The 66,163-nt window shown below is 44.9% G+C and overlaps 1 protein-coding gene and 1 long non-coding RNA gene across 2 annotated transcripts; one reads left to right on the forward strand and one right to left on the reverse strand.

The window, feature by feature from the left end:
- Positions 1-2,039: 2,039 nt before the first annotated feature.
- Positions 2,040-9,915, reverse strand: LOC143837560 (uncharacterized). Its single transcript, XR_013231015.1, has 3 exons — positions 3,642-9,915; positions 2,864-3,079; positions 2,040-2,668 (listed from the first exon to the last, which is right to left on the reverse strand). It is a non-coding gene; the product is annotated as an uncharacterized LOC143837560 (long non-coding RNA).
- Positions 9,916-10,074: 159 nt separating this feature from the next.
- TRAPPC3 (trafficking protein particle complex subunit 3) lies at positions 10,075-19,440 on the forward strand. Its single transcript, XM_077337542.1, has 5 exons — positions 10,075-10,356; positions 13,946-14,043; positions 14,278-14,377; positions 16,032-16,214; positions 17,193-19,440. The coding sequence occupies exons 1-5, from the start codon at positions 10,312-10,314 to the stop codon at positions 17,310-17,312; spliced, it is 546 nt and encodes a 181-aa protein (XP_077193657.1). The 5' UTR covers positions 10,075-10,311; the 3' UTR covers positions 17,313-19,440.
- The last annotated feature ends 46,723 nt before the right edge of the window (positions 19,441-66,163 follow it).

Below are 66,163 nucleotides of genomic sequence, written 5' to 3' on the forward strand. Positions count from 1 at the left end.
CACAGGTATCAAAGAACTCCTAATAGCCATCACCCTCCACTGACCTCCATCTCTAACGCTCCATGCAGTATCTGGACCTGAAAAACACTGACTTTTCAAACTAAGGCAAGATAAAATAAAAATCCTAGAGCTTGGAAACTGAAACCGTGATTGTCAACTTGGGGATTGTATCATGTACATTAAACATATATTCCATACAGTTTGGCTCCCACTCTCAGTTTGAAAAGGGACCCAAGGTATGAGTAACCGATTCTGGCTGAAATATACAACCAAACTTGGATATGTCTTTGGCATGACTCCTTGGTCTTCAACTAGATGCCGTGATCAAAACAGCTGTACTGCCTTTCGGCATATGTGTAAGTTTGGAGGGTGCCACAGGCAAAACATTCATTTTTACAAGAAGAATGGAACTGTTCTCATTACACTTGAGCTTAAAGCTCACTGCATCCATATGGCAAAGAAAAAAGCCACCTTTGAGAGAGGGAAGAGTGCATGATATATAACCTGATATTGTAAGCTAAGCAGTGTTAGTACTTGTATGGGACACCACCAAGGAAGGCTCTGAAGAGGAAGACAATGGCAAGACACCTCTGCTTCTCAGTTGGCTTGAAAACCCCTTGCCGTATCAGTGGCAACTAGATGGCACATATGTATGTAACCACCTTTTAAATACACAACACTAGTTACAGTCCTGAGACTGGGCTTGTGAGCAAGTTGAATCCCTTCAATGGTTGGATGCTAAAGTTTCCTTCTGCCCATGAAAGGAGTGGTCTTGTAGAATTAGTGAGGAATGCAAGGGCACCTTTGGATATACCCAAACAGGTAAATCATAGTAGGGGCCAGCATGCTGTAGTGACTAAGAGTGGCGGCTTCTAATTTGGCGAGCCAAGTTTGATTCCCTACTCCTCCACATGCAGCCAGCTGGGTGACTTTGGGCTCACCACAGCACTGAGAAAGCTGTTCTGACCCAGCAGTAATATCAGGGCTCTCTCAGCCTCACCCACCTCACAGGGTGTCTGTTATGGAGAAAGGGAAGGCAACTGTAAGCTGCTTTGAGACTCCTGGTAGAGAAAAGCGGCATATAAAACAACATTCAAAACCAACTCTAACTAGCTCTTTGGCTGCATTTTGGCACTCCCTTCTTTAAAAAAAAGCTACGCTAGTTATCATGGGATCTTCTCAGGCAAAAGCTATCCAGGATGAGGGCTATAGTGAGGAAGGATATTGGACAAGTTTACCTGAGAAAGCTGATTGGATCTAGGGTTGCCAAGTCCACTGACACTTGCCAGGAGGGGATGGAGGGTGCTTTCCAGGAACTCTGACATGCTGACATAATCCAGAAATGATGTTGGAAACATTGGGAGAGGGGCAACGTTCTGACTTTTGGGCAAAACTCAATGGGAATTTTGTTTCAAATTATAGAATTTCCCCCCCAAACCAAAGCGCTACCCTGCCCCCCCCCCATGACTCTGGCATGCTGACATCACCTGGAAGGGTTGTAAGCACACCACATTAAAGCACACTCTTCTTCCGGGTTGGGGTAAGGGGAGGCAAGTGCCTCTGGTCAGTGGGGTACCTCCACCCCGACCGGTGGACCTGGCAACCCTAGCGGGACCCAACACAATACCCCCTTGGATTCACATGCCACTGGCTTGGATGCAAAGCAAAGGAGGGCCTAATCCAGAAAACTGTTGGAATACGCAAGATCTGTGTCGTGCGTGATTTCACAGCATGAAAAGAATATCCTCCAGGGGGCATTAGAGCAGGGGTCCTCAACCCCCGGTCCGTGGCCCGGTACTGGGCCGCCAGCGGCCGCGCCTTCCTCCCCCCCGCAGCGAGAGGGGGGGGAAGAAGCAGGCACAGCCGCCGGCACGGCAGCGACGCAAACGTGCACGCGCGGAGCTGCCGCGCACGCGTGTTTGCACCTCCTGCTGGCGAAAACGCGCATGCACGTTAGTGCCACCTAGTGGCGAAAACGCACATGCGCGACAACTGCGCGTGCGCGTTTGCGAGCGGCGGCCAGACTGCCGGCTCTCCAAGCCTCGGAGGCGGTCCCCGACTACTAGAAGGTTGGGGACCGCTGCATTAGAGGACGAGATGTGTAGTTAGCATATTTAGATAGGAGTTTCCTAGTATTTTAAAAAATAATCCCCTCCTATGTCTTGATTGGCTCAACTGGAGACTTCCTACTCCTTTGAACACACTTCCTCCGAACTGTTTTGCATATTTAAACTCTACCCAAAGAACACAGTGAATCCAAGTGGGCTTGTGTACCATCTGTAATAAACAAGCACTGGTAGCAAAGCATGGCTGATTGGGGGCCTACTTGCATTTAGGGGCCTGCAAGGATGTTCTCCAAATACCAGGCTAGCTGTGGAGAGTGTCTGTTGATGGACCCTAGCTTTGCAACTGGGATGAAATCCAGATAATCCCTTCACTTTGGTAGAGAGCCAGCTGGGTCGGATTGGGTCTGACACTGCTGCAGTTCATGGCCTTCTGCTTTTTCTCCGTGCCAGACAGCAGGAATGAAGATGAAGCAATGGACAGACCAAAAAAAAATCAGCAAATGGGGAACTTCACAATATGCACACAGTCAATATGCAGTGGCCTGCTCTCAATGTGATGGAAGCTGCTGCTTTTCCTGTGACTGTGAAAGGAGAATTTCCACCTGCATTAAATGAAGGAAAAAGCGACAAGAGTTGTCTTCAAAAGGTGATGTGAATAGAACATGACAAGAGATGCATGAAACAACAACAATAACGAAATGAAGTTGCAGTGCATCCCACAGCCATAGGAGTCTGGCATTGCAACTCAAATAACTGAGAGAAGACCTTTATTGTCCAAGACTCTAGGGAGTTCACACCTGGAAGAGAACGTAGGTTTAGACTGAACACAGTAAGGGTGCTTCCAGAGCAACGTTTGTCTTTTCCTGAAAATACTTGAGTGGGATGGTAGAGAAGATGGCACCAAAGCACTGTCCTTTGAATCATCCTGCATTTGGTGTGATCACCATTCCTTTCTTGCTCTGAAATGGTCTTCCTTTTTTTGACATTGTAGACAATACATTGTAACGATGAACCTAGATTTGTAAAGGTATTTTAGTTTTTTACTGAGACAGAAAAAAAGAAGAATTAGCAAACAAAGATTACTTACAGCACAGTACTTTAAGCTAAAAGATGAAGACAAGCCCAACCACACAACCAAAGATGTTAATTGTTCAAAACAGAACTCAGTCAGGATTAGTCAACTGAATAGATGGAGATGAAAATCATGATTTGTTTTCCTGGGAATTTGATTTGCTTGGCATGTGTTGCTTCAAAAAGTACCTGGTGTCCTCTTCTTTCCCATAGCATCTCCAGTTCGTGATAATAATTTGTCTATTTTCAAATTCTATCAAACTGTTACCAAACTAGTGGGAGGTTCTTGCATTCCAACCAGCTGAGCTCTCTTCACATTTAAGGAAATGCTCATCCTAGTTATTGGGATTTGCTATTCATTCATATAAAGGGGTCTATCAGCAATTTGTATCCAACAGGCATCTCTATTTATGGAGTGCCATCTTTGTTCAATATATCTACATTTTCAGATATCTTCACCAGATATAGACTTTTAAAAAGTTACCTGTCCTATCAGCCACATACCTGTTCTATGTGGGGATGCTCTGGAATATGACCTGGTGGTGCAAATCACATCTGTTATACTGATGAGACCATCTTATTTATCTTCTGAGGTCCTTTCATTAGCTGTTGATTACTTTCTGGTGTTGGTGCTCAATTCAAGGTGTAGGTGCTCACCTTCAAGGCCCTTCATGACTTGAGCCCACATAGTTGAAGGACCTCCTCTCTCTTGTGATCTTCCCAGCAAGGCCTATTATCAGTCGTCCTCCACCCCATTCTGCCTGAGTGGCTTTAAGTGGATGGTTCATGACCCTGGAAGATGCCCCTGGAAGAGGACAAGCAGTTCCAACCCTCCTAATTTTCCAGCAAGGCTGCAAAGTAGAGCTGTTCCAGAGAGCATTTGGGGTAGCCTGAATCTAGACAAAGAGGGAAATACCTTTCTGGTCAGGATAAATGTTATTCCATTTTAAATGTTGGTTTTACTCAATTCTTTATCTTGTTTTTACATTGTTATTTCCTGATTTGGGTCTCAGGTTACCTAGGAGAAGGGCAACTATATAAATATTTAAAATAAATACATTCTAACTAATGCAACTGGACATTATGTGTATTTTGTATGTGTGTGTGCATGGGAGGAGGGATTCCAGATTTAAGCCCATACAACATTGTGGATCGGTTCCCCCAACTCCTGTTCTCAGGTCTTTCCTTTTCTATTTGAGGCAACAAATAACGGACACAGAAATTAAAATATGTTCCAATGAGGTTGCTTGAACAAATCACTATGGGCACAAATCTTGTACACCAAAACAAGGCCTGAGAGATATTTGTTGTACTTACAACAGTTCACAGCCTACGATATTTTCTGAATTATGCTTACAATTAAAACAGTATCAAAGGAATGCTAGAGTTAGTTTGCAGGGGGGTTTCTGTGGTTTTTTGACCCTGACAGATGGATACTAGGATTGTGTCAATGAAATTAACCCACAATCCACACTGAGTGATCCTATTTTGATCTGCATCTATACTCAGACTATTTATTCCCTGGCTTACTATTTAAGGGGACCGAAACCACTTTACAACTGTACAAAATACAATAGAAAATATATACAATATAAAGAAGTCTAGCTACATCTTGGGTGAAATCTGGACCCAACAAGCCATAAGACAAAGCTAGGATCCAGCAATGTTTCTGTCCTCTCCAGTTTACTCCTGTCCAGAGAAAACAATCTGGTGGATTGGGAGGATAAGAAACTAAAAGACAAAAACAAACACGGAGTATCTAACGATAGGAGACCTAACCATCTCCATCCCTGAAATTTTTCACTGGATTTTCAGTTATACTGATATGTGACTTGTGTGGCCTTACTGTGCTTAGTTTACCACAGCAATTTCTTCAAAAACAAAACATCAAATCCCTGTCTCATCTAAAAATCCCCATGAATTATAAAGAAGGAATGTCCTTGTGTATCTGTAAAGAGTTGTAGACACATTCATGATGGAATAAAACCTTCAATAACTCTTCAAAGCTCAGACACATTCCTTGCCTGGGGCAGGGAGGGAGGGAGAGAGAGCACGTTTCTGGCATTCAAACTCCTTGCTAGGATGTAATTTACAGGTTAGCACAGAGCTGTGAGGTGCTGTTTAGGGCAGACACCCTATCTTTAGTGCATATGTCCTGCTCAGAGCAGCATGACCTTGGAAAAGTACTTAACAATGTGCAAGGGAAGAGAATGAGAAGGTACATGTATATCCAGTCCTCCCTTGCCCCAAGATTTGTTGAACATTTTCTGATGGAAGTTTGAAGTTCTAGAAAGAAACGGTAGGTTTCTGGTTGGCAGAAATAGCTCCAATAATACTGGAGGACACACTGCAATTGTGTGGGCAGTGTTGCTTCTGACCTGTTGTATTTGTACAACTGTAAATTATTCAGCATCACGGTGCATAGCAGGTCTCCATTGTTCTCCCCTCATAAGGAAACTATTTTTAAAAGGTTTACTATAAACCAGAAATGTACCTATTCCTTTATAAGAAATCTGAGTTTGCTGGATCATTTTACTATAGAACATGCTGTGACAGAGCTTGTACTCTGAATGTATTCTGGTATCCCAGTTTCCGTTTCCCTGCTTGGAAGCGTGCATGAAAGGTCTCATGCAGAGTTATCACCACAGTGGGAAGAACGTGTGACCTCTCACCACTCGGCCTTATTAATAGAGGCTGCTTCCCCTCTCCTATCTTTAAGAACCACTCATGCCAAACGGCTGTCATAGAAGATTATGGCATGTGTCACCCGTCAAAATTCTTTGTGATAGCTTTCCTTGAAAACAGTAAGGAGGTGTTATAAGCACGCTCTTTGGTTATGCAGAAGAGCTCAACCCAATTTTCATTGTTTGTATAGTCTGGCCTTGGGTGACAGATGATATATTTGGCCTACAATGGTTGGTGGCTACCCTGAGCAGGGAAATGGAAACTAGGATACCAGAATGCATTACAAGCAGAAGCATGCGCATTGCATCGGATCACATACACTTGGCCTGGGAGGGGGTTGGAAGAGAAGAAGGGTGTTTGGAATTTGAACGTGACTGAATAAAGAAAGACTCTGGAGGTCCAGAGAGGAAAAGGTAGTTTGGAATTTGAATGTGGCTGCATGAAGGAAGGCCACGGAGCTTACTGTTCACATGAACACATGAAGCTGCCTTCTACTTGGTCCATCAGACTCAGTATTGCCTGCTCAAACTGGCAGCTGCTCCCCAGAGTCTCAAACAGAGCTCTTTCACAACACTTATTGCCAGATCTTTTTTAACTGGAGATGCTGGGGATTGGAAGGTTTTTCCCCCAGTTACCATGAAGCTTCCTTTTTTGGTGGTCTAGGGCTTGGTGAATACAGACTGCCCCAAACTGGACCACAGGAGAATGAACCTGAGACCCTCTACATAACAAACAGATGCTCTACCAGTAAGCTTGTTGTTGCTAGAAAGTGTTCCTAAACTGGAATGCTACAGCTTGTGCAATAGTACTGCCTGTATATGTGCTTCTGATCCTCTCAACTTGTCAATTTTATTAGTAAACAGCTACTGGAAAATCCTGTAAATTACCAGTGTTCTCAAAATGAAACAGTCCTGTTTGGGAATTTCTACCACTCAAGAAAAAGGGTAGGTTTTTATACCCTGCTTTTCTCTCCCTTTAGGAGTCTCAAAGTGTCTTACAATCATCTTCCTCTCCCCACAGACAACGTATGGGGGGGGGGACTGGGAGTGACTGGCCCAAGATCACCTAACAGGCTTCATACGGAGGACTAGCATATCAATCTGGTTCTCCAGATTAGAAAACGTTACTGTTAACCACTATACCATGCTGTGGAATATAAAACAGACTGAAGAATTCTGTATCTCTGTTATATAACAATTCAGTTAAATACCTTTGCACCCTAAAAACACTAATCCTTCCAAATTATTCCCCATTTATCTAGATGTGCTTTCCATGGGAAATACTATTAAACAGATACAACAAACAATTGCAAACAGGTAAATACATGGTTCAGATCAGTAGCATAGCAAGATTTTCATCAAAACCTGGGCAAGGTGGACAGTAATATAATCTCAATTTTACTATTTTAGAAAGAGAAATCTCCCCCCCCCCTTTTTATATCCCACATTTCTCTGCTGTGGTGCCCCAAAGAAACATCATTCTCCTGTGAGGGAGGGGAAGCAGAGAGAGATTGATAGGGCCCATGTCATGCAGAATCTTCCATGGTAGAGAGCGAATTGAAACCTTGATCTCCCAGATCCCAGTCTGACTCTAAATACACACTCTCTCTTTATAACCTCCAAACTCAGAAAAGCAATTTCAACTTTAACTACTAGCAAGAAAGCCCATTGCAACCAGGAATGCAATGGGTGCTAGGACCCAGGGGACACTGCCAGGCATAGATCTCTTCCCCCCCCCCCCTCAGTTGCAGCAGGAGCCGCAGCAGGAGCCATAGGAGGTAATCAGGGCTGTTTGTAGTAGGGAATGAGGGCTTGTTTGGGGTCATTCATTTCCATTCCACAGTAGACCAACCTGGCAAACATTTTGGACAAAGGAAAATCTAGTTTGGACCACACCACCTTTTTGTCATGGAAATTCCTGATATTACCAGGTCTTGGCTATATTTTATATGGCTCTCATGATTGGTAATAGTAGCCTCTCATCAGGGTTGAAGTTTTCCATGGGATTCACTGAAGCAGCTTGTCACAGAAAGAAGGTTGGCTTGGGTCCAGTTCTATTAACTGCAAGTTTCCCTTTGTCTCCACTTTTCAGTCTTTAGTGGAAATTGAATATACAGGAGGTTGAGTAGGTGCTAAGGACTCCTTCAATCTCTTGTTCCTGCAAGGAACACTATACGTGCTCTGAGAAAATTGTTACAGTCTTGATAGCATTTGCTTGGTTTAATTAGTTCAATTGTGTTGCTTTTCATTTCTGTTGAGAAACTAGAACATTTCCAGAGGAGGGCTACAAAGATGGTATGGGGTTTGGAGACCAAGACGTATGAGGAAAAGGTTGAGGGAGCTTGGTCTGGCGAGAAGATGACCAAGATGTGACCACCTTCAACTACTTGGGCTGTCATATAGAAGATGGAGCAGAGTTGTTTTCTATTGGCCCAGAACCAATGGGTTTAAATTATTTCAAAAGAATTTTAGGCTAAACATCTGAAAGAAGCTCCATACAGAAAGTGGTTCATCAGTGGAACAGGCTTCCTCGGGAGGGGGTGAGTTCTCCTTCTTTGAAAGTTTTTAAGTAGAGGCTAGATAGAAATGCTGACTTTATGAACTTTAGGCAGATTGTGAGTGGGTGGACAGGAAGGGATGTGCCAGTATTTGTCTCTTGTGGCCCTTCCTTGCATTCCCAGGGAATCACTAATTGATGCTGTAAGGTGATAGGTGAATTTCTTCCAGAGCAGGCTAGATTCTGGAGATTTTTGGGGGTGGTGGTGGGGAATTACTTGGGCATGAAATTGTTGTGTCAGTAGGCAGGTAGTTGTTAGTTGCATTGTGCAGGGGGTGGGACTAGATGACCCTGGAGATTCCTTCCAACTCTATGATTCTGAGGTGTTGTTGCTGTGTGTTTTTCTCTGTATTGCTGGGGATAAGGGGTGGTTGGGAGTGGTTTGCCTTTTTGCCCAAAACTTTTCAAATCCAACCAGCCCCCCCCCCCCCAACAGAACACAATCCTCAATCCCTACATCTGCCTCCAAATGTCTCAACAGCTCTGCGTGGCCAGAATTCTGAATTATATTGATAGAGCGGAATTCTGAATTATATTGATAGAGTGGTAAGAGTAAGAGGACACACCTGTTGCCCATATTCAAGTGGAGGTGACAGATAAAACCTACCAGCAGCTTCTCCTTTCCATAGCCCAGGGATCTAGAGCTGATGAGACATCCAGGAAGACCTGGAGTTGTTCTATAGCACTGTATTGTTTTACAGAGGAAGAGCAACTTAGAAACCAGGCAATAATTGGCCACATTATTTTGCTCCAACAAAAGATTTAAAAAGTGGATGTAGCTGGGGAGCAACTCCTAACATGCCTTAGTTTGCTCACTGTCCTTTTACACAATGAATAATGAACTTTCATTCTACTTTGTGACTGGATGTTACTGTGTGAAACAGAAAAATCCAGTTGTAAATGATTCCTAAGGTGGAATGAAAGTGCATTTTCAGGATGTACTAAAGCACTCTAGCGGTCTTCCTTGGGACTTATTTCTGGTTGGTCAAAAACAGAAATAGGTTCTTTTGCACTTTTTCCTAGGAAAGAGCTCCCACCTCTGGATCCAACTTACCCTTGTTACCAACAGTGCATGCTGGGAGTTGGAGTCTTAAGAGGCGGCTGGTCATAAAGACGCAAAACATCTAAACCCGGTTTCTATTTCAGCCCCGCCATTTGAGGGCAATCGCAAACAACTTTTTTTTTAAAAGCCCCAAAGAAGGTTCCCCTGTCCTACTTTTTGGTGCATGCCCCCCTCCCCGGAAGTATCATGCGAGTTCCATTTGAGCCTCAAGTGGTCAGGAGGGGATGCTGGAAGCTGCAGTTCAACAAACACAGGAGCGCCCGTACAGAAATCTCAAGAGAATTTTTGGAGGGGAGGGCTTTGGCCTCAAGTCGCAGGCGACCTACGGAGCCCTCGCTCGGTTTTCCACGCAAGTGATCTTCATACTTCCTTAGCGGTCTCCCATGCAAGTCCTAACCCGAGCTGACCCTGCTGAAGAAAAAAGGAGCACAGAGGAAGACGCATGCGCACTAACGCTATCCTTATTAGCCTTTCAAAATAACGACCCCACCTTACTAAGGCCCGCGAGAAACAAACTGGTGGCTTCACCATAGAGAAACGAAAAGATAGAGTGGCACCGGAAAGTCTTCGGTCCAATAGCGACTTAAGCGGAAGTTCAACCCGGGAGTCTCTCCACCTATTTCCTGCCTATGCTTTTGTTTCCCCGGCCTGTGAGGAATACCGGACGCTTCTCGTTCCCGGCATGCTCGGAGGCGTACCTGCTTTGCGCGGTGCATCTTGGGGGCTGTAGTACCTGCGTTCTGAGAGGAGGCGGAGCGGCAGCCTAGCAGGGCCCTATGCTCGTCTGAGGGCTTTTCCCCGCTCCGTGCACAGGGGGCTCTTTCCCGCTGCCGCCCGCCGGAGGAGGTAGTCGACGGTGCAGCCGGCAGGATGGCGCGGCAGGGCAGTCGCGGGGGCGCGGAGAGCAAGAAAATGGTAACGGCAGCCGAGGAGGGCGGAGGAATGCCGAGGGAGGAGACCCTCGGAGGGCCCTGGGCATGGGTGGGACGGCTCCTGGAAGGGGATTATTATGTAGAGAAAGTATTAAGTTGGCGGGGGAGGGGAGAGGAAGGCGGAGTGGGCGGGGCCAGAGGGAGTGGGGGACCAGAGATATCCCCTGTGCAAGCACCGGGTCGTGTCTGACCCTTGGGGTGACGCCCTCCAGCGTTTTCATGGCAGACTCAATACGGGGTGGTTTGCCAGTGCCTTCCCCAGTCATTACCATTTTACCCCCCAGCAAGCTGGGTACTCATTTTACCGACCTCGGAAGAATGGAAGGCTGAGTCAACCTTGAGCCGGCTGCTGGGATCGAACTCCCAGCCTCATGGGCAGACACCTTCAGACAGCATGTCTGCTGCCTTACCACTCTGCGCCACAAGAGGCTCTTGTTGGGGGTTAGGGAGGGCCAAATTGAAGAGCGGGGCTTGTCAAATGCTGGGGTACATTCAAAAGAAAGGCACTGTAGGGAGTTCTGGGTTATATGGCAATGTCTGGACTGGGCAGTCTGCTGGGTACCCACCTCCCACCCCGATTCTTGTCAAGTGCCCTTGGAGTTCTGCCACTTTGCATCGGAACAAGCTAAGGTTGCTGCCTTCAAGATGGGAAATTCCTGGAGATGTAGATGTGGGCCCTGGGGAGATGGGGGAAGCCTCACTGGGACATAATGCTATATGGTCCCACCCCCCAAAGCCTGTAGAGCAGGGGTAGTCAAACTGCGGCCCTCCAGATGTCCATGGACTACAATTCCCATGAGCCCCTGCCAGCATATGCTGGCAGGGGCTCATGGGAATTGTAGTCCATGGACATCTGGAGGGCCGCAGTTTGACTACCCCTGCTGTAGAGCATATTCTGTAGGATGGTGATTAGTTGTAATTATGGGAGAGGTCCAGATCCCACTTGGAGGTTGGCAGAGTTCTTTCTAATCCTCAAAAAGTTTGGGCCAGTATAAAACAGCAGTTCTTAGTTTAAGTCGCTGTCACTCACTAACTATGCATCATCATCAAATGCTCTCTAAGTGGGTAGTATAAAGCAACTCAGAAGCTGGGACAGGATGGGGCTGCCTAGAACCCTGAATGCACCCTTATTGCCACCTCAAATCTCTGACTGTCTTTGGAGACTTGTAAATTTTCTTTGTGACCTCAAGAATCCCTGGGATAAAATGATGATGTGCCCCCTAGATTCCTGTTCATTTTTGTTGCAACAAACTTAGCACAGCTGCTTCTCTGGAATTCATGCCAATTCTTAGAGCTGTCTGAGAGTAGACAAGGGGTCCTCTTGAATAACTGTAACAGGATAGATATTTGTGAGATAGTGCTACAGATGGATTTGGATTTGCATCTTGGTAGTAAGTAGTTTTTGCAGGGGTTCTTTTATTAGGTTTTGTCAAAATACTTTGTATTATGCACAACCATCTATATCACATGCATTGTATTTGCATGTCTTGAATCTAACTTAGTTCTGTGAAAATAAAGCAGAATAGATAAGCATAGCAGACCCAGAACACGGTAGCCATACTAAGTTCCTTCCTTCTGAATTCAGCGTTGTCTTGTTCAGGCTTTAGGTTTGCAAAGATCCAGTATGCTAACATTACTACAGTCTTTGCTGCCTTTGGTCATCTTACAGGGTCATGCATGGATAGCAATGTCTGTGAAACCTGGATTTTATTCCAGTTGATACATTTTAAGAAGCACCCATGCATTGATTCTGTTCCCCCCTCACCACATAATGGGATTAGGTTACTGATGGCTAGAAGGTGAGGCTAGCTTACAGGGAAAGCTTTGCTCCTATGCAGGGAGGGGTTAACCATAAGAGTCAGGTGGTTTGAATGCTTTACATATTTTAAGTATTCTGTGTTTAGTGAGAGATACTTGGAAAAGGCTTCTGCTCATCTGGTTCAAAAGTTCTTTACTTTCCTTTTTTGTAATATTGTAATATTTTTTGTAAACAATAGTTTTGATCCAGAACAGTGAAATTAGGCATAGCATTTATTTTTCCTCTCTTAATAGCTAATGATAGGGAAAACCTGACAACTGAAAGCATTTAACAGGTGCACTTGGCACTAGTATTGATCACCATCCCTTCCTTCATATGCTGTTCTGTTCACCTGACTTATTAATTAGAGTTTGCTGAAATGCTGTGATTTAGTCAGTAACCAATTAATCCCCTTTCTGTGTATGTGGGTGTGTTGACTTCTTTCCCCATACTTGATCTAACTAGGGAGTCTCTTGACTTGTGACTTTTCAGTTACTTAATCCATCTGATTCCCTTTCTTTTTCTAAAATGGAACCAAAGTATCATCTTTTAGCTTTCTAAGCAGCCAGCTGATAGTTGACCTGATTGCTTGCTGCTGGGTGTCAACGGCATATGACATCTAACAAGATGCAAGACCCACTCTTTTGCAATTTGTCTTTGTACGAGCATGTGAGAACGTGGTATAATCTTTGTTGTCTCACTAAATTCTCATGTTTGTCTTTTTCCTCCCTCTCCTTTCTGCTTGCCTGCTGCTTTCATTCTCTAGTATTGGTATTTGCCATTCATTTCACCTTCTGCATCTATGCATCTCATGGTAGGTGATAGGTTCCTTCTTTGGAAGTTATCCTTTGGCAAGTGATGAGGCAAGATCCAGAGTATAGGAGAATGTCATTAAGGTGGCAAAACGTTAGGACGCCTGTTCTTCCCAAACTAAATGCCAAGCAGAATAGATGCAGTGAGACAAGAGGACCATAGAGCATAGGTGGTCAGAACCTGGCCCTTGAACAAATTTGGGACCTATTCATGAGCAATCTCTGCCTTAGTTCATTCACCTCTGTTATAAGGAATAGTTTTTATTGCTGGAGTCAATGAAAAATAGTTTCCAGTTTGTGCCCAGTGTAACCAGCCATGAGTGGAATGCAATTTAAGTAGTTGGGGCATGCAACAAGCTAAAAAGCTATAGTTGGGTTGAATGCCTTCACATCAGTTAAAATCAAGTTCATGTTGCCTGGAATATAAGGCTTTATTGTAGTGTCAAGCAGCTAGTCCCCCCCCCCCCCCCAAAATTCAAAAAAAATTGAATAAGAAGAAGGCTACTCCCTCTCTTAAGTAATCTGATGTGGTTCTGATATGGGAGCAGGTGATTAACCAACAATGCCATGAACAGAACTGGCTTTCATGGGCCAAGCAGTCTGCAGGTGACTGCTTTCCTCAAGTTGCAGCCTTGAGGAGGAAGAAGGGAAATGGAAGCTATCTATCCATAGAAGTCACCTTTCCGTTCTGTGGCAATCAGCTGGCACCTGTGAGCAGAATGATTGGTATCTTCCCCCCCCCCATTAAGCTGAACATTATTCCCTTCACCTTTTTTTTTTAAGTGTGGAATTGGGAGGCACCTGCAGACTTTGCTGCACAGTATGTTCCTTTAGAGGCAGAAGCTTTTGTGCCCCTTTCTTCCTCAGTCCCACCCATACTAGTCCTGCGGGATAATAGTCCCTTATGCACTCACAGACTTTCCGTGTTTGACCAACGCTAAATGCATTTTGAATTTATCTAGAGCTCGGAGCTCTTCACCCTGACTTATGGGGCATTGGTTACTCAGCTCTGTAAAGACTACGAGAACGACGAAGATGTCAACAAGCAGCTCGATAAAATGTAAGGAAACTAGGGGTTGGCAAGCACTGATCTGGCTGGGGGAGAGGTTTGGAGGGTGTTCCCCTTCTGCTGGACACTTAATGGGTACTGTTAATCCTATAATTCTGCATTCTTTTTAGTAAAACAATGCACATTCTCTCCCCTCCCACCAGTATTTAGAATATTCTTCCTCAAGGCTGTGATCTCTTGTGCTTTTGGGTTTTATTGCTTGCTGCTGTTTGACTCTTTCAACAGGGGCTACAACATAGGCGTTCGACTCATAGAAGATTTCCTTGCCCGATCCAATGTGGGGAGATGCCACGACTTCCGAGAAACTGCAGATGTCATCGCAAAGGTAACGCCTGGCCTTGTTTATGTTTCTTTGTGCCAAACACACAGTAAATACACTTGAGATTTCTACTTTGAATGTCTAATAAAGCCATTTTACATTTTGGCCAGCTAGTTAAGATTTATAACAAATTTAGAGTGTCTTGCTGCCAGGCATTTTGTTGTGTGATGTTTCCTATTATATAGAACAGTATATTAAAAAAGTAGAAACTCCTTGTTCAATGTATATAGTGCAGTCCAGAAGCATACATGGTGTGCCTAACTAATTTTATGTTTTAGTATTAGCACTTTCTGCAGCCAAGCCCTAGAGTAATTCAGAGTTTAGAAAGAGTTTGATGTCAGTGCTAATTGCAGCACACATATACCAAAGCAGTTTCCCTAAATCTGTTTCTCACACCAAGCCATAAAACTACTCTTTGAACTTGGATTTTATAGCTGGGAGCTGCTGCCAGGGAATTATATGAAAAAATCCTTTTACTCCATATGCCTCTTGATGATCGCTGTGGAGTTAGGTAACAAATCAGAATAATGTTCATTCTAGAGGTAGTTTTGGTATTAACCCCAGCTGAATCTGTCTTACAAGTTTGGGTGTAGGCTTTTCCAGCTAGTACTTGAAAAAGCAGTTGCTTGTGTGCTGCCTTATAAGCAGAAACTTGGGATGAGAGGCAACATGAATATGGACTTTGGGCATATTAGCCTAGTGGACAGAGCAGGACACTTGGCCTCAGAGAGGAGTTCATCATCCTGAACAACTATGGACTTGTCCACCTCTAATATGTATCAGCAGCTTCTGCCAGTTTGATTGGCTAACTCACAATCCCATGTAATACATAACTGACTTGGTTTATTAGCAACATGGAAAGAGTTGTGTGTGGCACAGCTGAAGTTAAACAATATGGCCAGCTCACATCAGATGTTTTCTGTTAATTTATTAAAGTATCAACCAAGATAAATCAGAATTGCTTGTTGTGGTACAGCATGTGACTCAATTGTTCCGGAACTGTTTTCTAGATGAGACATTATTGTATCTGTTGTAGAGAACTTGCTTCTTAGAAGGTGGATCTATCATTATCCATCTTAGCAAGGTAAATTAGGATCCCCCAACCTTTCTGGAGCAGGCATATTTGGAATTCTGACATGGGATGTGGGTGGCAGAACTACAAGAGGGCTGCTGCAAGAGGTGGGACCAGCCATTAAATGCTTGCCATAGGAGGTGGAGCCAACCATCACATGTCAGGAAATGAGGTTATGCATAACCTTAATAGTAAACTTTCAACATTTCTGGCAGAAGCTCTCTTGAACCATATGCCTTTTAGAAGTAACATAATATTTAAAAAATCTTTTCTTGCATAAACATAGGATAACTGCGGCCATGCAGTGAAAATCCTTGTGCTGCAGTGGCAGCTGCTGCAAAAGTAATGTTTTTGAAAATCTGTACAGCCAATCAAAAGCCTTGCTGGGTAGAAGCCCTGCCCACTTAAAAAGACTTGGCAGGCACCCTGTTGAGGATCCTTGATGGAGACAGTGGTTTGCATCAAAAGTTTTCAAATTGGATAGTTGCCGGTCTTTTGCTGGTCATTTGGCAATTCACTGGGAAGTAGCACCCTAAACATGGCACTGTCAGAGTATTGTTCTTGCCTCATATTTGTCTTGCTTGACAGGTGGCCTTTAAAATGTATTTGGGCATTACCCCGAGCATCACAAACTGGAGCCCGGCAGGTGATGAGTTCTCCCTCATCCTCGAAAACAATCCTCTGGTGGACTTTGTGGAGCTGCCCGATAACCACTCTTCTCTTATTTATTCAAACCTCTTGTGTGGAGTGCTGCGAGGATCCCTGGAAATGGTGAGGATGGGGAGATGGCAGAGGAATCAGTGGCTGTAGCTCTTTCTGCGTGAGGAAGGACATGTTGGAATGAATGAAATAGCAGTGCATTAATGTCTTCTATATCCTATTGTTAATGTCATATATATGTGTGTGTGTGTATATATATATATATAATACACACACACATATGTAAATAAATCCTGTTTGGGAGACTTCATCCCCTTTCAAGATTCAGGTGTTGAAAGAATTTGGATTCGTTTTTTTTAATATGGAATGTTGTGCAAAGTGATCAGAGGAAAGGACTCAATGATCAGGGTTGGATGGTCATCCAGATGAGGAGGAGATCACAAGAGTGCTGTGCCTTGGTTAGCAGAAACATGCTCACCTGAAATTACTCCTCTTGCATTCATTGTACAGATTCTTCACATGTTCTGGTCTACTGACCTTGCTGCTTTAACTTTATATTAGCTTTAATGACCGCCAAGATTCCTCAGGCTGATAAAGCCCGCCATATTCTGTGCTTGCAAAAAAGCTGGTGACATGAAGCATACACTCAGCTCTTCTGTTTTTATGCAAGGTTTTTGCAGCCGATGTGCATGTCTTTCTGGAAGGGGCAGAGTCTTCTGTAAACTTTTCTGGAATGGAAATGTGCAGAGGATGAGAAGGAGGGCATTAATTTCTGTCTCCTTCCATTCTCTTCACATTTGGCTATACTTGCTTGGCCAAAGTACCAATATTGTGCTGGGACTACAGTTAATTAGGAATGGGCTAGGGTTGTGAAAAATCTACAAACACTTCCTATTCGGTATTACTTGAATGGTAAATGGCAAAGGTGGGTAAGAGAGAGGATAACCAGCAACCCTTTTGTACAAGAATATACGAGGATTTCTCTTGTCCCCTATCTTCAGTGTAGCTTCCAGATGTGCTAGGCAGTCTTGGGGATGTTCTAGTTGTGTGTCTCAGAAGCATGGGCCTCTGTTTCTTTTTATACCACAGGTTCAGATGGCCGTTGATGTCAAATTTGTCCAAGATACATTGAAAGGAGATGGAGTCACAGAAATCAGGATGAAATTTATCAGACGGATTGAAGACAATCTCCCTGCGGGAGAGGAGTGAGTCCAAGGGCAGCCTCCCTGTTGAACTGGAAGGGATGAACCGCCCACCAGGGAGCTGTAGGAACGTCATGCCTTCCCTTACGTTCAGATGCCCAGTTTGGTTCATTAAGAGGTTGTTCTACATTATTTCCTTAGGAAGCAACTGTTTGACTTGTTTTTGTTTTATTTCCACCAGATTTGTATCCAAGACCTTCTTGGCCTACAAAATATTTTTCATACTTCTCTGAGAAAACGAGTAGCCATTTGTAGCTTCTGTGTTTTGCCTCCTCACCCAATAGGCAGGACTGCTAAAACCTGATAATTTTGATCCTCAGCACTGAAGTCAGATACCCGTTAAAGATACTACTTATTTTGTGGTAGATGAAGCTTATCGATAATTCCCTCCACACACACCTTCCTGCCCATAGTTGTGTGGGCAGAATGCACATAAGTACATGGGAAGCAGGAAGCCGTTTCTAGATTGCAAGGAGCCCAGTCTAATTTGAAATAAACTGAGGCTGTTAGGGAGGACTCATTCAGTGCTGCTGCTTTAGACGTGCTATATAGGAAGAAAAATTATGTTTTACTTGAGGTAGATCCTTTCTGTTTCCAACACTGCAGTGAAGACACAGTCCTGTATTCCTGCAAAAGTGTCCTAGTGGCATTCTCATGTCAGTGGTCTTTCTGTGTGTATCCTCCTGCTCTGGATGAAATGGTGCTGGAATGCCATGTTGACTTCAGCCCATCTTTTCTAATCAACTGGAGACCCTCAAGGAGATTTGGCCAGAGCATGTTTTTTCTTAGTTTGCCATTTTGCTTTTCAAATACTGTTGGAAATGTCTTTCAAGTTGGAACCATCTGAACAGGGTAAGTTCAGGAGATGGGTTTTTAAAGCTTGTATATCTAATTGACTAAGTAGTTAAAAACAAGTCTTCTTGAATAGCCAGCCATTTGTTCTGAATGGTTGAGTTTGGCGGTTCAGTGGTGAGAAGCTTGTCTTTAGTGTCTTTGGGGGATTTGGTTGGGGGTGGAGTAGTGGTTTGTAGGTCAGAGTTCTCTTCCAGAAAGAAGCTCTTGATCTGAGTGAGTCATGTGAGGCTGTGTGCTAATGCTTATGCACAGGGTTGCTACAGGGAGCACAAGATTTGTTTGGGACAGGGAAAATCAACATGAATTTCACTAGTGAATGCCAATGGAGAATGAAATCGTGTTTACAGAGATCACTTCTCTGTGCATCATGAAATTCTAAAATTCTCTTCAGGCAAGATACATACCATTATTGTTGTAAATGCAGCTGTTATGTGTAGTTATAAGAGACCTTTAACATTAAAGTGAGAATGCCAAGCTTCATTAATGAAAACAGTATGCTCTGTGATCCTGCTCCCTACCTGGAGCCAGAAAATATAACCAGCAGAAGGTGACACTTGTAGTCTGCAGTACACAGAACTCACTGAAATGGTAATAGTAACAAATCAGAGCAGCGTAGGGAATAGATTGCAGGATTTACACGTACATTCCCATAAAGTATCTTGTTAGAAATTGCAGGTCTTTCGCTCTATGTGGCAAGTGAGTCCCATTGAAGGTGGTTCAGATTATTTTTTGCATTGTCAAAGACTATAGGACGTTGGAGAATGGAACATGGATATGGATGTTTCAGTGGAATAGTGAAGTGCTTCCTAAACAGCTTGATCTCCCATGCTGGTGATAGCTTCTTGCTCATTTTGAATTCTGCTCTTCTGTCCTTGACTGGTTTTTGTCATGTTAATGTGTAGATTCCTGAAGGGGTGGTGAAATAGGAATTTTGAGATAAATAAAAAAAATGTTGTAACGCCCTATAATATTTAAACCCTGTGCCTGCTCAGTGAAAAGCTAACAATTCTGGTTTCTAAAGGCATTCCTAGAGTGAGAGAAAAGATCCAAGATCAGTGAAAATAGCATCCCATCCTGATTCCTTTTGTGATGTTTTGAATCTTATTTGAGAACAGTTACAGCGAGTGATACCTGGTGGGTGCTTGGGTATTGGATGTATATAATTGAAACATTTTTGTTATGTAAAGGGGTTATTCATGCATTTTCCATTTGTAAAGCTTTTGAAGGCAACATTTTAAAAAAATCTATTGCATTAAAATAAATTATAACTACCTTCTTAATTGTCTTGCTGAGGAGCATGGACAATGGCAGGGGTCTTGGGGGGAGAGTGCACGGTGGATATACCTAACCCGGGAAAACAGCAAAATGTTTTGGCTCTTGCACTGTGTGCTTCTGAGGCCACACAATATACACAGGGAACATTTTGGTACCCAGTACAGCGGAGGAAGGGAAGAAAGGTGCCATGTAATAGCCTGCTCTCATCAGATCTCGGAAGCTAAGCAGGGTCTGTACATGGAAAAGAGACCATTAAAGAAAACTGCAGAAGACAGCAATGGCAAACCACCTCCACGTCTCACTTGCTTTGAAAGCCTGTTACTGGGGTTGCCATGTTAGTTGTGACTTGATGGCAGTTTACATGGTGGAGGAAAAAGTCTGAGCAGAACAAAGAGTGGCGACCACCACTGAGCTGGTAGATTGCTCACCACGTGCACCAGCAAGTTAATGTCGCTTAATAGTGCACAGGGAGATTGTGGTGATGCTTAAGGTAATGGCCAACAATACTCTAATCCTTTGTGTACCTTGTATAATGCAGAGGACTCATCCAAAAGATCCCTATTGCAGCCTGGTCTTTCCCTCGGAACAGTGCATGTATTCAGTACTATGGAGAGTGTTGGGGCTCTGCCAACCAATCATCACTTTATGAAAGTGTATAAAATCAGCCCTGGTTTACCCCTAACTAGGTTCTTATTCGCATTCTGAGGTTTTAATGTAGCTTGCCAAGAAAATATATACACACTAGGGGCGAAGCCCATTGCACCCAGGAATGCAATGGGTGCTATCCTATAGGCTTGGACTCTGGCCGTAGGTGCCTTTCATCTGGGCTCAGCTCCTCATGGTGTCAAGCAAAGGTCTTGGTTTCTGTTTGAGCCTAAAATATTGTAATCTTTATAACAGCTCTGGGGACGGTAGGACCAGAACAGGCTAGCCAGGGGCACCTGGGCTGGTCGTCTTCCCATGGCATGGCTATGGCTAGCTCTCCTGTGGGTGGGCCACTGGGCCCAGCCTTCTACCAGCAGTGTCGCTGAGTATGGGTAGGTGGGAGGCGGCAGCAAGACCAGAACGGGTAGTTAGTGAGCAGGGCTGTCGGGGTGGATCCTCCACCAACAGTGAGCACAGCCAGCCCTCCCCCCCCCACTCTCTGGCAGGCAGGAGGATGCATGGGGATCTGGGTCTCCAGGGCTGGCCTTCCAGTCTCTGTCCTGACTTACCTTTGGTGTCTTGCTGCAGAGTGGGGTTGGCTCTTCTGGTAAGTGGCCAAAAGCAGCAGGAAGCGGAGGGTGCAGACGATCAGCAATTGGCCCTGAGTGGGGGAGTGCTGTCTCCTTATTGGGTGCATATCCCCCCACTGAGGGCCAACTGGAGGCTTTGGAACATTCAGTATGTCACCAACAGTATACACACATATGTTATGATAACCTGATGTTAGCATGGAGACTAACCAAAATAGCTTCAGGTTGGGTCTTCTCAGGTGTACCTCTTCCAAGTATATAAATAGTTAGATGCTGGCTTTCTCAAGTCCAGAACAGAGGTACTACTATATGCTAGGAATCCATGTTCTGGGTAAATATACATACTTAGTAGGACCCACCTGCTATAAATTGATGCATGATCCAATTTCTGTAATTGTACATTTCTATCACTAGGTGTCTCCACTTAACTACAAAGAGCAGCTGTATTATGAAAGGTGAGCATCTTTGGTTACTTGTGTAACTAAGCTGAGAATTCAGTACATTCCTAGGCATTTTCTTCTGTTCTCCTTTTGCAAGCTTTCAGAAGGACTGGAGAAAGAGGCATTCTGATACAGCCTTTTAAGGCAGCTGGGGCTGGGTATTATGAAGGTTGGAAGTGAAACATGGGTCTGATTATTAGCACCATCTGCATGCCACCCAGTGAATGAAGTGGTTAAAATGTTCAATTAATGTGGAGGGGACCTAGGTTCAAATCCCTCTTTGGTCATAAAGCTCACTTGGCTAACTTACTTAGGAGTGTTGTGAGGATAGAAAGGTTCATGGGAGGAACCATGCTCTTTGGAGGGAGTAGAATAAAAATGAGATGCACATTTTGAAAGAAAAGGGAACTCTGGAAGAGTCAAATGTCAAATATATTTATACTTATGTCAAACATATTTATCCTGGAGAACTTGCTAATGGAATTCACTCCCTGATTGGGATGTATTTGAACAGAAGAGGAATGGTATTAAGACATTCTGTCCCAGGCAAAAAAAAAAAAATCCTGTAGGCTGCTGAGGAGGGACCATAAGAGCAGACAGAGCCTTGGAGCCTTTACTATTAGAAGCAGGCAGTTGAGTTGATGGATTGAAGATGACCCTAGCTGCATGTGATGTGCAACAATTGGCCTTGCTACTTTTCCCTCCAGATGCCTAATACATTTTTACAAAATCCCCAGATTTGGAAATGGAAATGGAATCTGCCTCTCCCATACTAGTTTGTCTCCGTAATTAATATAATGTTTCTAATTTCGATTTGTTTTCCAGATTTAGTTTCCAATTGTTGATTTTATTTTTTGGCCAAGTTGCATATACTTCTTAATGGCTCTTTTTCACATTTAGGAATTTTATTACTGGTTTTGCAGACTGAAACGACATGTGACCTCCATTAGTGAGTTCCCTGCACCATTTTTGTCATGCAAAGTGAAATGAGGTTTCCTATTTTGTTCAAAGCATAGTTCCACACCCAAGCACTAACTGCTGGTAGATAGTTGTTTTCAGTGAGCACTGGTGATTAAGAGCTACCAAATACTCATGCTATGCCGATGGTATATGATACAGAGAACACTCAGCAAGGCAAAATCTGAATTTTGCTCTTGGAGGAATTGGGTAGAGCTCGTAGTGCTGACTTGCATTTAGGGCAACTGGCCTCATTTTTAAAGGCTAGCACTACACGTCTAGTTGCCTGCTTGCTTTCCATGCTCAGTTTTTACATACTGAGGCAGTCTGGGTAATACATTATAGGACCTCATGATGAATTCTTCCATTGCCCAGTGTATAGAATAAAAAACTGTTTTATTAATCATATATTTATATGCCACCCTCCCCTGCAGCTCAGGGCAGTTGACATAGAACGTGAGAGAACATGAAATATGGAATAAGTACAACATAACTCACTAAGAACGTCTAATAAAACAGTGATGACAGTAATAACAGTGGTTCAGTGACTGGTTGAATTTCAGTTGGTCAGTTTGCTCTGATATCACCCCCCAACTAGTTCCAGGCGCTTACGTGCCCTTCACAAATGGGCTGTTCCTTCATACGGATATGTGATTGATCTGGCCAGCTGACAGGATATATATTTTTTTAAATGCCCATGTGCATAGATCTAACTAGTGCTGTCTGTCCATCGTAATTGTGGGGTTTCCCCAAAAGATACATGCATGCATGTCACCAGCCTAGCCAATGTTATGTCACAACCACCATTAACAATGTTAAAAAAAAAAAAGGTAAAGGTATCCCCTGTGCAAGCACCGAGTCATGTCTGACCCTTGGGGTGACGCCCTCTTGCGTTTTCATGGCAGACTCAATACGGGGTGGTTTGCCATTCCCTTCCCCAGTCAAATCAAATCAAATTTATTTGATACAGCACTGTGGCCAGATAAAACAGATAGTCATTACCGTTTACCCCCCAGCAAGCTGGATACTCATTTTACCGACCGCCGAAGGATGGAAGGCTGAGTCAACCCTGAGCCGGCTGCTGGTATCAAACTCCCAGCCTCATGGGCAGAGCTTTCAGACTGCATGACTGCTGCCTTAGCACTCTGCGCCACAGGAGGCTTTTAGTATTAACAATGTTATCTTGAAGCAATTAAACAAAATTATTCAAGCAGGGCAGAACAATGGGAAAAGATAAAAAGTGAAGAAACTACATGAAAGTTTACACCAGTTAGTCCTTACTTTAAAAATGAAGATGAGAATGAAGCAGCATCACAAACAGCAGTCCAAAGTGGGTTGAGTTGGAAGGGAGGGGGGGGAGCCACACTTGCCTTTTGCCTGCGGCCTCAGAATCACTAAGACCACCACGACATGAATTTAAATTAGGAAAAGCACCACAAGTCACCAGAGTTCTCTATCAGCAAATTGATCCTATGAAGGGTTCCTTCCTGCCACATGGGGAAGAGGGGGGTAAAATATTATTAACTACCTCCAACTCCCCTGCTTTTTCTTTTTGTTGATGTTGGCATGAACTCCAGAAGCCACCACATGCTGGTTTTCAGGTATGTTTCTCTTTCAGGCTAGGAAAGTTGCAAAAGAGCCCCCTTTAGACATCTGTGGTTTGGTACACATGGTGGGAGACCCATGGCTGAACTACTAAAAAATCTCGAGAGGCAGACAGCTACTTGCTGGGGGATGCATGCTAAGGTACTACAGAGGAGCATGTAATGTTTTGTTCCTGTAGCTAGATTGTACGAGATACATGAGAATGCACTCAGGCTAAGAGAACATGAAGAGATATGTCTGGAGATGTTTTATAGTAGTAGAAGCCTCTTCTTTGAAGTCGTTTGAGCATCTTATAGTCCCTATTACAACATTGTATTAGTACATTTTAATATCAAGCTACTGAGGAAGACCCCCAGAGGGGCTGAAATACATTTGATCCTTTGTATTAAGTCACTTGATCTCTATGTATTGAATCTGTGCATTAATGTATGATTAACATTGATGTTTTAAAAATCTTAACACTGCTTATGGATAGTAATAAATTTGTATTTTAACATTTAGCATATTTGGCTGCTCAACTTCCAAGGTTCCCAGCAAATATATGCAGGTTGGATTATTTTGTTCCTTCTTTTGTTGTTGACTGTTTTCCCCAGGTCTGCCATTCAAAAAGCTAGAGGGGGCTATTGTAAATTTGCATATGAGTTATATAAGCCCTCAAATTTAAGAAAATGGTATAACATTTGTGGCAAATCGGGGAAGAGGTCATCTTCCTTTCCAGTCTCTGCCTTTCCAGGAGTAGGGTGCCTCAGTCCATGAATAATTTACCATCCACAATCCGCCATCTTGGTTTGGTTGCAATGCAAACCAACTACCTTTTCCCTGGGATTTGCCCATTACTCCTGTGTGTGGTCTGCAATGCCCATCCTTGCTGTGCTTTGCTAGAACATTCAGAAAGGAAGCAAAAAACTTTCTCAGTTCCAGCATGCTTGTTGTTGCACGTAAAGGCACAAGAGGGCACCACTGGAACAGCTAGTGAAGAGCTGTAAGGTGGTGCTTGTTTTCCGAAGTCTGCATTGAAATGATTTCAGGGTCAGCTGGTTCCAAATTGACAGCTGTGGAAATGTATCTTGTAAATCAGAGGGCTGCAAGATTATTTGCTGTGTTTAACATTTTTAGAAAATCTCAGTTGCGATGTGAGTTGCCCTGTGCCTATAACAACCTTGATGGAATGTTATCACTATGCCTGGAAAGGCTTCAGGTGCCCATATTTACACATTGAACCTTCTGTTAAAGGGACAGGAGATTGTTCTCCAGAGCAGGGGTAGTCAACCTGTGGTCCTCCAGATGTTCACGGATTACAATTCCCAGGAGCCCCTGCCAGCAAACGCTGGCAGGGGCTCATGGGAATTGTAGTCCGTGAACATCTGGAGAACCACAGGTTGACTACCCCTGCTCCAGAGGGACCTCTTGGCAACCCTATATCATTATCTTTGTGAAGCTGGTAAGTAACTGGAGGTATCTGGGTCAGAAATGTTAGCATACTATTCTGTGTCCAGCTACTTTAGTTGAAAATGCCACTAAAACTTGAATTCAGGCTTGAAGATGTACGAAAGTGTTTAAGGGTGCAGTTTGGAATAGACTTGTGCACCCTAGAGAAGGCTAGATTTGTTGCCACTGCTAATTAACTAGCCTTTGGTTGTTTTTAAATCCCACCAAGCCAAACCAGTTCACCAAAGGTGGCAGGAGGGGAGAATCACAGGGACCACAAGCACCAGTCTTCTTGTCAAAATGCCTTTAGCTCTCTGAAGAAACCTCCTGGTCTGAGTCTGGGCCTTTTCTTCTCTATTTTAAAAATTCAAATGCTAAGTTTCTGCATTTCTAAAAAAGAATCTGTAAGAGATTGATAACAAACAGTAGCAGCAATGGCATCAGTATTTAAATATGTTGCTGAAATAGTAGCATTTGCATAAAGCTGGGACAACGGGAAGAAGAGACTTGAATAAACAGGTGCATTTCCCCCTGCATTGGAAAGAAGACACAGGTGGCACCAGGTGAATATCCTTCCAGCGAGGGACACAAGATACTATTCAAGAATTGCTTTCTTGAGCTAATATATTCATCTTTGTTGATATGTATACTGCAAATTAATGATCATGTCATCTCAATTTGCCTTAGGAGAGGGAGTTTAACCTTTAAACTGCCATTCATTCCCTCTCCCCCAATCAAACCAGGCACCCTGCTTTGTTGTTACCAGAGGGAGTATGTGTTTAAAAGGATGTGTATTTTTTTCTTTTAGAATGTGAAGAGCAGAGCAGGAGAGCTCAATTTAAAGCTGAGTGCAGGTAAAAAAGAGCTAAACACTCCCTAAATTTTCCTGCAGGCCTCAAGGCAAACAAGTTTGCTATTTGCATTTCATAAACGGGACTGTTAACCACATGATCTTCAGCTTCTCGGTTTTGAGAATCCGAAAAACTTCCAAATTCAGGTGTTCCCAGAAGGAAGCCTCTAACCGCTGTCTCAGCAGCCAGACAGGTTTGTAAGGGAAGCACGGGAAGGAAAAATGCTTTAACATTTTTCTGTGGCAGAATGAAGACCCTGGGCATTTTTGTACTTCAGTGATAAAGGCAAGGCAGCTTCTCCATCAGCATGAAATTTCTAGCGATAAGTCCCAGAGGCCAGGGAGAAGAAAACAGCACTCTGTCTTGACTGCTGCCTGGAGTGATGGCTTCATGTGGCATTGGTGTCCAGCCATCCCTGAGTTGGGGTGTGTGTGTGTGTGTGTCAGCTTTGCTGAGTCAGGCTGGGTGGCAAGCAGGCTGCTGCTCCGCCCTCAGAAACTGTCTAAGCCCTCCAGGAAATCCACTCCATCACAGCTGTGGGCTGGAGCGATAAAGCCCTTCAAATATTTGGCTCTGCTTCGGAGCCACCTCTTAAATCACCAGCCCGGCTTCCTGCTGGCTGCTATGTGGTTTGCCTTGGCAGCCTTCCCGTTTGCCTTATCAGAGCAGCCGAAAAAGAGGGATCCTGCTCCTACTGGAATAGGGCAGCCTGTGTGAATGTCAACAGCCTTTCCTCGGCCCTCTTGCCCTTTCTGTGGCTGCTCCAGCTTTTGTTGGGCCAACATGCATGATATTTGGGCTCTTGAGTGGCAGCCTGTAGCCGCTCAGTACTGCTCCGGGAATTCTTCCCTGGAGCCTCCATTTGTTCATATGCCCCTGTGTCTTATGCAAAACATGAGTCCAAGTTGGCTGAAAGCAAGTTCTGGCTGAGCATTAGATTAGCAGGCCCCCTAGAGCAGGGGTAGTCAAACTGCGGCCCTCCAGATGTCCATGGACTACAATTCCCAGGAGCCCCTGCCAGCAAATGCTGCTTTAGAGCAGTGGTCCCCAACCTGCGGGCCGTGGCCCGGTGCCGGGCCGCGGCTCCCTCTCCCCGCCCCCCCGCAGTAAAAAACTTCCCAGGCCGCAAGCTTGCGGCCCGGGAAGCTTCTTACTGCGGGAGGGCGGGGAGAGGGAATCAGGGCCGCGCCGCACACTGCGCACAAGCGGCTGGACCGCGCATGCGCACATGCGCCATGCATGGCTGAAATCACGCATGCGTGGCACTTTTGCACATCTGCGAAAGTGCCGCGCATCCACGATTTCGGCCGCACATGGCCCATGCGCGGCCTCGGCCTCGCTTGCGCCATGCGCAGGCGGGGAAGTTGCCCTGCCGGTCCCCAGCCTCAGAAAGGTTGGGGACCACTGCTCTAGAGCGCTCCTTGTGAATGAGGTATGTTGTCCATATTTTAAAACCAGCCCCTGCCACAAACTCTAAATTGATGGTACTCTCTCTGAGCAATACAGAAACCCATATCTGCAATTCTCAGCTACCAAAAGGCCCACATGGACTTGTGTATGCCCCGCATGCCACCCCAAGTATACACACTGGGCCAGTGTGATGTAGTGGTTAAGAGTGTCGAACTAGCATCTGGGAGAGATCAGTGTAACGTGTAGACCAACCCAGATTCAAGTGGGCAGCCATGTTGGTGTGAAGTAGCACAACAAAGATTGAGTCCAATGGCACCTTTAAGATCAACAGAGATTTATTCAAGGCGTGAGCTTTCCTGTGCAGGCACACTTCTTGTTCCATTTTGTCTGAGGAAGTGTGCCTGCACACGAAAGCTCACGCCTTGAATAAATCTCTGTTGATCTTAAAAGTGCCATTGGACTCAATTTTTTGTTATGTAGACAAACTGTAACAGCTTCAGAAGAGAGAAACGAAGGTGATCAAGGAACAGGAAAAAACGTCATACAAGGAAACACTGAATATGCTTACCCTGGAGAACTGAACACTCTGGAAAGCATGATGGGATTCTTCAAATACCACCCAATCCCCCATTTTGTTTTCACAACAACTCTATGAAGCAGTTAGAAAGAGTGAGACTGATTCATTGCTGCCTGATTTAAGGAAAGCCAGCTTGGTGTTTAAAAGCAGCAGCCTTTAATCTGGAGAACTGTGTTTGATTCCCCATTCCTCCTCCACATGCAGCAAGCTGGGTGACCTTGGGCAAGTCACAGTTCTCTTAGAGCAGGGTTAGTCAACCTGTGGTCCTCCAGATGTTCATGGACTACAATTCCCATGAGCCCCTGCCAGCAAATGCTGGCAGGGTCTCATGGGAATTGTAGTCCATGAACATCTGGAGGACCACAGGTCGACTAACCCTGCTCTAAGAGAACTCTCAGCCTCTCCTACATTACTGGGTGTCCGTTGTGGGGAGAGGAAGGAGAGGCGATTATAATGCTCTGAGTCTCCAGGTAGTAAAAAGCAGAGTACAAAAATTCTTCTAGTGAAGTTCATGATACCTTGGGGATTTGAACCTGGATCTCCTGATCATACTCCAACCGAGTAGGCACGGCAACATATGTATCCCACTTGTATCCTTTGATTTAGGCTCTCTGAATGGCTTCCATGAAACAGCCAGCATCACAATAAAACATATCTATCAAATAAGTAGAAACAGATATGAAACATGTGCAGAATAATAAAGTTGCCTGATGAATGAAAACAGCCCAAGAGTATCTAAAAACCAAGCTTTAAAACTGGACTCTTAAGAATAGTAAAGGTTTGGCTCAGGGGAGTTCGTTTGGCTGAAGACATCATTCTGTGCGATGAATGGGTTCTTGCCACCCACCTAGGGACATTCTGAGCAGGACTTTCTCCACTGATCTCGCACAATTTGGGGCAATGCTACATATTGTAATGAGTGGGAATGACCACAACTTTCCAGAAACCATTGTGGCAAGACTCCCAAAGGATTCATAATGCAGGAGCTGTTATAAAGATTACAATATTTTAGGCTCAAACAGAAACCAAGATCGTACACCTCATTCCCGCTCCATAAAATGCTAATTGCAGGCTTGTATGGCTTCAGTTTGCCCCAGGGCCTGCAGGCAATGGGGAACAAGGTTCTTGTTTTGCTACTATGATTTTGAAGACACGCCCTTTGAAGAACACACTCTTTTAATTTTTTTTACCATAAGCCGTTGGGACAATCTCTCGCCTGTACAGCCCTGAGGCAAATTGAGGCTGCACAAGACTGCGGTTTGCGTCTTACGACGTTTCATTGTTTTCATCTGTTTTGACCCTTCAGTTTTCATTCATAAATTGTGAATATAATTGTGGCGTTTCTTGCACAAGATTCTCGACACCTCTGAAGAAAATAGGCCTAAGTCCTTGGAGGGAACTGTGAACTCAATTTAGAACTGATTTTTTAAAAATTAAACCTAATATTAAATGTCTATGTATTTGAATGCTTTTGTAAGCTGAGGAAGGGAAGGTTATAAATAAAAAACAAATAGAACTGATTTCATTTTAGTGTAGTTATTTACTGTGGATCACGGATTCCTAAAAAGTAGTGTTCTGCTTTTGGCATCCATTGGAGGAAAAACACTTTTGGAGGAAGGCTCTTTAGGCTTTAGAAGTGGTTAGAATAATAGAAGGGGACATAAAGGCCATCTAGTCCAACCCCCTGCTCAATGCTGCATCAGCCTAATGCATTCAGGAAAAGTGTCTGTCCATCTGCTGCTTGAAGACTGCTAGTGAGAAGGAGTTCACCACCTCATTAGGCAATTGATTCCACTTCGGAACTACTTTGTTAAATCCCCCCCCCCCCCATATCTAGCCAATATCGTTCTACATGTAGTTTAAACTCATTACTGCAGGTCTTATCCTCCGTTGCCAACAGGAACTACTCTCTGCTCTCCTCTAAGTGACAACCTTTCAAATACTTAAAGGCAGCAATCATGGCCCCCAAGTTACTCAGCCTTTCCTCATAAGGTTTGGCTCCCCACGCCCCGGATCATTCTCATCACTCTCCTCTGAGCACTCTCAATTTTGTCCACCTCTTTTTTTTTTAAATGAGGCCTCCAGGTGGAGTCTGACCAATGAGGTATACAGTGGCACTATGACATTTTGTGATTCCCCCCCCCCAGGTTTTTATCATTGTTCTTTTATTTTTGTAGTTTTAAAAAACAGTTGCCTTATATTGTAAGTTCCCTTGAGTTCCCCAACAGGGAAAAGCAGCCAATATATGTTTTAAATCAATAATTTCTGCTGTATAGGGACCCTGCCTAGTTTCTGAAAAGCTCAGTTGATTTTTTATTGTATTTTAATGTTTTATTCTGTGAACCACCGCAGGTTCCTAGGGAATGTGGCGGTACACAAATCGAAATATAACTAAATATAAATAAATATCACATTAGGAGAAATACCGATGGGTGCTGTGGTGCTCATGGGCACCGCATTGGGGAACCCTGATGTAACCACTATGTCACTGAATCTCAAGTTGCAATCGCTGTTCATAATAGCAGCAAATGGCAGTGATGTTATCTTCCTAACATAAATGATAGGTTATCTAAACTTAGGCAGGAGAAAGCTCCTTCAACTTTTGGCCCTTTCATGGGGAAAGAGGTACTTAAGGCTTCTTCAGCCAGGGAAAAGGTTTGATCTTTGCTCAGTGGAGGATAGGACAACTGTCCCAGTATTTCATGGAAGAGAAAAGTGGCAGCTTTCCTTCACTTAGGTCACCACTTATGTAAGGAGGGAGGTGAAGATAAACAAAGGAGGGAAGTTTTAGGAAGGTTGTATTGAGAAGGCTTCACAGAAGAAGTCCGGTTTCAGGAAGGGTTTGAAGGATGTAAGAGGAGGGCAAGGTGTAGGTGTTCTAGGTGTAAGTTAGAGCAGAAGGGAGAGTGTAGAAACTTGAGGAAGCAGGAGCCATTCAGACATCTCAGGGTGGTGCAGCTAGAGGTGCAAAGGTCTCAGGCGGGGCTGTTTTGAGTATGTGAGAAGAGAAAGAGGTGGGGAACGAGCACATGGAGGGCATTGACACTAAAGATGAGATCATGGTGGATCTGAGAGCAGATGGGAAGCCGATGTCAAGGTTTGAGGAAGGGTGACATCTGGCCAGTGCTGAGAAAGGCAAATACATTTACGCAGATTCTTCAAAATGACAAAAACACTCTGAGGCTTGGGGTTCATGTAGGGATGCCAACAGGCCTTGATAAAAATATCCTGTTCCTTTTAACAGGGGTTTAATGTATGGATATGAGCGACTGAAGCTTTTCATGACATGGTTGAAAATAACAGTCAATAACATCCCATTAAGCCTCTGTTACAGAGACAAGATATTTTCCTCCAGGCCTGCTGGCAAAGTTGGGTGTGAATGACATCACCGTCCTGACTTCATGAGTTGTACGCAGATGGATCTTCACCCTGCTGACTCAAACCTGCAGAGCTTGCTTCAGAGCTTAAGACGGAACAACACAAATGAGTAGTCTCAAAACGGTACATTTGTACAGATCGAAACTCATTTCGTTCCTCGGAAGCAACAGCACATCAGATGTGACTGCCGAGACAAGGGAAAAGTCTCGCTTTGTTGAGAGCAGCTTGCAGCCCAATCTTTCACATGTTGCTTTGCAGATAATTCCCAGTGGTATCAGTGGGCCTCATTCCCAAGTAAGTCTGTTGAGGACTGTATCTTTGCCGTTCTCCAGTTTTTCATTTGCTTCAAGATTGATGCGAAGGGTAAGCGATCCTTTTTGCCTTGGCTAACGTTTGAGTTGCAAAGTGCTTTGCTTGCCTTGAGATTAAAGGAAACAGGAGTATGTAAAGATGTCTATAAATATTGGTCTAGTTTCTTCCACACTTCTCCCAAGTCTGGTGCTTCGTCCAAAAAGAAAAAGAAAAAGAAAGGGTTATTTATGCCCTTCTTCCATATGGAAGAGTTGTTACAAATCATCAGCTTCTTTCCCCTCCACTCTTCTCCAGGGCTGCTCAGGAGCAGGTCAGGGTGTCTGCCAGTTTTCCCCTTCCCTTCCCATCATCTGAAGCCCTAAACCGGTGGGTCTGAAATGGGCCAGCCATGCTGGGAGAGCCCCATCCCCCACCCCAAGAAATCTGAAATTGTATTAAGTAAATTAAACGTCTCTTCTAACAAGTAGCTTTATTGAAGACGAGGGAAGTTGTGCCCAGAACTCTGTTCAGCGAGTGGCTAAATGATCCCATGTGCTCTTTATAGGAAACAAATGGCAGAAGGCATGCTGCCTCCGTAAAGCCCTCACAAGCCTTGACGTTGGAGGCACGAGCTTTTCCACTGCTTGCGGTTATGGAATACCCGGCGCTTTCATGTCCTGCCAGCCGTGACCCTTAGACACAGAGCACAGGAGAAGGGGAGCAGCTGACTTGTGGGAATAATCAACATTCCTGGAGAACAATTTACCCTGGCAGCGCAAAAAGGCAACTTTTTTAGCCCTTCAGTTTTCTGCCCACTATTAAAGATGACAATACCGGCATGTCGATGGAGGAAGCAGCAAAAGGCTGGTCTGCATAGGGGAATGGAAGAAGAAGGCCCTGGGCAGGCCAACGCAGGCATCACTTGGTTGACTGTGAGGTACAATGCCCAGCCAGCAGGGTCTTGGGAAGGGCCAGTTCCCAGTATCTTGAAGAAAAAACAGGAAGTTTCTATCTGACAGAGTTGGAGAGGACAGCAGAATGTAACCACCATGTTTCTTGCAGCGGGGGTATACGTCTGAGCTCTAGATACCATGAGAAGCAATTTTTCATTATGTCAAAGCCCCAGCTCAAATTTTGTCCCAAGCTATGAGATCACAATTCAGGTGCTCTTCTTGCTGGTTATTTGGTTGTCATCTACAAGAAGCAGATACTTTTCTGTGGTTTCCTCAGAATCATGGAATGCTCTCCCTCTGGTGTCCTGTTTGTTTTCCTTCTTTTAGGAGGAAACGTGAAATAATTCCTAGTCTACTAGACCACCCTGTGAAATCATTTCTATTCTACTAGTCCATCTAAGGGCCAGTATATCCCCTTCCAACTCTGTATATCCCCTTCCAACTCTATGACTCTATCTGTAATTCTATGAGTTCCCATAACAAAAGTTGTCAAGCTATCATGAACAGTTTGGGTTAGGCCATTTTGACAAGCGTAGTTAATCTGGAGAAATGGGTTTGATTCTCTGCTCCTCTACAAGAAGCCTGCTGGGTGACTTTGGGCCAGTCACAGTTCTCTGCCTTACAAGGTGCCAGTTGTGAGGAGAGGAAGGGAAGGTGATTGTAAAGTGCTCTAGGAATTCTTTAGGGAGATAAAAGTGGGGCATGAAAACCCACTCTTCTTCTTAAACTGGGTTTTACATTTCTAATTAATGGAAGACAAATATAAATAAACAGGCATTTGATTATACACTTTTATTTTTTTTAATGGCTCTTCTCCGTTTATTTGTGCGTGAATGGCTATTGTACAAGAAACTCACCTGAGATATAACAGGCTTAAATGCTGACAGGACCCAGGGTTCAACCAGAAGTAACCGAGTTTCTCTCTCTCTCTCTCTCTCTGGATTTCCAGAGCAAGAAGCCAGAATTGAGGCTATGTCCTGTTTGGCTTTACAGCTGCTGCTGCTATTCATCCCTCTGATGTCTCAAGATTGGACCTTCAGGACTCCCATCAACCCTAGGATCACTTGTGGAATTTCTGGCAGCAATAGAAGGTGGATCAAAATACCTTTTAGGCCCATTTCCTGTTCTGAGCCTTTAACAATTCCTTTCAGACACGTCAGTGAAGCAGGCCAGCCTATCCAGTCTAGACATACTGGTCATGAGCACTGACCAAAAACTGACCAGTTTTGCAGTCTTAACAGCATCCTCTTTAAGGCAGGCACAACATCCATAAACACTCTAAATAGATGTAATATAAAACTCCAAATAGATAATGGGGTCCGCTCAAAGTGCCTTTGAAACTAGCATTTCACAAAACTGCTTTTTGGCAGGATAGTACGACTAAAATCGGAACGCCTGTCACAAATTGTTTATTGTGTCTTGATCCTCTGACCTGTCGGTGATCTGGTTCCCCTTGGCCTTTGGTCCCTGGCCTTCCTCATCTACACCTACTTGCCCGGCCTAGGTATTCCTGTACAAGACCTTCTCTGATAAAAGGAATTAGGAACTTCTTATCCTAACAAAGCTGAATTCTCAGCAAGGCTTGGCTGAATTTATTTTGCTTCTGTCTGGACTAGTTTTACCTCTTTGAGGCCTGTGTTCTCTCTAGAGTGCCTAAGCCTTCTGCAGAGTGTTTCAGGATTAACAAAGAAACTGTACTTCTGTTGGGGGAGTGTGTAACTCCTGTGAAGAGAACCCCGGGGGCTCCACACCTCTGCATATGTTCGATCCTCCAAACAGTGCCACCTGTGCTAGCGGCCTGACACGCTGTAAATCGTTGCCTGGAAGGAACCATACGGCATGTGACAGGGCGCAGATTGTGTCAGCCGTGTTGTGTACCTAGGCCAGAAGCCAGAGGCCCAGCTTGGTCTCTGCTGCCAGACCCAAAAGATTTTAACGTTTGCCTTTTGAAAAAAAATGCAAGTGGTATTAATGAATCACTAACGGTGGCAGAAAAGGGGAAGAGGCGGGGGAAGGCTCCTGTTGTTATCCTCCTTTGCATGTCATCATGACAAATGAATAATGGGAAACCATTAAGGGTTTGGAACAGCTTCTGCATAAAAAGATTAGGCCTTGCAAACACCACTTGTCTGACTTTGGAAGCTCATATGTGAGATGGAGAGAGACCCTCCCCCAACAAGCTTAATTTGGGAATGTGAATAAAATTAAAGACACATGACCCATACGATGGGTGATATCAGGAATCTGCTTTAAACAGTCTTGCCAAAGCCAGTCCAAGGCCCCATCCAGACAATGTGTCAAGTAGGGTTGGGGGTGGTGGTGGTAGGGTGACCAGACCCAGAAGATTTGGGGATGGGGACCGAGGAGGACAGGGACCTCAGTGGGGTACAATGCTGTAGAATCCACCCTGCAAAACATCCATTTTCTCTAGGGAGACTAATTTCTATAGTTTGATGAGCTATAATTCCAGGATATCCCCAGGTCCCACTGGAGGTTGGCATCCCTCGTGGCAACCTATGATTAAATTCCACTTGAGCACCATTCCAGTTGGCAGTGGCACTGTGTGGACCTACTTGGTTCCTACCACCTCCCATCGTTGCACACAGCTTTGTTCAATGCTTTCTGACTTGACCGGGATACACTGATATATCTGAACTAAGATGTCTTAGTGAATTATTATTTGTTTACTTCAGAGAAGCATATATTCTAACCCCCTCAGTTTAATTCCAGTTTAGGATCTGGGCTTCTCTGGAGTAAGTAACTCCAAGTTCAGAAGAAGAAGAGTTGGTTCTTATATGCCGCTTTTCTCTACCCGAAGGAGACTCAAAGCGGCTTACATTTGCCTTTCCTTTCCTCTCCCCACAACAGACACCCTGTGAGGTAGGTGAGGCTGAGAGAGCCCTGAGATTACTGCTCGGTCAGAACAGTTTTATCAATGCCATGGCAAGCCCAAGGTCACCCAGCTGGCTGCATGTGGGGAAGTGCAGAATTGAACCTGGCATGCCAGATTAGAAGTCCGCACTCCTAACCACTACACCAAACTGTCTATTCACTTGGATATCCTAGTGAATTGGAGTTTGATCAAGCAGGAAAGGGTTCAAGTCAAGCACCACACACTAGGATATAGAAGGAGGTAGGGGGAATGCGCAAGACGTAGAAAAGTACTTGGTTTTGTGTCTAGCTAAAGTTTAATGCAACTTGGACAAAGGTGTATCTGAATGCAGGCTTGTAGTATTTTATCAGGCTTCTTCTCTATGGTAATCGAATTCTACAACAATTAATCCTAAAGCAGCTGTGCATAGCACTGATTGGTCAGTGCCTGTGACGTGCCCAAACAAAAAGTTCCTCCAATATGATGCACTTATTATTTTATGAAAAATTTTTAAAGGGGATAAATGAATAGAAGCATATACTCATGTGCATGCTGTGTTTTAATATATTTTGTAAAAAGTAGAATCTCTCTCTCATACACACACACATGCGCGCACACACACACATACATTGTGTAATGCAGAATTCAGTTACCTGGATCAAGTCTCCAAACAAAATTTTGACTCTGCTGTCAGTACACAAGGTGGCTCGATGCTAGCCATTTTTACTCTGACCAACCTCAGATTTGGAGAATCGACTAAAGCAATGTGTGAGCTTTGAACACTCTACATTTCAACAATTTTATCAATATTGTCAAAGACATATACAAATAATGAAATTTAAAAGAAAATTTCAGTGGAGCCGCTGGGACCAGACTTTGGGACACAAGTCCAGGGTATAAGAAAAGCACTGCTGGATCAGAACAGTGATCCATCTACTCCAGGCTTTCTCATCCAGGGAGAAAGCGTGTCTAAGTGAACGTTTGCACATGAACAATAAGGCAACGTGAAACAGATTGTCTGCAGCATCTCATCTAGTCCAGGCTTTCTGCATCATCAGACCACTTCTGGGATTTCTTGAAGTCTGAATAATGTTTCAGGGGTTTCTCAGTGGTAAGAAAGTTGAGAAAGGCTGATCTAACCCAACGTTCTGTTTCACACAGTGGCTGACCAGTTACCCCAGTGGGTCATCAAACTAGCATTACCAACCTCCAGGTTTGGCCTGAGGATCTCCAGACTACAGAGATCAGTTCTCCTAGAAAAATGGCTGTTTGGAGGATGGACTGGATGACATCATATCCCCTCTCCAAACTCAGCCCCTTCTCAGGCTCCTGGAACTTCTAAACCTGGAGTTGGCATTCCTCCAACTATCAAGGCATAGAGGTGTTCCCATGATACTGACTTCCACAAGTACTGAACGTTTTGCTGCATGTCTGCATCCATAGGTGGAGGATTCCTGCTTGTCAACTTGGCTAAAGCCTCAGCAGTGTCCTCCAAATGCAGGCTGTAGTTAGAGATGGGCAAGCTTCATCCAGCTCCCTTCCATCTTCATCCTTCTACTTCCTTTCTCCCAATGCATTCTGGGATTTCTGCTTCCCAGAACATCTGCCCTTAATGATGAAGAGAGGTCCCTAAGACTACAGGCAAAAATTAGCTAAACAGCTCTGGAGTACTTAATGATTAAAAAATTTACAGAATGGAACTTGGGTAAGCACAACTTTGTTTGGTTCTGCAGCTGTCCCTTGTTTTCCATGCACTGCCCTTGGAAAATCACTGTCCCTAATTTATCCCTAATTTTGCCTTTTGGAATGCTTTGTTAAAACACTGCTAATGTGAGTTGCTAACATGGAACAGCCTGTTCTCCAGTCTCTGAATGGGTGTGAAGAGCATGCACCATATCTCCTGAGCGTGTCTAAGTGAACGTTTGCACATGAACAATAAGACAACGTGAAACACATTGCCTGCAGCATCTCACGTAGCAGTAACAGAAGTATATTTTGAAGAAATCATAGAAAAATGATGAGTTTCTAGTGTGCCTTTGTCCAAAACTGCAATTTTCATCTTACACAAAGAAATAAGTACAATATCAATTAGGTGATGAAAATCCTTCAACAATGTGTAATGATGTTGGAGGGGGGGTTACAGAAGGATCCTTTGTGTCTCTGTTTTCAACTATGAAATGTCAAGGTACACTTAACAAAATGGGTAGGGATTCCGTGGGTCATCAAGACAAAGAGGGTGGCATCTTAAAGTCGCATGCAAATTATTGTTATATACATTAATAAAACATTTTGTGCATATCCTTTTGCAAGGGACTCTTAATGTAATGTCACTCTTCTCCAAGAAGATGATGAACAAGCACAATTTGGGTGCAATCTGTCAACTAGTTATTGATCACCTAACAGTAACAGGATCCATGCCACATTTTACCATTTTACCAACTTATCAACAAGAATATCAAAAGCTTTGCTGAAATCAACATAAACTATATCCATAGCATTCCCCTGATCCAGCAAGGTAGTAACTTTCTCAAAGTTTAGTTGGGAAATTCTGATAAAACAACTCTTAAGCCAACAGAATTGGGTTCACCCAGAAGGACAAGTTGAACAAAGAATATTTTATTTAAGAGGAAAGGTGGCTGTTTTCAATGGCTTTATTCTGGTGTGTATTCTTTTCTTTTTTGAATGTTACTTCTATCAAGCTGGCCACTAAACTAGGGAAACGGTGCTTACAGCCCTTTCCTTCCTCAATCGCTGCCATGTCGACAGACAGTTCCTTCCTTTATAAGGTCGCAACCATTCTTCCTAGGGGATGAGAGTTTTCAAGGTGGGATGGAGATAGGCCCACAGAACACTGTGTGCTTTGGCAGTGCCAACTAGAGACCACAACCCAGAAAGTTATTTTAGGTGTGTCTGCCACAACATCTGTTTTCCCCCCATAGAAGCTCTCAAAATGGTATGTATTTTTCAGGATTTTAAAGCCACTTTGCTGGTTGGTGCGAAAAAGTGCTGGTGCCATTCTCTTGCAACAAATATTATGTGCATCTCAAACAGAGATGGAGAGAAGACCATGGGCTAGAAGCCTGTAACATGACATTTGTGGTATGTGGGGGGCACCTGGGGGGGGGGTTCAGTGGAAAATAAGGTTGCCACCTAAAAGCACCACTTATCACAATTGATCTCCAGTTCCCCCAGAGAAAATAGCTGTTTTGGAGGATGGACTCAATGACCATATACCCCGCTGAGATCTTTCCCCAAACCCTGCCCTGATCCACCTTCCAAATCTCCAGGTATTTCCCAAATAAGAGTTGAAAACCCTAAAAATGATGAGTTTACTTTTCCTGGGTTAGACTGGGGCCTGTGTGTTATATCTAAGAATTGCATGGAAGCATTAAATAAATCAATTAATTGAATGATAGGTGAACATTTACAGAAGGATCTTGGAACATTCCTGAAGAAATCAGTTCATATGTTCAAGAATCTTTTCTCCCTGATGGGCATACCCAGAAGTCTAGTGATGTTTTGTTTCCCCCAGGGACATCTCTAGGTCAGAACAGAGGTGAGTTCTGGAAAATCCATGCTTCACAGGCATTTGGTGGCCCAGTTTGTTTGGACTGCGCTATGCTGCCAGCCTCTAGATGGCATCTGGAGCTTGCCCACTATTCCAATTGATCTCCAGCCAACTAAGAGTAAAATACTCCAGGCGGCCCAGCAGCACAACAGAGCCTCCCCGACCCGGAGCAGCACTGTCGTGCAGTTTTGCTTTTAAAAAGGGGATGTTGTTGTGTTATTACACAACAACATGTTGTGTTATTGTTGTGTTATGTTGTGTTATTACACAACAACACCTTCTTAAATATTTTTTTTAATGCCCCATTTCACCCTGCAGTACAGTGTGGGGAATTTCCCCCATTTTTCTATAAAGACTCTTTAAAATGACAGTTGTTCTGTTTGGTGGTAGGAGCTGGTGGAAATGATGCGGGGGGGGGGGGGGTTGCAAGGGTGGGGAAGGTCTGACAGGTCAGCCCAAATTTTTCCAACCACATGGTGCAGGCCCATGTTGCCCCGTTCCTGCCTGCAGGAAAAAACAAGAGGAACACTGATTTTCCCATGTTCCCTTGCTGCAGGGCAACTGAGGGCCTCAGTCAGGCCAGGCCTGGGACCACCTTGAACTGGGCCTGATTCCATTAGGAAGCAGGAATTTGGCCCTATTCAAAATGAGTGTTGTTCCCAGGCAAATCCCTCACTTGGAAGCGGTCTGGTTAGATCTATCAGCAATCCCCTAGAGCAGTGGTCCCCAAACTTTTTATCACTAGGGACCACTCCACGCCTTTTACTGAGGCCCGGTGGGGGGGGGGGTAGTTTACTCCTCTACTCTCAACCACTGCCCTAACACTCTCTGATCGCTATGGTAATGTTTAAACATCCCTTCAAAATAAGATACAGACACGCCACAACAATGAAGTGTGTTGTAAAGGGCTGGGGGGGGGGGTTTGAAGTAAAGGGCCGGGGGGGGGGGGGAGAGAAGGCTTCCTTCGAGGTCCACCTCCAATTAGTTGAAGGACCACATGTGGTCCGCGGCCTACAGGTTGGGGATTGCTACCCTAGAGGAAAATAAGAAGTAGGGGGATGGAATATCTCCTCTCCTGTAAGTCCTTGTGGTTCCCCCTCCTCTTGTGTGTGTGTGTATAAGTGCTCACAGCTTTACAGGTGGTTGAGGTGTTTTTGTCCAAGTGGCCTTCAAAGTGCTATTGGTTGAACTGCTTGATAGTGAACATCCACAAATATGATCTGGTACAATTCCTAGTCCTGAGTTCATTGGATTACTCTTCTCCCTCAACCCTGTCAAGCATGGCTTTTTGACCATGTAGCACATACTCCCCCCCCCCCCATCAGCATGACGAGTGGGGTATCAAAGGTGCTCCTCGGGAAAAGCAAAGAAAAATCTGTTTCTGTCAGCAGAAAACTGGTAAGATCCAAACCACTTGTTTAAGGTCAGGCAGCCACTTGGCAATTACTGTAATATGTTCTTGTTCAGGGATACAATGAATTAAAGCTTGCAGAGTGCAAATGTGTGAAATTTGGATTGGGTATTGATTTAAAAAAAATACACACCATAAGAGCAGATCCTACATGTAGTTTAGACATGGGAAGACGGATGTGGAGGGGAGAATTCCCAGGAAAATTTTTTCTTTCTTTCTTTCTTTCTTTCTTTCTTTCTTTCTTTCTTTCTTTCTTTCTTTCTTTCTTTCTTTCTTTCTTTCTTTCTTTCTTTCTTTCTTTCTCTGCAAATGCAGTCTAATTGCTTTAAAAGGGAGAATCCGTTTAGTGTTCTGTTTCCCCCCTTTCCTGTGTCCCATCGGACCTTTGCTGAGATTCTGGCCAAAACCTGAAACTTCCCACATTGTTTATCCAGTGACCTGACTGGGTGGGAAGGGAGGGAGCGGTAGACAAAACAGCCAGCAGTAGTTTTGTTAGAAATAAAAATCCTTCCAGAATGTCAAACAATGAAATGTTTGGAATAGCCCTGCTCTCATTTACCACACCTGTCCAAAGTTTTGCACCCCGTAGTGGGCACAACTGACATGGTGGGACCGGGGAAAGTAGGAATTTCATCTTCTTGTTCACACAGGAGGCGGCCTTAGTTCCTGCCCAAGTTCCCCTGAGTTACATGGATGGCCACCTAGAACAGATGCCATCCTGCTCTGGATTGCCAGTCTTGGCTCTGTCCTTTACTCCTGTGTAGTGAGCAGCACCATAAGCAGTAGTCTGGAGCAATGAGGCCTATCTCCATGCCATGTTGGTGTGATTTCGGAAGGTACAACATCAGGGCAGCCTTGTTTAGCCAGCCAAGGTAGCCTGCTACCAACTCTAGTGTGGTAAATCCCTGGGGGTAGAGTCTGGAGAAGGCAGTATTTGGGGAGGGGAGGAACCTCAGTGGGGTCTAATGTCATACAGTCCATCCGCCTAACAGACATTTTCTCCAAGGAAACTGATCTCTGTAATCTGAAGATCAGGTATCATTCTGGGAGGTTAGTCAACTTGATGTAGTGGTGAACAGCGGTGGCTTTCAATCTGGAGAACAGGGTTTTATTTGACTGGCACGTTCTAGTCAAAGTTGTTTACCTGTAAGTCAAAATAACAATGAGCTGGGACAGTGAGGGGTGCATGAGGGCTATCCTTTCGTCAGTGTTACGGTTGCCAAGTTTAGGTTGGGGTTGGTTGGTAACTAGATGGGAAATCACCAAGTATGTCCAGGGCTGCTATGAAGAGGTACAGTGGCAAACCACCTCTGCTTGTCTCTTTCATTGAAAACTCTACAGCAGCCTTTCTCGACTTTTTACCGTTGAGAAACCCCTGAAACATTCTTCAGGCTTTGAGAAACCCCAGAAGTGGTGTAATTATCCAGAATCCTTTACCACCCCTTCCAGGCCCATCATTGGCTATTTGTGGGGATCAACATGACCATATATCAGCAGTTCTCAACCGCTGTAATACTGCGACCCCAGTGGCGCCAGCAGCAGGGGCGGCATGCGGATGTACACAGGTGCTCAACAATCTGGAAGTGGCGTGGAGGTGGCCAGTGCTATGGCTCCGCTGCCACCAGCCACCACTGCTGCCGGCCGGCGCCGGCCGCCACCACCAACCTGTCTGGCGACCCCACGGAAGGGTCCAGGCGGCCCCACTTTGGGTCGGGACCCCAAGGTTGAGAACCATGCCATATATGGTTATATCACCAGATAAATGTTTAACAATTTTATATTAATTAATTCATTCATTCATTTCTAAACTCTCCAAAAGTGGTGTACAACAGTAAAAATACAAAGTACAAATACAACAAATAAAATATTAAAATTTGATTAAAACCAGCTTAAGTCCTATTGAACTCACTTCGTAGATGAAACAATCCAATGTGCCATTAGTGGGTTTTTCATAACAGCCTAGCTCAAAAAGGGCTCAAAAGGAACCCCCATACTGGGGGGGTAGGCAGTGGCCCCCAGTTGGATGGTTAACTCCCACCCATTCAGGATACCCTTCCAGAACCATCAAGAAACCAGGGTCATGAAACCCTGATTGAGAAAGCCTGTTCTGCAGGATCACCATAAGTCAGTGATGGCAGCTTCCATCATACTGACATGCAGTAAGAGCTAGGGTTGCCAATCTTCACATAGGAGCTGGAGGTCCCAGAATTGCAATGGGTCTCCAGACTACATAAATCCACAAAATATTTATTCCACTTCTCCTGGAGGAAATGGTTACTTTGGAAGGTCAAGCTGCATGACATTATGCCCTACCAAGTTTCTTTCCCTTCCTAAACTCCACTCTCTCCAGATAGTTCTAACCCCAGAGCTAGTGACCCTAGAGCTGAAGGTTCAAAGCTGCCACAAACTGTGTGTGTACAACACTGTGCAATATTTGGGAGGAAAAATCTGAACAATGAGGGATTCCTAATGCTTTTATTTTGTTTTGGGAAGGGGAATGCAAAATGCCAGAAACTTGGGATCCATTCAGATGAAAATCGTTTTGCCAACTCAGGCAAGCCTGTGACACCAGCCTTAGGTTTCTCATATTAATCCTGGGCGAACAACCCAAGAGGAAAGACTTGCTTGGTACAAAGCCCTTGAAACAGCTTGCATTCCTCAAGCTTGAACCCCAGGCAACCCTTAGGACAAATAAGAGTCAGGAATGACCATTCTGTGGATTTATGACCCATTTGCTGTTTGTTTAGACATGAGGTCTAACAAGACACTCATTCATGACTTGGGGTGTGCACTTTGAGAGCTCTTTATGGGCTGTGTCTTTATATCCCTTAGGAACTAGGAGTTTAATTTTATCCATCCTGGGTGAATAATCCAAAACCAATAAATGTCTGTTATTCTGTATCATGGCTGGCCCTGGGTCTCCTCCTTTTGCCAGGTATCAGCCGTTAACTAGCTGTCCTGTTTTCTTTCTCCCTTGCAAACATGGGCCAATCTTGATATTTTTGCTGGGCTACGTCTGGCTTGATCTTTATCCCTTCAAACATACATAATACCCGATTAATCTGGAAAGCATTCCCAGAGTTGTTTTCTCTGGTTGTTTCCAGTGCAACAGGCTTTAAGAATTAGGGGTTTTGGAGGGCTGGGTGACCTACAGAAAATTCCTCCACGTTCTCCTTAACCACCCTTACTTTGATGGTCGTTCGGCTTTCTTGCAAACATTTAAGCCGTTGTGTTTCTCTGGCTATGCGCACGCACAGACATTTTACAGAGTTTAGAAGGACTTTCCAAGTTAAGCCTTTAATCAGTTTTTTAACCATTATATGCACATGTAGAACTATTGTTGTCTCCAGATGAGACCCAGCTCTGGATGGCCTCAATGCACAGGTTCATGTGTAACCTGGCAGTAACCTGGCAGTGACATTGTTTGTCCTGTGACATTCCTTGTCATGGCTGATGCTCTGAAGCAGGGGTGGCCAAACTGTGGCTCTCCAGATATTCCTGAACTACAATTACCATAAACCCTAGTGAGGCTCATGGTAATCGTAGTCCATGGACATCTGGAGAGCCACAATTTGGCCACTCCTGCTCTGAAGGAACCTCCAGTCAACAGAGGCACTGATGACGCAGCAGGTATGCATATCTCAGTTCCAGTAGCTCTCAGGATAGCAACTGAGAGCCAGAGTAGTGCAGCTTCAAAGGGTTAGGGCAGGAAGGAAGGTGGCTGCATTGCTCAGGCGCAGCCCTAAGAAGATGGACCCAAGTGGGAACTAAGAACATGGCTGCACCCACGCACCCTCTGCGCCACAGAGAAGAAAAAGCCTGCTTCATCCTCCTCCATCCAAGCCCAGTCCATTTCTCACCCGCTACTGCCTTGCCACCGCTGCAGCTCCTTCCTTCATGCCACTGCCTCTGTCCTCCTGCATGGGACAGCAAAAGAGGCAGCAGCAGGTGATTCGGAGGCCCCCTCTTTTTTTGCTCCTTCCAACAACCTCTTGGCAAGGGCCTCTTTAAAAAGTGAGCTTGGTTGATGGAGCTCTTTAAGGACACTCAGAGTGACGTCCCTTTCCCACTCTGCCCCCCCCCCGGTTTGGCTGCTCCCCCTTAAACTGACTCCTTGCAAAGTGGCTTGCAAAGTGGCCATTTTCTCCAAGTGAGCTAATCTCCGTCTCCTGGATATCAGTTGTGATAGTGGGAGGTCTCCTGTCACCGCCTGGAGACTGGCAACCCTAGCAATGGCAGACACCTCCCCGACTCAAAGCAGTGCGGGAGGAAAGGATGAGTTCATCTCTAGAAATGGGTCACTGAAAACCAGCATACTTCTCCAAACACTGTCCTAAATCAGCTCTTGGACGGAGGCCACACCCTGTCTGATGGGTTCCGGCCAAGCGGCTTCAAAAAAAGCCCCTCTGTTGTGACAAAGTATTGAGTCTGGTTTTATTAATAATAACAATAACCACGTTGGAATTCCAGCCCCATACTTGAGGGAACCTGAGACGCACAGCACAGGAATGAGAGCCTGACGCTGTCCGCACCCCAGCCCCTTCGCTGAAAATTGCCGGCATCTGGTGGTTTCCCTTCCAAACGCGCTGCTCCTTGTGAGAGGGCACCAAGTTCCATGTTGCTGGAGATGGAGCCCGTGTTTCTCCCCTGCATGATTAAATAAACAGAAAAACAGTTGTATGGAATGGAATCTGATAGAATCATAGTTCAAATAAATACGTACATTTTTCTCCAAGGCAACATAGCCCAGACCAACCAGCAGGGAAGCGGAGGGGGGAGTCATGCCTCGTGCTGTTCCTGCTGCGAAAACCTCTGACGAAGAACTTCTTTGAATGGATTTTTATCCCCACAGCAGGCCAGATCGGTTGGGAGGAAGAAGTCTTTGCTGATGAGACCAAGCGGCCCTTCCCCCCCCCCCCCCCCCATCATCCCGATTGCAAAAATAGACAACTAGATAGTTCCAATAGGCTGGGGGGGGGGGTGTTTGGAGAATGGGAGGGGTGAAGTGGCATCCCATAATACCACAACATCACCTACGACCGGCATCGCTATATCACAGAATGCTTTAGAATACGGGTTTTATTAGACGGCAAAAACTCCACTATATGGCCCATAAAATGTCAGGTGAATCCTAGAGCTAGTGAAACAGTTGACATCATTTCTGGTTATGCAACTGGAAGTGGTGTCACAGGACCTGTTTGGGTAAGTCGTGCCCCTACACAGCCTCTCTTAACTTCCAGGGACCCCCCAAACATTGTATGAAGGCCAATTGCCCCCGGGTAGCTGGTTTTCAGAGGATCTGAATTTAAATTAGGGGTAGTCAAACTGCGGCCCTCCAGATGTCAATGGACTACAATTCCCATGAGCCCTTGCCAGCATTTGCTGGCAGGGGCTCATGGGGATTGTAGTCCATAGACATCTGGAGGGCCGCAGTTTGACTACCCCTGATTTAAAGCCTGCATTTAGCTTATCATGATGGATTTTGCCCGGTTTGGCAAGGTTGGAACTAGAAATGCTCAAAATATGTTCTGGCTCAGCTCACCAGTTGCAAACAGGAAGCAGATGATTTGTTTGTCTCTTCATTGACCCATTTGTGGCTGTTAGGCGGGCTGCTTTGACCACAGCTGCTCCTTCTTCACAGTGCAGTTGGCTTTTTGGGCATGCATTCTGCTTTCAACCCAATCCACCCCTTGCTGTGCCACTGTTCCATTCAGCAAGCCGGTTAAATCAGTCACAGACCATATACATCAATCATAATTTTAAAATGCTATCATTCAGTATCCCTCTAAGTATTCCTTGCGATGTCAACGGCAGGTAGGATCAGTAGCATTTTTCTGGTAGATGTACAGATTTGCCAAACAGACGGATGCAAGCCTGTTCAGCAGGGGATCATGTTATGTGTTACCAAACCAAACAAACATAGCAATCAGATCATGCCTGATCAACACAACTGAACACTTGAAAGTGTCAAGCACACACACTGTGCAATTTGCAACGTTGCTAATCAGAACTGAGTCTGAAAGGAAAGATTTCCGCATCTATCTCCATTGTTCTTCATTTCCTCATCCCTTGATTCATTTCTCCCAAACTCTCTCCTCCATTCTAGCAACTCATTGCATCTGTAGCTCCCTGCGGCCTCTGCTTCTCTTGTGAACCTCAGGCCCATTCTGCACCAGGATCAATGTGGCAAATTGGTTTCAGAAAGAAAAAACGCAATTTTAAATAGTGGAATTCGTCGTTATGCATACCTGCCTTTGTAGTGGAATCCAATTGTGTTTCAATCGTTTCCCACAGGTTTCCGGTCTCGGCAAAAATCGCTAGGAAGGAAGCGATATTTGCCTAGCTTTGTCCCACCCCTGACCGTCAATCAAACGAGCAGCCAATGGGCGGTTGTTACCAAGCTCCGAAAAAGCCCCTTTGCCTTTAAGAACAGGTTAAAAAAAAAAACACGTTGCAACGAATCTGCGTTGATTCGTTGCAACGGAGAGACCCATCTACCTGGCAGGTGCCACGCTCCCCGGAGTGAAAAAAAAATCCCCCCCCATGCACGGGCGCGATTTTCTGCCGAAAATAAAGGGAACTAGCAAACGGGGCTTGTGTTGTGCTTGGTGACTTTAAGAGGCGAGCTTTAAAGCAGCTCTGTGTAGGGACTGCAGCCGGAGAAGCCTCGCTGGGTGAATGAAGGCTCGCTGGTTGATTGCTCTCCACTCACTCCGAGAAAAAAAAATGGCGATTGCTTCGCCGGAAGATCAGAGGAGAGAGCCAGGGGGAGGGACTTTACTGAAACCGCAACAATGGTAACGCACAGAACTTTTTCGCTAGTGTTGCAGATTGGTTGCAAGAGTGTAACGCTTTTCGGAGGGTGAATCTACTTTTTGGGATTTCCTTTTAAGCGCTACAACGAAGCGCTTTTTGCTGATTGGTTTCAGGAGTGTGGCAGATTGTGTCCGATGTCGTGCATAACTGCAAATTAGTAGCGATTACAATTTGCCACACTCCTGCTATTTTGAACTTGTACGGAATGGCCCTCAGTGTTCTGTGGATTCCTGCCCTACCTCTACCTGCCCTGAAAGACAGTTCCTAAATCTGTAATTGAAGGAGGCTGGAGAAGGAGCCTGGTTTGCCACAGTAGTGGAAGGATGAGCCAGGTAGAATGATGATAGTTTCTTGGTGATGGATTTGGGGAAGGAGGAATGAAGGCTATAGAAATGCAGGGGCACACCTGTTAAATGTAATGAAGTGCTTACCTTACATAGTCGTTATATTCCGGCACCTCCATATGACGTAGCCAACATCCAACATCTGGGCAGTAACCAGCTGGCTACATCCTCCATTTTAAAGCGCTAGTTGGGAAATTGCATAAAGTGGATTCCCAAACCTATTTAGCGCTCGCTAAGGGAGAGCAACCAGCAGGGAACCAGCAGAGGGAAGTTATGGAGGCTCAAACACACTAAAGGCGCCTGCCTTGTCCTGCCCTCGCACCCGCCTCCCCCAAAGTTGTCTCACAAAACACGCCTGACTCCTACCTGAGCTTCTAAGCTTTGAACCTAGAAACCCCGGAACTCCCTGCTTCCCTGACTCTTGGGTGGAACTCTTGATTCCCTGACTTTGTGGACTGGTTTGGGGACTTTGTTCTGTTTCTTGCCCTGGTTAACTGTCATTTCCTCTGTGTACTCCAGAGTCAAGTAAAAGTGCCAGGCTCTGCCCTGAATGTGACATCTGATTAATTGCAATTGCCTGGGTGTGTGTTTCAAAGATTGTGTTGGTAAACACCAGGCTTAGTCTTAGACAGGACATCTGTAGAGTTTTCAAGGTTAGTGATGAACAGAGGCAAATGGATTTCATGAAGAGCATATTTAGTGTTCTAGATAGATGGAGGATGCTAAGATCCCTTTGCTAAAGACCAGAAGGGATTCCTCTGTTCCCCATAAAAATAACTGAATGTACCAGCAGACTCAATTTCCCCCCCTCCTCTACACTGGCAAAAATATCTCTGTCGTTTTTCCATCCTCATTTCCCACCCATATTCATTGCTTATTTATTTATCATATTTATATACCGCCCTCCTCGGAGGCTACATGGAATGTATGAACAATACATGAACAATCCATTCCTGGTCTTCCCCTGAACTAATCACAGAGGCTGGTGTGTATGTTTTCGGGGTGGGGAGAGGGAGGACTGCTTTGTGCTTCTGGAATACTCCTCAAAGACTGCAGCACTAATCAGTCAAAAGCGTTTTCTTTGCCAGAGGGAGAGAAGCCTGAACTAATAATATTAATGGTAATTAGAGAGTGGTAATAAAACAAAATAATTGTCGTCAGTTGCACTGAGCACAGAAGATTATGAGTCCTCAGAACTTACAGGAATAACATCCAAAGCAATTCATAAAGGCTAGAGCAGGAGTAGTCAAACTGTGGCCCTACAGATGTCCATGGACTACAATTCCCATGAGCTCATGGGAATTGTAGTCCATGGACATCTGGAGGGCCGCAGTTTGACTACCCATGGGCTAGAGTCTCATCTGGCCCTTCAGGTGGCTACTCATTGGTGGATTATTGAGGTTCTATGTCCCTGGCTGGGGGCTAATTTTGAACAGAACCGTATTTCAATCTGCACCACACCTGGAGGCTCAGGAACATCAGCTCCTCTCACCAGCTTAATTTACCCATGATTCAGTGCCCCAAGGAAGGGCTCCTTAACTCTTCTCACCTGATACAGAACAGCAGTAAAGGCCTGGGAGGGGCAGTTCTTCCTATTGGCCCCTCGCTGCTCACCAACTTTCCCTTCTGTGTTATCTCGCAGCTGAAGTTTTAACGGAGCCCTCAAATAATAAAAAAATAAATAAAATAAATCTGATGGGAAAATGGAGTAGAATCCTTCAGAAAAAAATGATGGCTGTATTACAGGAGCTGGCATGAGATAAGATGTAGCACAAATTATGGATGAAAGGAATGTGTGTATATAGAAATATTCCTTTTGGGAACAGTTACAGATCCCAAAGTATCAGAAGGTTAAAATGCATCAGGAGCCTTTCCAAGACTTTGCTGAGTTTCTCCAGAATAAAAACACAATGTCTGCTACATATGGTGTATGAGAGGAATGGCTCTGTTGATACAGTATTTAGGGTTATGCTTTCTACAGATGTCTAGCAATAGATGTCATGGACTGGATTCTTTTAACTCCCCACTATGACATTGAATCCACCCTTTTCTCCAACAGAGACCTGAAATAGCTTACCTTGTTCTCTTCACTTTCATTTTATTTGTACAACCACCGTGAGGTAGGTTGAGAGCATGTCACTCAGCTAGTTTAGAAAGATCTTTAGCAGGTCTTCTGGGTATAGTCTGTATGGGGCTTTTTACCCACTCCCAGACCAAATAAATCCCTGCCGTTTACACTGAATTCGATTTCCACTTTGATTTTGGGTGCTTTAAATTTTCCTTCTGCAACATGCATGATTGATCCAGAGTGAACCTACCTTTCCCCCGCAATATCTAGGATATAACCCTCGATATTTGAAAAAACGGCACCAGGAAGTGTGCAGCTTCCTGCTTTTTGCAAGTTAACTCTTTTCCCTGTACCTGGTAGCAAAGTAGTCTTCCCTGATTGGCCAGGTCATCAGTTTAAAGACTTCCTGGTTACCAGTTGCAAGGTTTGTCTTAATGTGACTGCGCTCCAGTAGCCTTAACTTCTCTCAGCAGAGATTTGCCTCTTGTTATTTCCCTCTCCTATGCTGTCTCCAATCCCACCCACCCCTGTTCAAGAAAAGAAAGAAAGAGGCTCCTGCTGTGCTTGGCACCCCTCTCCATTCTGAGCTCCCCCAATCAAGTGCAGAGCATTTTCTGTTTCTATTGGGAAAGGGGATAGAGGAAGGCCTAAGTTCAAATTTATCTACATTCAGCAGGATCCACAATGGAAAAAACAAACTAAGTGCAGAATCAGCCCAGGCGTGTTGCTGGGTACAATTTTCAGAGACTATTCTATTTTTGGCCATGGAGAAGCCCCTTTAATATTCTCAGGCTTCGAGGAGCCCCAGAACCAGGCCAGAAGTGGTCAGCTGGCCATGCCTTGGGAAGACTGAGGGGGGTAGAGAAAGGAAGTGATTTGAGGAAGGAGAAGGCATCCAGGGTTTGCTGTCTTTCCCAGGTGCAGTAACCATGTGAGAATATGCCACCCTCAGGTCAATGGAAGTGGTTTGCTCCTTACTTTCATGACAATGCTGAGAATAGCTTTTGGTCGAGTCCATGAAGAATATATAAGGGCAAGGTCAGGAAGCCTTAGGGGAGCTCTCACACAGCTCCAGTGAGCCCTGGTTGGTAATCCCTGCCCTAGACAGTCTGGGATCAAGGTTTTGGAAGGACAGTCAATTTCTGAATGTCCGGTCCTTAACAAACTTACTTGGAAACTCTGATATGTATGTCGGCCCCAAACTGAAGATAAGGTGCATAGCTCCTAGAGACAGGGACTTTTTGAATCTGATTACCCATTTATGAAATTACTTCTCTGCATCTGTTTGCTCAGTGCCTACTCTTGAATTTGAGGTTCTAGTTGAAAACATATCTCTCCTCTGTCCCCTGGGTAAATATGCTTTCCCTTATTTCCTGTTCTCTTGACTTGTTGATACTCTTTTGTGTTGTGCTGGTGAACTGTTCATTTCCTTGATTTTTGTTTCTTAATATTTTAATGACCGAAGTGGCTTTTTGATTAGAACTGACATTGCTCACTATGTTCATGATGGTTATGCGTAAGCTACCCCAAGTTGGGAGCCCAGTAGGGGGAAAGCAGTCTAGAAATTACCTTAAACAGAGAAATGGTTTGTGTTTTTTGAAAAAAGATCATAAAGAATAAGAATAGAGGGATTAGGAACAGAGGGATAACATGGCCAGGATCTAAACCTTATTGCACTGTTTACTGGATTTCTCATCCTGCTGATTGTATTTTATTATTATTACTAGCTTCAAAGCCCATTCCTAAGAATGGGCCTTGAAAGGGCCCCCTCCCCTGGACCCCAGCCAGGCAGCTTAAGGTGGCTTGGGGCTGCAGCTGGCAGCCAGATCAAATGGGGCAGGCAGGGGCTGGGCAGCTCGTTAGCAGGGCCGGGACAGAGCTCCTTAGCAGTCAGCTAGTCAGCTCCTTAGCAGTCCTTAACGAGCAATCAGCAGTCCGGAAGGCCCTCATCAGCAGGCCCAGCCTAGCAGGCCAAGAGCCCTCCACCACAACCCTTTGCCCAGGGCCCTCTCCCCTTACCTGCTGCTGGCTCCAGGCACTGAGGTGTCTGAGAGCAAAAAGGCTAGAGTCCAGGGACGGAGGGCGGGAGCTGCAGGGGCAGGGTCAATCAGGGCAAAGCTGGCTGCACCCTAATTGGCCCTATTCCAACTTGGACAGCCGGACACATCCCACCCCCTAGGCTGTTCCATAAATATATAGAGGAACAACAATGGATAAGGATTTGATTTATTTGATTTATTGACCATTCTCTCCAATCCACCTTGAGTCTCGGTGAGAAAGGTGGAAGGCTGCAAATAAATAAGTAAATGTACAAAAAAGTAGGCCTTTTCTAAAACCCATACCTAGACTTTTGCCATAAAATGCTAAAATTCTGCCATCATTGTTGCATCTGCTTTTCATATGAGTACAAGACAGGTAATGTGATTTCTCATGAGTGTATCCACAGGGATAAATTTTTCAAAGTAGCACAGATTCCAGACTAGCTGGAGTCTATCTTTAGATCTTATCTCTTTGGAAGCCCAGCCAGGTATTCAAGGATTATTCTTTTAGCATTCCATTTGGAGAAACGATAAGCCAGAAAAGCACTAACAGGCCCAGTTAGCCGGGTTGTCAACCTTCAGGTGGGGCTTGGATATCTTCCAGAATTACAGCTGAACTCCATCCAACAGAGATCTGTTCTCCTGCAGAAAATGGTGCTTTGAAAGTGTGGATATATTGCTGAGGTGGCTCCCCTCTCTAAACCCCATCCTCCCCAATCTTCACCCCCAAATCTCCAGGAATTTCCCAATTTAAAACTGGCAACTATATACATGAGAGAGAAATAGCTTCAAAAATCAGGAGGAACCACTAAAAATGAAACAGACTTGTGGCTTCGAAGGACGTGGAAGATATCAGGTGGAAGGTGTCAGGATATCTATTGTTGATCTAGGGATGCCAGTCCCCAAGTGGGACCTAGGTATTCCCCAGAATTACAGGTAACCTCCGGACTAAAGAGATCATTTTCCCTGGAGAAAATGACTGTTTTTGAGGGTCGACTCCATAGCATTCTACTACACTGGGTGGAGCTGGCAGTTCTGTTGATCTGACTGGTCCATGTGCACACAGCAACGAGGTGCTGGTCTATGTGCAGTTGGATCCAGGCCAGATGACTTTCCCAACCATGCACTGTTGCCAGGACCATACTAAATTGTTAGGCCACTAGATGCAATTATAAATGCTTGTTTTGACTTGTGAAGCCCTAAAATAATTTGGGCTTTCTCCACTTTAGACTGAGGATGGGCAGATTTTTCAGCCTGCAGGCCCTATCTGAGTTTCCACCTGCTTCTAAGGGTACATGCAGCAGGAGCTGCAATTATTATATCCTATTGCCTTCCAGAATGCTTCTACCAATAATAGTTTCTACCTGTCATCTTGAAGACCAGAATGAATCATTACAATAACCACTGGGTTGTTAACCCTGTATATCATTCTTTCCTCTTCCTCTACCCATTATAATGCAACAACAATCCTACTTCCACTAGGGAAGCCATAAGCCCACCATTGGAGGGAGAACCCAAACCTGTGCTTCCCCAACCCCTGCTGTCCTTTAGTGAAGCAGCAGAGAAATATGAGTGGACAAACCAGTGATCTTCCAATGCCACAATGTCACTTTTGGCTATGTACACAGAAGTGATGCCACTGCATCACAGGATACTCTAAGGGCCATTCCGCACAACCACCAATGTAGCCAAATGTAAGCGCTATTGTAAAGTGCTACAATTAATAGCAGCAAGTCTTGACAATGCACACAGTGGAAAAAGGCTCTCCCACTAGCGCTGTTTTCGTTACCCACAAGTTTCTGGTCTCGCCAGAATCACAACAAAGGAGGTGATATTTTTCCGTGCTTCTTCCCGCCCCTGGCTGTCAATCAAACAGAACAGCCAATGTTGTGTTTGTGCTCCCGGAAAGCCCCTTTCCCTTTAAAACCTGTTTTTTTAGAAACTCCAAAACACCAGTAGCAGCAAATATTTGTTCATTCGATGTTTCAGAAAGACCTTTTCGCTGGCATAGGAGCTGGCGCTTAATCGTTTACACACTCTTCAAGTAAACACCCCCCCCCCCCAATGAGTGCACTTTCTGGCCGAAAATAACAGGCAGTGACGAACAGGGGGCTATATTGTGCTCAGAAAGTTTAAAGATAATTGCAGAAGGGAGCTTTGTTTTACTGTTAAGCACTTTTGTAGAGGGACTTCAGCCAGATAAGTCTCTCTTATTCGTTGCTTTAGCCGGTTTAAGGGGGGGGAAATGGCGATCGCGTCTCCAGAAGCTCGGGGGTGAGAGCTAGGGAGGGACATTCTTTCTACCACTATATTGAGAACGCACATGTCTTTTTCGGATGTGTTGCAGGTTGTTCTCAGGAGTGAAGCGTTTTTTTAGGGGGAATCCACTTTTTATGATTCCCCGAAAAGCGCTACATTGAAGTGCTTTTTGTGGGAGTGTTGCAGGAGTGTTGCAGATTGTATACGATGTCATGCATAATGTTAAAAAAATAGCATTACACAACAGTTAGACTTCAGCAACATTAGCGCTATGCGGAATGTCCCCAAGACTCACCCTAAATGCCATAGCATTTTGAGTGAATCCTAAAGCATCATGCAATATGATGGTGTCACTTCTGGTTACATAGCCAGAAGTGATGTCACAGTGCAAAAAAACCACGATTAGGGTGAGTCCCACTCACAGTAGTTTCCTGGGAGTTGGCATTGTTTTGTTAATTCTCCTGATCTTATTTGGCAATGCATAAGATGAGGCAAGGAAACACAAGATATGATCACAGGAGGCCTTGAGCTCCATGCCCTGTTGGTTGGTGCTGTAGGGCAAATGTGTGAAACAGGGTGCTGGAGCAGATGGACCACTGGTCTGACTGAAGGCAGGGCTCTTTTCATGTTCTGGGGAACAGTCTGTTTTTTTAATGGTTTCAAAATCCTCTCCAAGTTATTTATTTATTAAACTTTTAGACTGCCCATCTCTGTGAGCAGGCTCAGGGCAGTTTACATGTTAAAATTCTAGTTAAAATATAACAATAACAATAACAAACCCCAATCTGATCAACAATAACAGAAGGACAAGAAAAAACAACGCTTCCCTCAAACTATTTTCAGTTCTGTTGGAAAATTAGTGTCTGCCTTTGCATGAACACAAAAAGCTGTCTTATATGGAATCAGAGCATTCGCCTATCAGGGTCAATATTGTCAACTGTGGATGCCAGATCCTTTTGGCTAGAGATGCTGGGGACTGAACCTGGGACTTTCTGAATGCCAAGCCATGACCCCTCCTTTAATTCTTAGCCCAAACCTCTCAGTAGAATAACAGAGCACCCATGATTATGTTTCAGCATAATCAGTAATTGCTTAAATACTGAAGGTTGGGAAAGTATATTAAGAAGTAAGCCTGCAAATTCTGGTGGGTTGGAGGATGCTTGTCCTCAGGACCCTGTACCCCACTCAATTTAGGGAAGTGTGGGAGAATCTCTTCTGTAGAGTCACATTGACATTGGAGGCACATGGAATGCTTCCTATGGAAAGATGAGCATGAAGGAAGATCTCCTAGTCCCCTCACAAACACCAGTCTTGAGACTCAGGTGCATCTTTTAAAAGGAAATGGGATCATGGTCTATTTCAAGATTTAGTTTACGTATTATCCTTGATCTTATTATCGTATATTCTATTTCTGCTTTTGTTTATGATGATACGTTATGTCCAATACCTTATTTCCTTTTGCATTGCTTTTCTAATTTTAGGAATCCTAGCCCTATTGTCTGATCTACACTGGGTACTGGTGACAGTGGCAGGCTATAATTAAAATAAATAAATGAATAAATCCTCATCATGCTTTTCAGGGCTCACAAACCTAAGGGTCATCGCCTATAGCCTTTGATATGATAAAACCACGAATGTCCATGCAGTTTTGTTGCACAATGCAACAACTCATTCTCCCATCCTGGCAGAAAATTTTGTTTTAGAAGACCACAATGTCTAGTGAGACAGGAAGGAGGAGGTTGCCTCTCTCATCACCCCAGTGGCTTGGCTTTTTGTCACAACAAATGCAATTAATTAAAGCCGCAGCTGCTATTGTAATAATCACAACAGAAAACATTGCGTGCATCTGAAGTGAGTTGTCAGCTCCATGCTGGGGACAAAACGTAGGACATGGTTAAAGATGCTGTTAGTTGCTGCTGTGGGAAATGGCTCCTTCCCCCTGACAACATCTTATTCATTCACCAGGGGCCAAGCACTTTGCATTCAGGAATACAACGGGCACTAGATTGGGCGTCGGGTGGGGTGGAAGACCTCTGTAGACCTCTGTGGCCCCTCCCTCCCCCCAGGACCTGGAAAGGCTGCAGGCAACTGTTACGGAACTCACCAGCAGGGGCAGCTCCCACGCAGCAGGGATCTGCAGCCTCTAAATCTCAGAGGGAAGTGGAAGGAGGAGGGGTGGTCAGGGGTGGGAGACGAAAGGCAATTGGCTGGCTGCCGGACAGACAGGCAAGCCAGTTGGAGGAGGAGGCGGTTAGGGTCTGCTTCTGCTCTGATATCTCTTTTATTGATATTTTTAGGCCTCATAGTGGGTTTTTGATACTGCTTTTAATGCTACGCTTTCAATGGTGTTTTTAATATTGGAAGTTTGTGTTTTTTAATGGTTTTTATTCATTGTTTTTCATTTGTAAGATGTTGGGAGACATGGCATGTAAATCCCCTAAATTAAATCTAGGGCAGTAGAATGCCCTAGATTTCCACCAACCAGGTAGAAAGTTTGGACCTGGGCAGCAGAGATGTTTGGGGCAACAAAATACTTGGACCTGATCCTGGCTAAAAAACTAGACAGTTCAGTCTGGGCAGATGGCTTCTCCATTGTGGGTGGCAAAGCACTCTGGTTCACAGCTTTTGGCTTGTGAGTGAAGCTCTCCCATTCAGGTCTGCTTCAACCCCTCAGCAAGTGTCCGATTGGCTCATAGACCATCTAGGAGCTGCGTTTTTGTTCTTTGCAAATGAGTATTTCAGAGAACACTTAAGTGATGCGTGTCCTCCTAATTTGTTTTCTGTCTGGGTTTCTGATATTACATGGAGGCCATGGGGAAATAAAACCTTTTAAAACAGTTACATGGAGCGTGTGTGTGCTGCAGATCACTGCCTCAGATGGTAATTGTATTGAGTAGAATGGCCCTTCTAGAGTTTCTGAAGCTGTGGATCCTCATGGGAAAGTATGGGGAAAGTGTGCATCCTTTGCCCAGCGTAATAGCCTGTCAGTGTCATCCAAAGCAGAGCTACATGCTTCAAAGGCCATGGAAGTCAACGGCCTTAGAATGGCATTGTTTCTTCCCCCTTCCCCCACCTATTCAGATACCTGAATGCACATGGAATTCTTTTTGAAGTCTCCCCATATTCCTTAGGACAGTTTACACAAGTATCTGCCCTTGCCTTGTCAATTAGACATATTCTCGGAGTGTAATGCTCTGAATGTAACTCTCAAAGATATGTGAGCCCTATTAGGGTCAGGACTGGTGTGTATAGGGAGAGAGGGTCTTCCCCTGCTCCATTTTCATAATATGAAATGTCTCTAGGAGTGGCTGGGTACCTTACTGAGGAAACATATGTGGCACCTAGCAGCTTTGCACAGGCATGTTTGCATCCGCTGGCGTGCCAGGGGCCACGCCTGCTCTCCCCCCCCCCCCCGCAGCAAGAAGCTAGCTGGGCCGCGAGCGAAGTAGCCGTTTTTGCGGCAGCTTTGGCGGCAGCTTCACTCATGGCCGCTTCACCCGCAGCCTGGCGAGCTTCTTACTGCGGGGGGGGGAGGAGGGGAGAGGCAGGTGCGGCCCGGTACCAGGCCGTGGACCAGGGGTTGACGACTCCCGCTTTAGGGGACAGAGTTTGTACAAATCAAAAAGCCTTCATAGGAAAAGGCCAAAATGATAAGTCTTACAACCATTCTTGTTTGGGGCACGTAAGGAGTAAAACTGCCTCAAGATAGAGAGCTTAAAGCCGGGAGATACATCTTAATTTACTGTTAAATGGATTACAGACTCTGCAGTGGCAATCATTGAAGAAGTATTTGAAAACGGGGGAAAATATACCTTGGAGCCTATTCTGATTGCCCAGAAATTATATGATTTATACACCAACAAGAGTGTTTGTAAGACTTATCATTTTGGCCTGCTGATTTCGTTTTTCTCTTATCTGTAACACTCAGAAATCAATGGTGCAGTTCCTTTTCATTGTATTCATAGGAAAAGGCTCAGATCCACACCTCTTTTCTTAAAAGACTAGACTGAACAACTTCTATTGCAGTGCATCTAAATATTGTGGCACATATGTGGAATTGTGGGAAATGTTCAGCAAGGAGAGATTCCACTGATCCATTTAAGTTCACACTGATTACTGTCATTCAAATTTTGAGTGAAGACGATTAAGGAAATCTAACAAAGGGATGAAAAGGTGTTGCGGGGGGGGGGGGGGGAGCCCTTATCGTGAGGCACAATGTGATTTATGAACAGGCAAAATTAAATTCTTTTGTGCCGAATGAAAATGGCCTTGCTTTGAAACTTTCATAGGAAAGGAACCACAGATGAAATGAAGAAAAATGATGGGGGATATGAAAGAAAATGTACACTTTACGACAATGCAATACAAATTGCAAAAGTCTTTAGGAAGTAAACTGAAAAACTTTCAAGCCCTGGTCTTTAGTAAACACACATATAAACAAGCCAAAGAATACTTGTTCTTGTCCTGCTGGAAGAAAGCTTTTTCTATATAAAAAGTGCCTCTCTGCAGGCCTATATTGCTGTGGTTACTGGTTCAGACACAAGGACAGAAGCCTGAGGAATGAGGGAGGATGAACCTTTAACAAATTCTATTTGGGAAGCTTAATAGCTCCTTCAATAATCTGCTGCTCTGCATACTCAAGGTCCCAAATTTAATTTTGCATATTTGGCAGCTCCTGGTTGAGACTTCTGGGTACTACTACTTGTCAGAGGATTTCATGCTGGGCTGTACCCAATCATGTCTCTCTTGGGAACTGAAATGAAAACCACAGCAGGCCAAAACAACCCCCCCTCCTCCCAACACACACAAAAGGAAAAAAAAGTGAAGAGCTGAAGAATGAATCCAAATTTCAATTTAAACATTTGTTACTCCATGTAGGGCAAATGGAATGTGGAAATATTAACTTTCCAAAGCAAATTGGCAGAGAGGCCCCATCTAGGGTTACCTGGGGGTAGACTCGGGCATGTGTGAGATTTGGGGGAGCGACCTCAATGGAAAACTATGGACTCCACCCTCCAAATCAGCCATTTTCTCCAAGGGATCCTTGGTCCCACCTGGGGATTGGCATCCCTAGCTCTGTCTAGATATTGGCAGTCCTGGACCAGAGGCATGAGCCCTGAGGCATGTGCTTCACAGCAAGAGTGGGTCCTTTGGGGGAGAAAAGAGACACAGAAGTGTCCCAAAAGCTAAATAAAATAGACTCAAACTCATATTAAGCCAGATACATTCTTTAAAGTTGAGAGTCAGTTTCCATACCCCTGTGACCAAACCGCTTCTTTTGGAGTGAAAGATTTCAATGAAGAAATTTTATCAATGGTGTGTCAGTATTGTGAGGTAAGAACATACAGTACTTTTAATGAAACTATTGGCCTTCTGTTCAGTCAAGCTTTGTATTAGAATCATAGAATTGGAAGAGGCCATGCAGGCCATTTAGTCCAACCCCCTGCTCAACGCAGGATCAGCCTTAAGCATCCTAAAGCATCCAAGAAAAGTGTGTATCCGACCTTTGCTTGAAGACTGCCAGTGAGGGGGAGCTCACCACCTCCTTAGGCAGCCTATTCCACTGCTGAACTACTCTGACTGTGAAATTTTTTTCCTGATATCTAGCCTATATCGTTGTACTTGAAGTTTAAACCCATTACTGCATGTCCTTTCCTCTGCAGCCAACAGAAACAGCATCCTGCCCTCCTCCAAGTGACAACCTTTCAAATACTTAAAGAGGGCTATCATGTCCCCTCTCAACCTCCTATTAGTATAAGCAGAATATTTTCTGGAAAACATACATGCATCTAACTGCTCAGCACTGGTTAACAACATCTAACAGCCTTTCTCAACTTTTTTACCATTGAGAAACCTCTGAAACATCCTTCAGGCTTCAAGAAACCCCAGAAGTGGACTAATTGTGCAGGATATGGTTAGGAAGCATAGCTGTGTACATGCCTTCCCGAGGCCCCTCCCCTTCCCACCCCCACCCGGACCATCATTGGCCATTTGGGGAGGAGGTGGGTGGGTCGAGATGACCCCATATGGTCATATCACCCCATAAATGTTTAACACATTTTAAAAATGCATTAAAAATTAATTAACTCCCACCCATTTGGGAAACCCTTCCAAGGCTGTCAAGAAACCCTGGGATTGCAAGAAACCCTGGTTGAGAAAGCCTGCCATATAACAACAACAAAAGAAGTAACAAGAATTCTTTTTCAAAAATACAGCTCATGATTGTGAAGCCATCCCTACTATTTTCTGTCATTTGGCTATTGCTGCAGGGGTATCAGGAGGCCGCTGGTCAAAATGGGGAACTTGTTAACATTTCCATGTCTGTGCACAGGGGATTGTTGGGTGGATGATTTAGATGTTGCTGAGACATCTTTGGCATCTTCTTTGGGTTTCACCTTCCATTTCTTTTGCAGCTGATTACTGGGGAATCTGAAAGGCAATAATTTATCAGGCCTGCTTCTAATCTTGGCTGACAATATACTTTTGGCTTCAACGGATCAAAAACGAAAAGTGGTGGATATATTCACTTCTCTGGCAGCTTCATACTGTCTCCAACCTTCAGGGGGAAGCTGAAGTTCTCCTGGAAATGCAGTTGATCTCCAGACTGCAGAGTTCAGTTCACGGGGAGGTGGGGGGGGGGGGGTGGTAGCTTCAGAAGCTGGACTTGGAGAGACGGCCCTCTCCAGATACTGCCCCCAGATCTTCAGAAATATCCAAGCCAGAGTTGGCAACCCTCTTTGGGCTAGTAAACCAGCTGAGAAGCAGGATTTAAAAAAAATGATTGATAATTGTGTAGGGTTGCCAAGTATATACAACTCCAGGCTAGGCTCCCACCTTGGGGTGAGTAAGCCCACCTCACTCTCACTGCAACTCAGTGCAACAGTGACCTTTCTTGAGACTTTTATATAACTTATAGTTTACTGCCACAGCTTATAGATGGATCACTATGTCAGTGGTGCTCAGTATGGTAGATGCTTGGGGGGCAACTGTGGGAGGGCTTCTGGAGTTCTGGCTCCACTGGTGGACCTCCTGATGGCACCTGGGTTTTGGCCACAGTGTGACACAGAGTGTTGGACTGGATGGACCAACATGGCTTCTTTTATGTTCTTATGGATGGGGCAATGATGCCCTCTCAACTTGGTGATTGGGGGGGGGGGGCAACAGTAAGACAGCTTCTGGAGTTTTGGGTCCACTGGGGGATCTCCTGATGGCACCTGGGATCTGGCTACAGTGTGACACAGCATGTTGGGCTGGTTTGTATTCAGAAGTTTTATGTATTGTTTTATGTATTGTTGTTTGTTTTATGTATTGTTGTTTGTTCTTATGTAAACCGCCCTGAGCCCCCGGGGAGGGCGGCATATAAATAAACAAACAAACAAACAAACAAACAAACAAATAAATAAATGACATCACAACAGTCTATTGATTTGTCTTAGCTCTGGACTTATTTACAATAGAGACAGATGAATTCCTAGAGCAATGTCACTCTCTACGCCCACATCTTGCTCCTGCAGGTCTGTCCTCAGAGGCCATTGGCATATCTGTAACTGCTCCTGTGGAGCAGATTAAATAAAGCAGTAAGGGCATTGTAGGCGGAGAAAGGGGCGGGGCGTATCCATGATAAAAACTCAGAGGAGCCAATTGGGAGCTGCAAAGCGGCTCCCAATTGGCTCCTCCAAATGTCACTCTGGGGCCAAGCGGCCAATCAGGAGCTGCGCAGAGCGCGGCTCCTGATTGGCCGCTTGGCCCGCCATGGACTGCAAGCTGCGTGGGACAGGAGAAGACGGTTCGCTGCTGGGAAAGGAGCAGGGCCGCCGCATCTTCGACCACGTGCATATAAAACAGAGGCTGTACCACAATATGCTGCTGTGCTGGATAACAATTTTAGCTCTTCCTCAAGGACTATTGAACAGGCAGATTAAGGATATCAGCTCGCCATTTGAGAATTAGGATGAAAAAAGAAAGCAGTCTGAATTTTACCACAAAAAGTAAACTTGAAATGCAGCAAAGTCATGCTGGGATGTTTGGGGGGAGGGGCTAATGCAGTTGTAAAGACTGGTACCGTTTGTCTGATTGATTACCTGTGTTCTTTTGTGTATAAAAATGAAAGTGATATTACAAAAACATCACGAGGTGCTGGCACTCTCTCCTTGCAAGGGGACTGGCCCAGTAAGAGGACATGACTTGCATTCCTGAATATGGGACATTCAATCCATTAACCAAAACCCTTCATCCATTCATTATAACAATTTTCATAAGAGGAAGGAAGGTAGGGGTAAGGGTAGCAGTATGCAAGCCATTGAGTTTCACAGTACTATTCATCAGGCAGAATGGAAAGGAAGGGCATTTCGACACATCGAGAAAAACAGTGTTACACCAGCTGAATGGCATAGTGATAAATATTATCACGCCTCCCAACCACTCCACACCTTTTCGATGTTTTGCTCTTGTCTGCCGCCTTCTTGCGCTTCTTACCCTCCACAAATGCTGCTGGAAATGGGGGAAGAGAGCAACGCGCTTTATCCGCATCTCTCTTCCACCTGTCAATCAAGCCATGTTTTAAAGGTCCTGCAATGCCCGCTAATTTTTTTAAAAAAATAATACTTCTCTGTTTAAACACATGTGCATCCAATCTAATCATAGATGCATAGTACTTTTTGAATGCCGCCCCTTATGGAATCACAAGTCTTCATACTTTTTAAAATTAGTCTTTTTCCTGATTTTTTTGGGGGCATGCTTTTTAGAGAGGCTTGCTTTGTGTCACAACTTTGAGGGGGGAAATTTATGGCATTGCCTGAATATTTGTCTGCCTATTCGTTGCTCCGGGCTGTTCTCCATTTAAAAAAAAGTCCCATCCCCAGAAACAAGGAAGAGGGTGCAAGGGTGGGACGTTGGAGGCAGAGGTAGCACTTTTCGCTTCCATACATTTATTTTGCTGCTGGCCTGCTAGTTGTCTGATGGGGGTTAGCGCTTTTACGGTTAGTGAATCCACTTTTTGGGATTCACCAACTCACGCTTTAAAATGGCGGATATAGCGAGCAGTTTGCTGGCTGGACTCGGGAGGCTGACGACGTCATGCAGAGCGGCTGGAATATAGCATCTTCAAATGGCAAGTATACAGAACTGCCCAGAGTAAAATACTGGGTATCAAGAGAGTGTGCTTGGATTGCGAATGCCTGAAAAAAATTTTTTTGCTGCACTAAGTTCCAGGATTGGGGGATCAAAGTGGATGGATTCTAGGCCTGTTCAGTGCCCAGCCCCTCTCTTTTCCCAGGCAGAATGCTGCCCCTGACAATGCAGGATCACATCAAAAATATTTAATATTTAATGCTTCACCATGGTTCTGGAAGAGGGTGCTGTAAGGGGGGCTCGGTGGTTTGTGGTGAAAGTCTGTTGGCAAAAAGCTGTGGAAAAAAATGGGGACCCGGAGAAATACGATTGTAGGCCGCCCTCGTTTGAAAGTCCCACGCAAGCACCATTAAGCCTTCAAACCTGCCATTGTTTTCTCTCTCTCTCTCTTTCTCTCTCTCTCTCTCTCTCCCCCCCTTACCCCAACCCATAATTATTCCCACTGCCTGAATCTTACACCCAATAATTCAGGGAAGCTGAGTAATGGAAGAAACAACAGCCATTTTAATCGCTCGGTACCGGTGGTCTCTCCACAGAGAGGTACAGGGAGGGAGGGACGCAAGCTGCAGTTGTGGTTTCCAGTGTTTGGGTTGGTAAAAGGAAGCGTTGGACAGCGGGAACTGTTCACCTATTCAAGATTTTGGGAAAAGGTGTACAAGTGCGTGAAGGGAATGTCCTCTGTTGTTGTTTTTAAGAAGCCCTGCTCCAAGACTCAGCTGGCAACCAGCCTGCGAGTAAACGGTTTCATCTTAGCTGAAGGAGCAAGATGGAACAGCACCAGCCAAGCTGAACCTAATTGCGTTACAATAATGTGTAATGGAAGGGCAGAAAAGATTGTCTGTAGGGTTTGTTGCTAAGGCAAATAGTTTCTGTGGGGTTTGCGGCTAACATAGTTTCAGAAGCTCTCAGCTTGTTTAGGACTTCAGAGAAGCCCCAAAGAAAATTCTTTCCCTGAGGAACTTCCAAAGGAAACAACTCACTGAGTGGCGATGGAAGAAAAGACCCTAGAAGCCTGGCTTTGGGTGCTCCTTCACAGTGATTTTCCCCATCATGAAGAGCAAGCAGCCCACACATTTCAGAGGAATGTTCATGCGACGTCATTCTGAGCATGAATTGTGGCATTCCTGACACTTTCCGCTTTAAGCTAGATCAAAATTAAAACCTACCTGTGTCCAGTTCAAAGGGGTTTCTTTGCAGTGATTGCAGAGGGATGTGGGTGTGGACGCACCGGCTACAGTGCTCAAGTAGCCAACCCCCAGCTGAGGCCAGGAACTCTCCTGGAACTACAACCCATCCTCAGGCTACAGAGATTGGGTCTTCTGGAGAAAAAGGATATTTTGGAAGGTGTACTCTATACCCCACAGAGGTCCTTCCCTTCCCTTCCCCTCCCCAAAACCCTCCCTCCCCAGGCTCCATCTACAGATCTGAAAGATGCTGTCTGGTCTACAGATGTTCCAGGTTGCTTCCCCAACCCTCCATGTCCAGACTGTTCCATCATAGCAGGTGCCAATGTGCCAGTGAGCTGATCACTCTTCGAACTCCTGCACCGGCACTGCGGTACTAGAGCTTTGGAACCTAAGAAAATCACAAGATGCTCTTTTAAGGGCAGGGGATGAAAGAGGGAGAGAAAGAGAGGTGGCAGTCTGCTGAACTTTTCGCCTTAAGACGGTGACTCGGTGCACCGCTCCGGAGTCCATCTTAGTTGATTCATATAGTGCCAGAATTTATTAAAGGATGCAGCTCTAATGAAAACCACACATTGTGTGCTCTTGAGCCGAGACAGGCAGAATGAAAGATCCGTTCAGAATAACTGTTCCGTGGAATAAATTATGAAGTACGCTTGTTGAGGCCACATTGTTAAAGGTGGTCAAAAGTAAGTCTGGAAAGCGTCTGCCTGGGATGATTTAGAGATAATTAGTCCCCTCTCACGGGAATAAGATGGCTTTTAAAGGTACTTCCCAGGTTTCAAATGCATCACTACATTTCATGCTGTGCTGAGTTACCTTGGCTGGCGTTCATGTGTCTCTCCATTCATATTTGTCGATGCAAGAAACATATTGGGCTTGTGTCCTGCCTCTCGGCACAACCACGCTTAAAGCCTTCCTGCAGCCCATGCAGACTTCCAGCCATTTAAATCACACTGGAGCAAGTGTCCAGAGCCTGGAGGAAGTCTTCCAGCTTTGCTGAGGAGAGCGATAGGAGACAGGCCATTAGACTTTAGAACCTGATTGAAGGATGATGGCTTCTCAGTGCTGAACCGCAACTGTGTGATCAGTAACAAAGCAATTCGGTTTCAGTGACCATGCATGAGATACAACCAGGGCCTTTACGCACGGGGATCTTTGTTGCAAATTGGTCACTGAATGAAAAATCGCCATTTAAAATAGTGGAATTCGTCGTTATGCATACCTGCCTTTGTAGTGGAATCCAGTTGCGTTTTGTAGCGTTTCCCACAGGCTTCCGGTCTCGGCAGAAATCGCTAGAAAGGAAGCGCTATTGCCGAGCTCATTCCGCCCCTGGCCGTCAAGCAGCCAATGGGCAGCCGTTAGCATGCTCCCAAACAGCCCCTTTCCCTTTAAGAAAGGTTTAAAAAAAAAAACACACACCCATTGTAATGAATCTGTGTAGATTCGTTGCAACGGAGAGACCCATCCAGCTGCCTGGGGTGTTTGAGCTGTCGTTTGATCGTTAACACGCTGCCTCTGAGTGAAAAAAAAAAAATCCCCCCCCCCTCTCACGGGCCCGATTTTCGGCTGAATGACTGTGTGAAATGTGTGTGCTTAGTGACTGAAGGGGAGGGACTGAAGCCGGGGAAGCCTCTGTTTGAGCTGTCATTTGATCGTGGCCACGCTGCCTCTGAGTGGGAAAAAAAATCCCCCCTCCCCCCCCCTCTCACGGGCCCGATTTTCGGCTGAATGACTGTGTGAAATGTGTGTGCTTAGTGACTGAAGGGGAGGGACTGAAGCCGGGGAAGCCTCTAAACTGAAAGAGGCTCACTGGTGCGTTTATCCCCGCTCGCTCGGAGAAAAAAAAAATGGCGATCGCTTCGCCGGAAGTTTGGAGGACAGGCTCAGGAGGAGGGACTTTGAAGAAACCG

The sequence above is a fragment of the Paroedura picta genome, chromosome 5, assembly GCF_049243985.1.
Source record: "Paroedura picta isolate Pp20150507F chromosome 5, Ppicta_v3.0, whole genome shotgun sequence".
Classification (NCBI taxonomy): Eukaryota; Metazoa; Chordata; class Lepidosauria; order Squamata; family Gekkonidae; genus Paroedura; species Paroedura picta.

Bases quoted from the DNA above. Each gene is read 5' to 3' on its own strand.
- TRAPPC3 (XM_077337542.1), top strand. From the start codon at position 10,312: ATGGCGCGGCAGGGCAGTCGCGGGGGCGCGGAGAGCAAGAAAATG. The intron at 10,357-13,945 runs GTAACGGCAGCC...GAATTTATCTAG, and splicing joins GCGCGGAGAGCAAGAAAATG to AGCTCGGAGCTCTTCACCCT. The intron at 16,215-17,192 runs GTGAGGATGGGG...TTTATACCACAG, and splicing joins TGCGAGGATCCCTGGAAATG to GTTCAGATGGCCGTTGATGT.